We start from the raw sequence: 68,857 nt of genomic DNA, 5'->3' as shown, positions 1-68,857 counted from the left end.
TTCACAGCGGAGCTGGGCTGGGCATGTAAAAGGAAAACAGCCCACAAATGGAACCTGCAAAATTTTCCACAGGGTCACATTGTCCTGTTTAATGCTACTGATCTCCTGCTGAAGGCAAAGGGATTCATTCCAGGCTTCCAAAGATTCAAATCCACCACAGATCAGAATGAATCAAAGCACCACCAATCAATCACCCTTCCCATTTATTTCTTCTTGTAGTTTTCTATCGTTTGACAGAGCAGAAGGAGCGGATGCAGCTCTGAGGGTGACTTGGATGGGTGTCTCTCTCTGACTCTGCCCCACATGAACGGTGTTCCCCATCTTTTCATCCTTTGACAGACCACCACTGTGACTGGATCTGGCAGTGATGTTTGCAAGGATGTCACTAACCCAAAGCTGTGTCACAGAGCCAAGAGAAGTCAGCAAGTGGCTCCAGGTGACTTCAGTCTGCGGCAATGATGCTGGCCAAACCTCCCCCACCAGCAAGAGGCAGAAACGGAGAGAAGTCTCCATATTAAGATTTAATAATAATAACAACAACATCTCAAAAACAATGAGTGCATCGTACACAGGATCTGGTACTCAGTGCTTTTTCTTGACCATCTGCTCTGTGACAGTGTACTGAAGACTTGGGCTGTGTGGTTAAGTGGATAGAAAACCCAGCTGGGACATTTCTCCAAGGAGGGCAGCAGGAGGAGGTTTAGAATCGAACAAAGGTGGCGTCAATCTGCCGGACAGCGGGGAGGGCCAGCATGATTTTGCGCCGGTACTGGGGGTCCTTCTGCAAGGGATTTCGCTCCAGGTAGACGGTTTCCAAGTTTTTGGCTCCTTTCAGTTCATCCAGGTCACTCCAGCTCTCCACCAGGTTGTCATTCATCTGCACGGCACATACAGGGGAGGCTCACACCAACAGATACTTGCAAGCTAAGCCTGGTTAGCAGCAGCCTCGCCACAGAGCCACCGCACAGGAGGATTTCTACAAGCCCAAGGCAGTGGCACTGTACAGTCTTCATGCACATGTGAGATGGCCCTGGCTATGTGACCCTTTTCCCCCTGGAGCCTCCCAGCTGTGCTTTCCTGTCAGACATTCCAGGCAGGCCCTGGCTAACCATCCCTACACTGTCCTGGGGTAGTGATCAAAGGCTCCACCCCTCTGAGAGCATATCCAGGCCTCGAGTAACTTGGTCTAGTGGGAGGTGTCCCTGCCCAAGGCAGAGGCCTGGAACTGGATGATCTTTAAGGTCCCTTCCAACCCAACCATTCTGTGATCTATGAATTAGGATAAAACACCCTGCAAGACATTGAGACAGTCTCTTTACAACAGTGTCCCAGTTGATCCACTGCACATTTAAGGGCTAGAAATGTTTACTGCCAAGATCTTCTTACACTGAAATCTTTACTTTCATGATTTCCCAGGAAACATTAAAATTGGTCCCAAACTGATGTGAAAAGTGGCATTTTCCTCCCCCCTCTACATCACTTTCCCACCAAAACTGTTCCTCCACTCCAGAAAGTGCCAAGCTCCCTGATCCAGGGATCAAGCCTAGGAGGTGCCTCATTGCTGGCACTGCAGAGGAATTACAAGGGGATGATGCTCCAACTGCCGGCAACCTGGAGACTTCAGCCATCCTTTGCTTTTGGATGCAGAAGCAGTGACTAAAGCAGTATCACCTTTAAACACTAACAGCAATAACAAAAAATAATCATTAAAAAACCCCAGCAATGGATCAGCTGTGCCCCCATCCAAGAACAACTTCCTCACCTCGGCCATCCACAGTGAAGTGGAAACTTTGTGCACTGTTTGCTGCCTGGCAGATAATCATAGAGTGGGTTGGTAGGGACCTTAACGACCATCCAGCTCCAAACCCTGCCTTGGGCAGGGACACCTCCCACCAGCCCAGGCTGCTCAAGGCCTCATCCAGCCTGGCCTTGAACACCTCCATCGAGGGGGCATCCCCAGAGACATTCAAGATCAAATTCCTTTTGGGCCTGGGCAGCCTGATCTAGTTGAAGGTGTCCCTGCTGAGTGCAAGGGGGTTGAACAAGATGACCTTTGAGGGTCCCTCCCAACCCAGTGCAATCTGTGAATCTGAGCTTACTCAGAGATATAGATGTACACCACCCTCCCATTGCTCCTCACCAGAAGGTTTTTGTTCACTTGCTGTAGGGACATTCCAGGGACAGTTCCATCCTATGCTTACCCAGAACTCCTGCAGCTCTGTTAAGTGACTGATGTTCTCAATCCTCTTGATTCTGTTGGATGCTATGTCCAGCATTGTGAGTTTGTTCTAGACAAGCAAACACAAAAACATTAGACCAAAATTTCTTCCCATCTTCTCTCTCCCACTTTTTCAAGCCCAGAGCTGGAAACTGTGGGAAGCAAAGAAAAACTATTGCCAGCTGTTTACATGCAGCACAAGAACTCTCCCTGCTTATGTATGTAGCAAGGACAATTACTTTTAATGAAGCTGGGTTACTGACAGCCCAGAAGCCTTATGACAAAAATTAAAGCAATCACTAGTCTGACAGCAATTCACAGCCAAGGGCTCCTAAAGAGTGAGCCTTTCCTCAGAACACATGAAGCAGAGTGCTCCATTAAAAATCAGATCACAAATGCCCTCTTCAGCAGCAGACCTGAACAAACTTGTTGCAGCAGGGAATTCAAGAGCTCCAGAAAAAGGATTTTTTCTGCCTTACAGAGTCAGCTAAGTTCCAGATTGTCTCTGCTCTCTGACAATATCATCTACTGTTGGGTGAGAATGAAAATGCTACAGGCTTCTTCAAATGGATACTAACACAAAGGAAAGCCACATGCCACAGTTCGTTCCCTCCTACTTCCAGCTCCAGTTGATGTCCTATCAAAAGGAACCGAGAGTTACCTACAAACTGCTGTGTAAAAGGCTGCAGCAGCATTTCCATGGCTGAAGATCACAGAATCATGGAATGGTTTGGGATGGAAGGGACCTTAAATATCATCCAGTTCCAACCCCCGTCAACACCTTCCACCAGCCCAGGTTGCTCAAGGTCTCATCCAACCTGACTATGAACACCGCCAGGGAAGGGGCATCCACAGCCTCCCTGGGCAGCTTGTACCAGTGCCTCCCCACCCACACTGGAAAGAATTTCTTCCTAATCTCCAATCTAAGTCTCCCTTCCTCCAGCTCACAGCCATTCCACTTCCTTTTGTCCCTACGAGCCCTTGCCAAAAGTCCCTCACCCCAGAAACCCCCAGGGGAGCAGGAAACCAGGCAGGGGGGCACAGAGGGACTGAGCTGGGGGGGTCTCAGGTGGGCAACCCACATCCTGCTACTTGTTCTTCCCCCATACCAGCCACGGGCTAGGGGTTTCCTATGGCCGGTGCCAAGATCCTTTGTTCAAGCAAACCCCTGAGGTGTTTATTAGCCTTCGTTACAGGGTGCTAGAAGGATTATTAGGGTTACGCTGTTCCTGGAGGAGGGGGCAAGATCAGCAGCAGCTGAATATCCAGGGCAGGCATCACTTAGCCTGCTTTCCTTCTTTCTTTTTCCCCCCCTCTATCTCTTCTCTAGGCAAATTGGGAATGTCATTATCTCCTCTGCAAACTGCTCAGTGCAAGACCTTGTGCGTGGGGGAAAGCAGGCTTGGGGTGCTCGGCTCCTCTGCAGGCAGTGGTTAGGGCATAGGGACACAGAGAATCCTGGAGTGGCTCAGGTTGGAAGGGACCTCAGACATGATCTACTCCAACCTCCCTGCCATGCCCAGGGACACTTCTCAATTAGACTTGGCTGCTCAAGGCCTCATCCAATTTGGCCTTGAACTCCCCCAGGCAGGAGGCATCCACAGTCTCCTGGGCAGCCTGTGCCAGAGTCTCACCACCCTCATACCGAAGAACTTCTTCCTCAGCTCCACTGTAACCCTGCTCTGCCTCAGCTTCAAACCATTCCCCCATAGCCTGTCTCAGACACCCTCAGCAAAAGTCTCTCTGCAGCCTTCCTGCAGGATCCCTTCAGGTCCTGGCAGGCAGCTCTTTATTAGAATAAACTTTTATTAGAATAAACCAAACCAGCTTGGAAGAGACCTTCAAGATCCTCGTGTCCAACCCATCAACCAATCCAACCCACCCAAACAGCTAACCCATGGCACCAAGTACCCCATCAAGTCTCCTTCTGAACACCTTCAATGACGGCGACTCCACCACCTCCCCGGGCAGCCCATTCCAATGGGCAATCACTCTTTCATAGTTTCATAGTTTCATAGTTTCATTCAGGGTTGGAAGGGACCACAAGGATCATCTAGTTCCAACCCCCCTGCCATGGGCAGGGACACCCCACACTAAATCAGGCTGGACAGAGCCTCATCCAGCCTGCTCTTAAACACCCCCAGGGACGGGGCCTCGACCACCTCCCTGGACAACCCATTCCAGGGCTTCACCACTCTCATGGTGAAGAACCTCCTCCTCACATCCAGCCTGAATCTCCCCACCTCCAGCTTCATTCCATTCCCCCTAGTCCTATCACTACCTGAGATCCTGAGCAGTCCCTCCCCAGCCTTCCTGTAGGCCCCCTTCAGATACTGGAAGGCCACAATGAGGTCACCTGGGAGCCTTCTCTTCTGCAGGCTGAACAGCCCCAACTCCTTCAGTCTGTCCTCACAGGAGAGGTGCTCCAGCCCTCTGCTCATCCTTGTGGCCCTTCTCTGGACACGTTCCAGCACCTCCACATCCCTCTTGTAATAGGGGCTCCAGAACTGGACACAGTACTCCAGGTGGGGTCTCACCAGGGCTGAGTAGAGGGGGAGGATCACCTCCCTCGACCTGCTAGCCACACTTCTCCTGATGCATCCCAGGATCTGTATAGAACTTCTTCCTAACATCCAACCTGAACCTCCCCTGAGGCTCTAAGGCCCCCCTGGAGCCTTCTCCAGGCTGCTCAGCCCCAGCTCCCTCAGCCTGTGCTCACAGCAGACCTGCTCCAGCCCTTGGATCACCCTTGTAGCCCTCCTCCGGACTTGCCCAAACACCTCTGTGTCCTGGCATGAGCCAGGCTCCTGCATTAATTGCATCTTGTGCTTCACCTCGCCACAAAACCCATTTACAACACAAGGAGGAGCTCCACTTACACAAGGTACTGTAACACAACAAATACTTGGATCTTTGAGGTCTTTCCAAGGGACTCAGAACCCTACATGTAAGTGGAGAAAGCTGAGGAACAAAACCTTCCTGAAAAGCACAGCTACTGATAAGAGCAGCTCAGGGCAAGAGGTCAGGCACAGCTAGCAAGAGCCTGCTCACATTGTTCTCCAGCCCCTCGATGACTTCGATGCCGTTGTGGCTGAGGTACAGCTCGCGCAGGTTCACCAGGCTCTGCAGCCCCTCGATCTTGGTCAGGCGGTTATTCTGAAAGGGAAGCAGTGCTGTAAGGGCATCCAAACAAACCAAACCCCAAGAGACTCCCTGAAGAAAAGGCTTTTCTCTGAAGTATGGCTGGGAAGGGGAAAGGGTCTGCTCGGGTGCACACTGATCTCATGAGCTCAGTTCCTTTGAGCTTTGTACCACCGATGCGCAACGGAAGGTCCAGGGGTCTAGGGGCTCTAAGTGTGCAAGAATCAGATTCTGACCCTCCCATCGAAAGCTGTAGCCTGAAAGTTGTCTTCTTGGGGTCCTTACAAACAACAGGCTTACATGTTACTATAACTCATTTCATAGATTGATAGAGTGGTTTGGGTTGGAAGGGACCTTGAAGATCATCCAGGTCCAGCCCCAACTTTCCACCGGAGCAGGTTGCTGAAGGCCTGGAACACCTCCAGGGAGGGGGTGAGGAAGGCTGCTGCAAACAGGACAAAGCAGAGCCCTACCTGCACGCTGAGCACAGTCAGGTTTGTCAGTGCATCCAGGTTCTGCAGTTTGGTGATTTTGTTCTTCCCAAGGAACAGGCTGTCAAGAGTGGCCAAGGTGTCGCTGTTCTCAATTGCCTGCAACGTGACAACAGGAGACATTCACTGCTGTGGTATACAACTCCAGCTTCTCCCTCTGCCTGGCATTTTGTAGCCTTGGCCCCTGGAGCTGCACTCCTGAGAAACAAGCCTGGGCATCCAACACAAGGTGTGCACGAGGCAGGGCCCCCACCATGACCCAAGAGCGGAGTTAAGTGCAGTGACAGCAAACCTCACCCGTGTGACAGGTGGCTGGTGGCACTTTTTACTGGTGGGTTTAGTGAGGGCGGTATTGCTTTGTCCCAGCTGCTGCCTTCACTGGCCAGGTAGCAAGAGCTGAGAATGAGTAGGCTCAGAGAACAGTGACAGTGACATTCCCTGAGCCATGAGGTGTATCCAGAGCAGCAATTACCAACTTGGCAAGCATGAATCTGTCACTGCTCAGCAGTGATGGCATAGCACAGGCAGAGACAAACTGTTCAGCTTCTCTGCACAACGCTTCTGCATATCCAGTTCTGGTGCCCCCGGCAAAAGAAGGGCACGAGGCTGCAAAGGAGGGTCCAGGAGGGCACCAAGATAATCACAGAGGGCAGGAGAACCTCCCCTGTGGGACCAGGCTGGGAGAGTTGAGGCTGTTCAGCCTGCAGAAGAGAAGGCTCCAGGGAGACTTCAAAGCAGCTTTCCTAGCACATGAGAACAGCCTATCCCACAGAGGGAAAAGGGTTCTAAGAAGGGAGTTGGCAGGTCTCATTGGCAGGGCTCTAAACTAGATTTGAAGGGGGAAGGGGCTGAAATCAGTGCATGTACACTAATGCACACAGCACGGGTAACAAGAGGAGCTGGAAGCCTTTTTCCAGCAGGAAAGTTATGATGTAGCTGCCATCACAGAAATGTGGTGGGATGGCTCACATGACTGGAGTACTGTAATTGATGGCCACAGGCTCTTCAGGAGAGACAGGCCAGGGAGAAAAGGTAGAGGGGTGGCCCTGTACATCAGGAGGGCTCTAGATGCCATGGATGATCAGGTTGAGTGCCTGTGGGTGAGAATTAGAGGGAAGGCCAACAAGGCTGACATCCTGGTTGAAGTCTGTTACAGACCACCCAACCAGGATGGAGAGGTTGATGAGTGACTCTATGGGCAGCTAGAGGGAGACAGTCTAAGAGGTTCTTAGAGTGCATGGAGGACAGCTTCTTATCCCAGGTGCTGTGAGAGCCTACCAGGGGTAAGGCCTTGCTTGACCTTCCTTTGACAAGCAGAGAAGGGCTGGTGGGAGATGTGGTTGGAGGCTGTCTGGGGTGCAGTGACCAAGAGATAATTGAGTGTTCAATATCCAGTCAAGCTAAGAGGGGCAGCAACAAAACCTCCACTCTGGACTGCTGGAGGGCAGACTTCAGATTACTTAAGGAACTAACTCAGAAGGTTCCTTGAGAAACAGCCCTTAAAAATAAAGGGGTCCAGGAGAGCAGGACCTGCTTCAAGACAGAACCCTTGAAGGCTCAGACCAGGCTGCGCCAATGTGCTGGAGATGAGCCCCAGAAGAGAGAGCCTGGATGGGCAACGAGCTTCTGAGTGAATTATGGGAAAAACATCAGGGAAGGAAGGAGAGTTGACCCATGGAATGTTTAAGGATGTTGCTAGGTCAAGTAGGAAAAAAATTAAGAGGCACAAAAGCCCATTTAGATCTTAGCCTCTGCTGTGAAGGACAACAAAAAAGGGCCGGCCCTCCTGGCAGCAGCGCAACACCACCTCTTCAGGAGCCCAGGGACTGACCTCAGCCCCCTAAGGGCCAGGCAAGGTTGGTTCCTGTTAGCTGCCTAAAGCAGCCTCCCCAGCCCTGCTTCCAGGGACCTTGGGCTGCTGCTGGGGACAGAAGGGGGATGGAGGGCTCCACAACTCGTCACACAGGCCCCGAGCACAGGGCTGTTAAGCTGACAGGGTGCCAAGGGAACAGGCTGCCATGAAGGCACAGACCCAGGCCCTGAACTACAGGGTGGGTCACCTTGCCGCAGCAACACGACCCAGCGGCTTCGCTGCGTCCGACGAATAAAAGGAGGAAGTTCCACAGGAACAGAAGGGAAAACCTTTTCACTGTGTGTGCCAGAGCCCTGGAGCAGGCTGCCCAGAGAGTTAGTGGAGTCTCTGGAGACATTCAAAACCTGCCCCAGGTGATCCTGCACTGGCACAGGGGTTGGACCGGATGCTATTTTGGGGTCCCTTCCAACCCCTAACACTCAGTGATTCTGTGATTAGCTATGCTGGTGACAGAGTCTCACTGAGTGCTCTTTAAAATGTTTTTCTTTTCTTTCAGCCTAGGAGTTTCATATTTAAATAGACCTTCTGCTCTGTCTTCCCCCTTCCTTCTTCCATCTTGCGTCTAAACACTAGGAGAGCTTGATGAGCTCTATCCTGGACGTCCCAACGTAACACATCTCAACTGCATACATGGATTTTGTAATCTTTTGCCCCATTGCTTGCACAGGGTGGATTAAGTTCATTACTTAGAGCTTGTCAGGACAGCTGTTGAAGTGTCCTGTGCAATGCAGGAGGAGTTGAATCCCATAGGAAACCACATTACTGTGCTTTGTCAGCCTGGTTATGGTCAGAAACCTCCTTCATTTTTTTTTCTCTTAAACAGATATATCACATGAGTCCCCAGAATTAATTTGCCTCTTCTCATAATTATTTCTTTAAAACTGTCTTAGAAGTGTCTCTGTCCTTCCCTCTCCCTCTCTCTAGATACTGGCCTCCTGAGCCCATGGCAGACTTGCACAGAGCTACTGCGAGCACCACTCTGCACGGCCTCTGGGGGGCTTTCAAGCACAGGCACCCCAGGAGAATCCAAACCTAACCTTGCAGCTGGCCTTAGAGCTCCTCTTTGGAAAACTGTCGCTGCCAGGGCCCACAAACCCAACATCCTCTGTCAGCAACCTGGATGTAAGAGCTGAAAAGTGTCAACAGAAATTGTACTTGGACACCTCAGGAAGATCCTTCAATGAAAGAGCTGGCTCCTCCTGAAGGGCAAGTATGAATGGAGCTCTCAAAGTACCACACTTCAGAGCCTCCTGCTTGCTAGCACTAAGACAATTGTTCATGTAGAACGACTGGCCACTCCCTTCAACAAACCCCACAGAACTGGCTCCTATCAACTCTCCAGAAGACACTGCTGCACTAGCTTGGCTGCCTGACCGGCTCAGTTCAGGTGGCTTAGGATCTCACAGAGGGTACCACCAGAACTGAGGGGACTGCAGTCTTTGCAGCTTCAGCTTTCCTTCTCTGCTACTTCTTTTTTCAGATGGATTTTTTTTCAAAGGGACTGCTGGACAGCAGAACAGGATGGATGGCTGGGCCCCAAGAGCGGTGGGGAACAGAGTTAAACCCAGCCGGTGGCCGGCCGGGCACAAGTGGTGTTCCCCAGGACACCCCTTGTGAGAGAGTGAGTCCAGAGAAGGGCCACAAAGCTGGTGAGGGGTCTGGATAACAAGCCTTATGAGGAGTGGCTGAAGGAACTGGGACTGTTTAATCTGCAGAAGAGGAAGCTGAGGGAATTAGGGTGTGGTCTGGCTTCAGCTCTCAACTACCTCCATGTTGAACAAGGACAGCTAGTACTCACAGAAGGGTCTTGGGGGTTTGTGTGTGAGGTTCCTGTAGAGCTCAGGTCTCTGAGACTTCTGAAGAGCTGTGCTTAGCCCAAAATCAGACAGTTTCACATCACCCTGGGAAAAAAAAAAATCCAAGAAAAGAATTCAGAAAGATTGTGCTTGAGCAAAAGAAAAGGTTTAACCGCTGCACAGCCTCCTGAGCCCATGGCAGACTTGCAGAGCTACTGTGAGCACCACTCTGCCCGGCCTCTGGGGGGGTTTCAAGCACAGGCACTCCAGGAGACTCCAGGCACTCCATAGAGACTCCAAAACCTCACTGAGAACCCCCCAACTCCTTCAGGACCCCCCCAGACTCCCCAACTTAGATGCCCACAAAACCCCTTTGGATGCACCCAAACCCCCCATCTGATACGCCCAGCTCCGTTTTAGGTACCCCCAGATGCTTCTAATGTCCCCAGACCCGCTGGTGAACCAGCCCAGAACCCCCTGACACTATCCCAGACCCTTTCAGGGGGCTCCACACCCCTTCTAGATGCCCACAAAACCCCTTCACATGCCAAAAGAAACCTTTACCTGCCTCCAAACCCCATTTGGGGGCCACTCAGACCCCTTAGCAGCGGGTGGCAGCAACCAAGTCTGTTGCTCTCACCAATTAAACCTGGATGTTAGGAAGAAGGTCTTCACAGAATAGAATAGAGCAGGATGAAAGAGAGATTGGCCTTTGGAATGTGCTGCCCAGGGAGGTAGTGGAGTCACCATCACTGGAAGTGTTTAGAAAGAGACTGGATGAGGCACTCAATGCCATGGTTTAGTTGATTAGATGGTGATGGAATGGAATGGAATGGACCAGGTTGGAAGAGACCTTCAAGATCATCGTGTCCAACCTATCATCCAACACCACCTAATCAACTAAACCATGCAACCAAGCACCCTATCCAGTCTCCTCCTGAACACCTCCAAAGATGGTGACTCCACCACCTCCCTGGGCAGCCCATTCCAATGGGCAATCACTCTCTCTGTGCAGAACCTCTTCCTAACCTCTAGCCTAAACCTCCCCTGGCACAGCTTGAGACTGTGTCCTCTTGTTCTGGTGCTGCTTGCCTGGAAGAAGAGACCAACCCCCACCTGGCTACAACCTCCCTTCAGGGAGTTGCAGAGAGCAAGAAGGTCTCCCCTGAGCCTCCTCTTCTCCAGGCTAAGCAACCCCAGCTCCCTCAGCCTCTCCTCACAGGCCTGTGCTCCAAACCCCTCCCCAGCTTTGTTGCCCTTCTCCGGACTCCTTCCAGCAACTCAACGTCTTGCTTAAACGGAGGGGCCCAGAACTGGACACGGGACTCAAGGTGTGCCCTAACCAGTGCCAAGTGCAGGGGCAGAATGACCTCCCTGCTCCTGCTGGCCACACTGTTCCTGATATTGGCCAGGTTGCCAGTGGCCTTCTTGGCCACCCGTGCACGCTGCTGGTCACGACCAGAAGACAGGGATCAGAAGAGTCTTTGGCCAAGCTGTAAACCACTTCCTAACATTCAGCCTAAACCTCCCCTGGCACAGCTTGAGACTGTGTCCTCTTGTTCTGGTGCTGCTTGCCTGGGAGAAGAGACCAACCCCCACCTGGCTACAAGCAGTTGAATTTAACATCCTCAGGGCAGTCAGGAGGAAGTATTCCAAGCTCACGACCCTAGACTTTAGGCGTGCAGATTTTGATGGCTTCAGGGATCTGCTAGCCAAAGTGTCGTGGGACAAAGCCCTGGAGGGAAGAGGGACCCAGGACAGCTGGGCAGTATTCAAGGACCACCTCCTCTGTGTCCAGGAGCTCTGTGTACCAACAAAGAGAAAAGCAGGTAAGAACGCTAGGAGGCCTGCCTGGATGGGCAGGGAGCTACTGGACACACTATGACTTAAAAGGAAACTCTACAGGAAGTGGAGGGAAGGACAGGTAGAACAGGGGGAATATAAGGAAGCTGCCCGAGCAGCAAGAGTCCTGGTTAGGAAAGCCAAAGCAGAGTTTGAGTTGAATCTAGCCAGGGAGATTAAAGGGAATACTAAGAACTTTTACAGGTATATGAATGGGAAGAAGAAGCCTAGGGAAGGTGTGGGCCCCCTCAGAAAGGAAACTGGTGACATGGTCACATGTGATGAGGAAAAGGCTGAGGTGCTTAATAACTTCTTTACCTCAGTCTTCACTGCAAGGGCCTCTAGCCACACTCCTGATGTTATGGAAGTCAAAGCCAGGGACAGGGAGGAAGAACTGCCCATTGTAAGTGCAGATCAGGTTCGTGATCACCTGAAGAACCTGAAAGTGTTCAAGTCCATGGGACCCGACGGGTTACACCCACGGGTGCTGAGAGAACTGGCAGAGGAGGTTGCTAAACCCCTCTCTATTATATTTCAAAAGTCATGGCAGTCTGGGGCAGTCCCCACAGACTGGAAAAGGGGAAACATTGCCCCCATCTTCAAAAAGGGCAAGAAGGAGGAACCAGGGAACTCCAGGCCACTCAGTCTCACCTCTGTGCCTGGAAAGATCATGGAGCAGATCCTCCTGGAGTCACTACTCGCTCAAAAGAATAGTGAAGAGGTGATTGGGAACAGTCAGCATGGCTTTGCCAAGGGCAAATCCTGCCTGACCAACCTGGTGGCCTTCTATGAGCAGGTGACAAAATTAATAGATGAGGGGCGAGCAACTGATGTCATTTACCTGGAGCTGAGCAAAGCCTTCGACACTGTCCCGCACCACATCCTGGTCTGCAAACTGGTGACACATGGGTGTGATGGGTGACCACTAGATGGATAAGGAACTGGCTTGATGGCCGCAGCCAAAGAGTGGCTGTCAATGGCTCCATGTCCCAGTGGAGGCCAGTGACAAGTGGAGTCCCTCAGGGATCAGTCCTGGGACCTGTCTTGTTCAACATCTTTGTGGGTGCCATGGACAGTGGCATTGAGTGCACCCTCAGCAAGTTTGCTGATGACACCAAGCTGTGTGGTGCAGCAGACACGCTGGAGGGAAGGGAGGCCATCCAGAGGGACCTTGACAGGCTGGAGAGGTGGGCACAAGCCAACCTCATGAAGTTCAATAAGAGCAAGTGCAGGGTCCTGCATCTGGGTCGAGGCAATCCCAGGCACAAATACAGGCTGGGCAGTGACTGGCTGGAAAGCAGCCCTGAAGAGAGAGACTTGGGGGTGCTGGTGGACAAAAAGCTCAACAGGAGCTCTCAGTGTGCACTTGCAGCCCGCAAGGCCAATCAGATCCTGGGCTGCATCAAGAGAAGTGTGGCTAGCAGGTCGAGGGAGGTGATCCTCCCCCTCTACTCAGCCCTGGTGAGACCCCACCTGGAGTACTGTGTCCAGTTCTGGAGCCCCTATGACAAGAGGGATGTGGAGGTGCTGGAACGTGTCCAGAGAAGGGCCAGAAAGCTGGTGAGGGGTCTGGATAACAAGCCTTATGAGGAGTGGCTGAAGGAACTGGGACTGTTTAATCTGCAGAAGAGGAAGCTGAGGGAATTATGGCGTGGTCTGGCTTCAGCTCTCAACTAGTTCCACGTTGAGCAAGGACAGCTTGTACTCACAGAAGGCACTGGCTGCTTGGGTTCAAGGTTCCTGCAGAGCTCAGGCTATCTCTCTTCATTAGTGAGGTCGTCCTGTCACCTAGGCAGAGAGAAGAAAATGCAGCTATGAAATTAGACCACTGGAATCGTGAGACTCGTTCTGTGTGAGACTCCAGGAGAATCCAAACCTAACCTTGGAGCTGCCCTGAAGAGCTCCTCATAGCTTGAGGAGTACCAGAGCAGGAACAATTCCCAAAAGGTTTTCACTGCATTCCTAGGGCACTTGAAGGATTGCCCTGGCTGTAGTTAATACCTAGAAATTCCTCTCAAAATCTTGCAGCACAGCAAGGAAATTGAAGGATGGGAAGGCAATATGTACTTACACGTTAGGCAAGAATTGGCTTTGCAAACTAATCTCTCTAACTGTTGGATATGCACTGAACTTCCTCGAGGCCAAATGAGGACCCCTTTATTTGGGGAAGCCTCAATGAATTGGACTTGGGGGGCATCAGACTGGGTGACTACATCTGAGAGTACCTTCCACAAGTGTCAGCATGGGAAAGATAGCTCAGAAAGCCTGGGTCCAAAGTTTGCCTTAAGAAAATATAGTATAGGAATATACTGTTGGCTGTGAGAAAGGGGGGAACTGATGAACAGAAAAGTCTCATTAACAGAACCACAGAGTTGATAAGAATTTTCCGCTTGTTAGCTGAAATGCTGGGACGCAGGGAGGGGGAGAGGGGCTGGCAGACAGCCTTTGGATAGAGAAGGAATAACAGGATTTGTCAGTGATTCACTTCTGTTAGTCTTGGACAAGATGCTCTTTTGGATAAGACAAAGGACACCTGCATGATATGTGTACTTCTGCTCTTTTAGAGAGATAAGCTTTGTATAGATAGGCAGCATCTGGACCTCTGTCATTATAGACAGATAACTTTTTGTATAAAAGTTTGCCCAAACCTCTCTGAAGACACACAGCTCTTTTGAAATGATCCTACCTGTGTCAGGCGCCAGAATAGAAGCACGATACAAGAGACTTACTGAGTCTCTTGTGTGTCTTTCTCTAAGTCATTATCAACGCTGTTTGCAGCACAAACCCAAACCAAACCCACCCCGAGACACCCCCAGCTCCCACGGGAGCCTGCAGAGACCTCCCAAAGGGTCCGTCGGAGGTGCCCAGCTGCCTCTCCACGACCCTTGACCCTTTCAGATGGCCCCACCAGAACTTTACATATCCCCAGACCCTCTTAGGTGTCCCCAGACCTCCTCCGTCACCCCCAAAAGCCCTGCCGATGGCCCCAGACCACCTTCAGACGCCGGAAGGAACACACCTGGGAGTCCCGGGCCGGCAGCGACACCGGAAACCGCACTGCGAGCTCCCCGAATGCGCCAGCACCCCTTGCCCCGCCAAAGGACGGCGGTTCGCAGGCACCCTGGGGCACAGAACGGCGTCAGGCGCCGAATCAGGGCTCTCCGCCACCGCTCCGGCTCCAAAGCTGCTCACCGCGGCGCCCGCCCCCCCGGCCAGAAAAGCGGGGCGCAGCCCGCGAGGAGGGCGCGTGCGCGGGACCGGACCCGCTGCGGCGCAGGCGCCGTATCCATAGCGACCACCGGGACGCTGCCCCCCTGGCGCGAGCAGAGCCGGGCTAGGGCGCAGGCGCCGTATCCATAGCGACCACCGGGACGCTGCCCCCCTGGCGCGACCAGAGCCGGGCTAGGGCGCAGGCGCCGTATCCATAGCGACCACCGGGACGCTGCCCCGGTGGCGCCAGCAGAGCCGGGCTAGGGCGCAGGCGCCGTATCCATAGCGACCACCGGGACGCTGCCCCCCTGGCGCGAGCAGAGCCGGGCTAGGGCGCAGGCGCCGGATCCATAGCGACGCTCGAGTCAAGCTCTCCGCTCTTCCCCTAAGAATTTTCGAGCATTCAGCGCAGTTAGGCTGCAGAAATTAGCTCCCCCGGGGCGGCACACGCCGCGGCACGGCTGCACTGCCGGCCGTTACACACAGGGTGGCAGCATTGAGCTCCCCCGGGGCGGCACACGCCGCGGCACGGCTGCACTGCCGGCCGTTACACACCGGGTGGCAGCACTGAGCACCTCCCTGGGCGTGGGCAGCAGCCGGGCCCCCACGTGGGTTTTATTTTCCAATGCTAAAAGCCTTTTAGAAGCAGAGAGGGCAGACAGGGGTCGTTTCCAAAGCTTTCTTACGCACCATCACTCCAACCCCTGCCTCTCCAGCTGCAAACCAGAGGTTTGCCTCCGCCTCGCCTCACCCCAGTACTTACACTTTTAAAGATAGTGTGGTCCCCTCGGAGAATTTTCAGCACTTTAGGGGGGGACCCCAGCCCTCGCTCACCTGCTCCTCTGCTGCAGCAGCCCCCTGCCCCACGTGGCAGAACCAGCGCACCCACAATCCCCCCACTCCCTTTGATTCACCCCCAAAAATGTCACAAAATAAAGCAAACTGCCCAGCCAGCACCTTGGTGAGGTCAGAACCGCCTTGGTACCCCCAGTCCCGTTCACATGTCCCCAGACCCCTTTTGTCACAATCTGAAGCCCTGGAGGTGCACCGAGCTTACCTTTAGATGCAGGGGGAGCCGAAGCTGGGGCCTCCCAGGGCTGCAGGTACACTAAAACCCAGAGTGAGACCTCCCCAGCTCCTGCAAGACCCCAAAACGTGGAACCCCACAGAGATGCCTGACCCTAAACCCCACCACCTCCCCCCAGTCTCCATCAGGACCCTGCAGAGGCCCTCAGAACCATTCAGATACCCCCAAATTCCCTTTTCATACCCCCCAGGCCCACTTTAGATAACAGCAGACCCCTGTAACAGACTCCCAACACAGCAGGTCTGGGGCAGGTCCTCCACCTCTGCCTGGGGAGCAGCTTTGCTGAGCTCCCTTCCAGGCTTTTTCCATTCCAAGAAAAAACAACACACCACAAGCACACACAAAGTTTTAATTGAGAGAGACACAGTTGATATTTCTATTTCCAGTTCAAACCCTCTGTGGCCTGCTCAGGCTGTGCTTTTCTATTCTGGAAGCATTTCAAGATAACAGAGATCCAGGGGGAGTCAGGTCAAAGCCTTGCTGCATACAAATCACTGTCCTGCAAACAGCACCGCTTTTCCTCTGCTGGAACACCTCACACTCACACTTTCCCAGGGCTTTCCCTCCCCTCCAAGAACGTTCTGGCATTTCAAACATTCAGGTCTGCAAGCAGCCTTTGTGGGAGACTGCCCCCACCCCTCCCTCACTGCTCCTCTGCTGCACCCTTACCACCCCCACGTGGCATCACAGAAGGAAAGACAGCTGAGCGGCTACGCTCCTGTTCTTTTTATCACCCCGAGCTGGGGACAGCCTTCTGGGTAAGGTTTCCACCTTCAGCAACTGGCTGAGCTTTGCTCTCATCCACTAAACCCTTCGGTGGTTTCAGCTTTCTGAGCCTGTGTTGGCACAAGTCCTCATCAGGGCACTGCAAACAGAGAGAGACAAACCTTTCTTCTGTCCAAGAGATCCAGGAAGAGGATGGCTGAGCAGACACTTCTAAAGAAAGTAACTCACCTAAATCTCACATTTGTCCCAAGTTTGCAACAAAAAAACACTCTGTGAACAACAGAGCGGTGCTCCCACGGTGGTCACCAGCTTGCAAGCTACAGCAGAAATAAAAACCTTTTTATTACAGAAGCACTGGCAAAATTTTACAGACAAATAAGTGCTGTGATTGAGCTAAACTGTTCCCTGAAGAATCCCCCCGGTGTTTAGGAGGGTTAAAAAGTGCAAAGAACGTCCACAACAGATGCTTAAGCCTAGAAACAAGCCAGGATGCCTGCAAGGGAAGGAGCAGTTGCTCCATGTGAAGACATGATGAGAAGCTTTGGAGAGTTTGATTTGAGTCTGCCCTCTCACCTGATTGCCTGGCACGTGGACTAACTGAAAACTGGTCCTTAGTGTCCCTGCTGAATACTGCTTCCATACCACTTAAAATTTCCTTCCAACTCATTAAAAGCACGGAGGCATCACATAAGAGCAAAAGAACAAAAATTATTCTCTCCCAAAGAAGAGGATCACTGGGAACACAAATTCACCCTTACACCTGTGACATGTTCACCCTGAGCACAGAAAAGCTGTCCAGAATCGAAGCAAAATGGACTTCAAACGGACACAGTAAGAGCTGCGTGGTACCTCAACCATTTTGCACTAGTGCAAGTGACAATCCACATGGAAGAAGGATGGGATTCTTGCACAACAGGACTGCAGCTCATTATGCCAGGAGACATAAACAGGCAAAAAATCACCTGAGGCAGGCCTTTGATACAGCTTGTGGCAGCTGAAGGCTAGTCTGAGTGTGCTTTCCACATGAAGAATATCTGAAGGAGCAGGACAAGAAGTGATGATACACAGCAGTGCTACGTTCTGTCTGCCTTGACAAAGATTGCCAAAAGGACAAAAGAAGGCCTCGGTAGTGCCAATTCCTCCCTGCCCGAGGGAAAGAGGGATGCCCCCAGCCGGCCCTCCTGGCTGCAGCACAACACCACCTCTTCAGGAGCCCAGGGACTGACCTCAACCCTCTAAAGGTTTGTTCCTGTTAGCTGCCAAAAGCAGCCTCCCCAGCCCTGCTTACAGGGACCTGGGGCTGCTGCTGGGGACAGAAGGGGACAGAACGGCACAGAAGGCTCCATAACTCGTCACACAGGCCCCGAGTGCGGGGCTGTTAAGCTGACAGGGTGCCAAGGGAACAGGCTGCCATGAAGGCAGAGACCCAGGCCCTGAACTACAGGGGGGTCACCTTGCTGCAAGACGACTTAAGCGGCTTCGCTGTGTCCATCCAATCAAAGGAGGGGCAAGCCGAGCTCCCACCCCACTCGAGGCCTCCAAGGAGACTGCCGTGGAACCGCCCAGAGCCCCTCTTTCCCTCCTGGGAAGCCTAAGCTAAGCTACAGCCTTTTCTAAGGGACCTAAAGGACAAGCAGACTCAGGCACACAGAGGCAAGAGGGGCCACACACACAGCCCTTCCCAAGAGAGGGAGCAAGCTCTGGGCAGCCACTGGTGGGGCAGGCATCCTTAACCCTGAGCAGGAGAGCAGAGGGTCAGACCTGGCCCCCCCGGGGATGCATGCAGGTAGAGGGGCCTCAGGATGCCAATCGTTGTGACATGCCCCAAGTACAGGGCGTCACGCTGGCCAGGCCGCCAGCAGCCGAGAAACTGTTTAAAGGGCCCTCCCCTGCTTACAGGGGGGGCTGGGGTCCAGGCAGCTACACTTCCCCCCATACGGGCCGAGACGCCGGCTCGGACCCTCCTTACAGGGTTGCCAGTCTCCGTGCAGCCAAGGAGCTAGGTGGCAAAACGCCTACAACAGCAAAAGCAAAGACCGAGCCCTGCTTACAGGGAGGTCGCCCAGCACAAAGCCAACCAGGGCACCCTAACGGTGCTGGCAAAGATCTTGTGTTACCACAGCCAAATTGAGAGGGAGGTCTCATTGCCCAGGGCGCCTTTCTCCTGTCCTGCTCTTCAGCCGGACGCCGCTCCTCTTGCCTCGCGCCTCTTGCCTCCGCCGTATGTTGCCTCGCCGCTCCGCAGCGGGCCTCTTCTTCCTTCTGTGCCAGCCACTGCCAAGGAAGGAGGACAGAGTTAGGCCTCAGTAGTGCCAGCTGCTCCCCGCCCGAGGGAAAGAGGGAAGCCTCCAGCCCCGCAGGCAGCTCCCCATGGGCACCCCCCGGCCAGCTACCCGCCCGCAGACACCCCCAGCTCTGCAAAGTCTTCCCGCTTTCGCTCGACTCACCCAAGCGGCGCACGGCACACTTCCGGTCGGGACCGCAGACGGGCGCCGCAGCAGACGCCCTGGGCAATGGAGCTGGGCATGCAACGCAGCGGCCAGAGCGGCTGCACGACCCTGCTTACAGGGGGCTGGAGCCGCCGCTGGCATTTCAAAGCGCCCGGGATGCCAGGGCACTGACCGGGCCCTGACTTACAGGGCGGCCCTGGTCCCAAAAGGCCCACGGAGGCTCCTTCTCTCCGCTTCAGGGGCATCTTGACCCACACCCCGCTAGCCGGGGGGGGTGCCCCACACAGGCTGCCAGCTGAGCGCAAAGGCACTCGGACCCCGACCCCTCTTACGGGCGGGTCGAAACCCAGGGAGCTGAGAGCTTGGCCTGGCCCCGCAGCTACAGGAAGACAGCAGCCAGGCAGTGGGGCATCACGGCCAAAGGCCGGGGGGCTGTGGCCCCAGCCCCGAAGACGGGGTGGGGCGGGGGGGAACAACACGCTAAGATAAGCCCCACACACTCCCTGGCCCCATGCCTCTGAAAGGCCGGGACCAGATCTACCCGCCCTGATTACAGGGGGGGTCCCTCCTTGAACCTCCCGCCGGACACCGGCAACACACTTCCCTGCCTACAGGGCGGTCGCTCTCGGCCCGGCACTCCCAAAAAGCCCCACGGAGAGCCACGGGCTCTGGCCTGCGCCCACTTACGGGCCGGCCCTCCTGGCTGCAGCACAACACCACCTCTTCAGGAGCCCAGGGACTGACCTCAACCCTCTAAGGGTTTGTTCCTGTTAGCTGCCAAAAGCAGCCTCCCCAGCCCTGCTTACAGGGACCTTGGGCTGCTGCTGGGGACAGAAGGGGACAGAACGGCACAGAAGGCTCCATAACTCGTCACACAGGCCCCGAGTGCGGGGCTGTTAAGCTGACAGGGTGCCAAGGGAACAGGCTGCCATGAAGGCAGAGACCCAGGCCCTGAACTACAGGGGGGTCACCTTGCCGCAAGACGACTTAAGCGGCTTCGCTGTGTCCATCCAATCAAAGGAGGGGCAAGCCGAGCTCCCACCCCACTCGAGGCCTCCAAGGAGACTGCCGTGGAACCGCCCAGAGCCCCTCTTTCCCTCCTGGGAAGCCTAAGCTAAGCTACAGCCTTTTCTAAGGGACCTAAAGGACAAGCAGACTCAGGCACACAGAGGCAAGAGGGGCCACACACACAGCCCTTCCCAAGAGAGGGAGCAAGCTCTGGGCAGCCACTGGTGGGGCAGGCATCCTTAACCCCGAGCAGGAGAGCAGAGGGTCAGACCTGGCCCCCCCGGGGATGCATGCAGGTAGAGGGGCCTCAGGATGCCAATCGTTGTGACATGCCCCAAGTACAGGGCGTCACGCTGGCCAGGCCGCCAGCAGCCGAGAAACTGTTTAAAGGGCCCTCCCCTGCTTACAGGGGGGGCTGGGGTCCAGGCAGCTACACTTCCCCCCATACGGGCCGAGACGCCGGCTCGGACCCTCCTTACAGGGTTGCCAGTCTCCGTGCAGCCAAGGAGCTAGGTGGCAAAACGCCTACAACAGCAAAAGCAAAGACCGAGCCCTGCTTACAGGGAGGTCGCCCAGCACAAAGCCAACCAGGGCACCCTAACGGTGCTGGCAAAGATCTTGTGTTACCACAGCCAAATTGAGAGGGAGGTCTCATTGCCCAGGGCGCCTTTCTCCTGTCCTGCTCTTCAGCCGGACGCCGCTCCTCTTGCCTCGCGCCTCTTGCCTCCGCCGTATGTTGCCTCGCCGCCTCTTGCCTCCGCCGTATGCTGCCTCGCCGCTCCGCAGCGGGCCTCTTCTTCCTTCTGTGCCAGCCACTGCCAAGGAAGGAGGACAGATTTAGGCCTCAGTAGTGCCAGTTGCTCCCCGCCCGAGGGAAAGAGGGAAGCCTCCAGCCCCGCAGGCAGCTCCCCATGGGCACCCCCCGGCCAGCTACCCGCCCGCAGACACCCCCAGCTCTGCAAAGTCTTCCCGCTTTCGCTCGACTCACCCAAGCGGCGCACGGCACACTTCCGGTCGGGACCGCAGACGGGCGCCGCAGCAGACGCCCTGGGCAATGGAGCTGGGCATGCAACGCAGCGGCCAGAGCGGCTGCACGACCCTGCTTACAGGGGGCTGGAGCCGCCGCTGGCATTTCAAAGCGCCCGGGATGCCAGGGCACTGACCGGGCCCTGACTTACAGGGCGGCCCTGGTCCCAAAAGGCCCACGGAGGCTCCTTCTCTCCGCTTCAGGGGCATCTTGACCCACACCCCGCTAGCCGGGGGGGGTGCCCCACACAGGCTGCCAGCTGAGCGCAAAGGCACTCGGACCCCGACCCCTCTTACAGGCGGGTCGAAACCCAGGGAGCTGAGAGCTTGGCCTGGCCCCGCAGCTACAGGAAGACAGCAGCCAGGCAGTGGGGCATCACGGCCAAAGGCCGGGGGGCTGTGGCCCCAGCCCCGAAGACGGGGTGGGGCGGGGGGGAACAACACGCTAAGATAAGCCCCACACACTCCCTGGCCCCATGCCTCTGAAAGGCCGGGACCAGATCTACCCGCCCTGATTACAGGGGGGGTCCCTCCTTGAACCTCCCGCCGGACACCGGCAACACACTTCCCTGCCTACAGGGCGGTCGCTCTCGGCCCGGCACTCCCAAAAAGCCCCACGGAGAGCCACGGGCTCTGGCCTGCGCCCACTTACGGGCCGGCCCTCCTGGCTGCAGCACAACACCACCTCTTCAGGAGCCCAGGGACTGACCTCAACCCTCTAAGGGTTTGTTCCTGTTAGCTGCCAAAAGCAGCCTCCCCAGCCCTGCTTACAGGGACCTTGGGCTGCTGCTGGGGACAGAAGGGGACAGAACGGCACAGAAGGCTCCATAACTCGTCACACAGGCCCCGAGTGCGGGGCTGTTAAGCTGACAGGGTGCCAAGGGAACAGGCTGCCATGAAGGCAGAGACCCAGGCCCTGAACTACAGGGGGGTCACCTTGCCGCAAGACGACTTAAGCGGCTTCGCTGTGTCCATCCAATCAAAGGAGGGGCAAGCCGAGCTCCCACCCCACTCGAGGCCTCCAAGGAGACTGCCGTGGAACCGCCCAGAGCCCCTCTTTCCCTCCTGGGAAGCCTAAGCTAAGCTACAGCCTTTTCTAAGGGACCTAAAGGACAAGCAGACTCAGGCACACAGAGGCAAGAGGGGCCACACACACAGCCCTTCCCAAGAGAGGGAGCAAGCTCTGGGCAGCCACTGGTGGGGCAGGCATCCTTAACCCCGAGCAGGAGAGCAGAGGGTCAGACCTGGCCCCCCCGGGGATGCATGCAGGTAGAGGGGCCTCAGGATGCCAATCGTTGTGACATGCCCCAAGTACAGGGCGTCACGCTGGCCAGGCCGCCAGCAGCCGAGAAACTGTTTAAAGGGCCCTCCCCTGCTTACAGGGGGGGCTGGGGTCCAGGCAGCTACACTTCCCCCCATACGGGCCGAGACGCCGGCTCGGACCCTCCTTACAGGGTTGCCAGTCTCCGTGCAGCCAAGGAGCTAGGTGGCAAAACGCCTACAACAGCAAAAGCAAAGACCGAGCCCTGCTTACAGGGAGGTCGCCCAGCACAAAGCCAACCAGGGCACCCTAACGGTGCTGGCAAAGATCTTGTGTTACCACAGCCAAATTGAGAGGGAGGTCTCATTGCCCAGGGCGCCTTTCTCCTGTCCTGCTCTTCAGCCGGACGCCGCTCCTCTTGCCTCGCCGCCTCTTGCCTCCGCCGTATGTTGCCTCGCCGCCTCTTGCCTCCGCCGTATGTTGCCTCGCCGCTCCGCAGCGGGCCTCTTCTTCCTTCTGTGCCAGCCACTGCCAAGGAAGGAGGACAGAGTTAGGCCTCAGTAGTGCCAGTTGCTCCCCGCCCGAGGGAAAGAGGGAAGCCTCCAGCCCCGCAGGCAGCTCCCCATGGGCACCCCCCGGCCAGCTACCCGCCCGCAGACACCCCCAGCTCTGCAAAGTCTTCCCGCTTTCGCTCGACTCACCCAAGCGGCGCACGGCACACTTCCGGTCGGGACCGCAGACGGGCGCCGCAGCAGACGCCCTGGGCAATGGAGCTGGGCATGCAACGCAGCGGCCAGAGCGGCTGCACGACCCTGCTTACAGGGGGCTGGAGCCGCCGCTGGCATTTCAAAGCGCCCGGGATGCCAGGGCACTGACCGGGCCCTGACTTACAGGGCGGCCCTGGTCCCAAAAGGCCCACGGAGGCTCCTTCTCTCCGCTTCAGGGGCATCTTGACCCACACCCCGCTAGCCGGGGGGGGTGCCCCACACAGGCTGCCAGCTGAGCGCAAAGGCACTCGGACCCCGACCCCTCTTACGGGCGGGTCGAAACCCAGGGAGCTGAGAGCTTGGCCTGGCCCCGCAGCTACAGGAAGACAGCAGCCAGGCAGTGGGGCATCACGGCCAAAGGCCGGGGGGCTGTGGCCCCAGCCCCGAAGACGGGGTGGGGCGGGGGGGAACAACACGCTAAGATAAGCCCCACACACTCCCTGGCCCCATGCCTCTGAAAGGCCGGGACCAGATCTACCCACCCTGATTACAGGGGGGGTCCCTCCTTGAACCTCCCGCCGGACACCGGCAACACACTTCCCTGCCTACAGGGCGGTCGCTCTCGGCCCGGCACTCCCAAAAAGCCCCACGGAGAGCCACGGGCTCTGGCCTGCGCCCACTTACGGGCCGGCCCTCCTGGCTGCAGCACAACACCACCTCTTCAGGAGCCCAGGGACTGACCTCAACCCTCTAAGGGTTTGTTCCTGTTAGCTGCCAAAAGCAGCCTCCCCAGCCCTGCTTACAGGGACCTTGGGCTGCTGCTGGGGACAGAAGGGGACAGAACGGCACAGAAGGCTCCATAACTCGTCACACAGGCCCCGAGTGCGGGGCTGTTAAGCTGACAGGGTGCCAAGGGAACAGGCTGCCATGAAGGCAGAGACCCAGGCCCTGAACTACAGGGGGGTCACCTTGCCGCAAGACGACTTAAGCGGCTTCGCTGCGTCCATCCAATCAAAGGAGGGGCAAGCCGAGCTCCCACCCCACTCGAGGCCTCCAAGGAGACTGCCGTGGAACCGCCCAGAGCCCCTCTTTCCCTCCTGGGAAGCCTAAGCTAAGCTACAGCCTTTTCTAAGGGACCTAAAGGACAAGCAGACTCAGGCACACAGAGGCAAGAGGGGCCACACACACAGCCCTTCCCAAGAGAGGGAGCAAGCTCTGGGCAGCCACTGGTGGGGCAGGCATCCTTAACCCCGAGCAGGAGAGCAGAGGGTCAGACCTGGCCCCCCCGGGGATGCATGCAGGTAGAGGGGCCTCAGGATGCCAATCGTTGTGACATGCCCCAAGTACAGGGCGTCACGCTGGCCAGGCCGCCAGCAGCCGAGAAACTGTTTAAAGGGCCCTCCCCTGCTTACAGGGGGGGCTGGGGTCCAGGCAGCTACACTTCCCCCCATACGGGCCGAGACGCCGGCTCGGACCCTCCTTACAGGGTTGCCAGTCTCCGTGCAGCCAAGGAGCTAGGTGGCAAAACGCCTACAACAGCAAAAGCAAAGACCGAGCCCTGCTTACAGGGAGGTCGCCCAGCACAAAGCCAACCAGGGCACCCTAACGGTGCTGGCAAAGATCTTGTGTTACCACAGCCAAATTGAGAGGGAGGTCTCATTGCCCAGGGCGCCTTTCTCCTGTCCTGCTCTTCAGCCGGACGCCGCTCCTCTTGCCTCGCCGCCTCTTGCCTCCGCCGTATGTTGCCTCGCCGCCTCTTGCCTCCGCCGTATGTTGCCTCGCCGCTCCGCAGCGGGCCTCTTCTTCCTTCTGTGCCAGCCACTGCCAAGGAAGGAGGACAGAGTTAGGCCTCAGTAGTGCCAGTTGCTCCCCGCCCGAGGGAAAGAGGGAAGCCTCCAGCCCCGCAGGCAGCTCCCCATGGGCACCCCCCGGCCAGCTACCCGCCCGCAGACACCCCCAGCTCTGCAAAGTCTTCCCGCTTTCGCTCGACTCACCCAAGCGGCGCACGGCACACTTCCGGTCGGGACCGCAGACGGGCGCCGCAGCAGACGCCCTGGGCAATGGAGCTGGGCATGCAACGCAGCGGCCAGAGCGGCTGCACGACCCTGCTTACAGGGGGCTGGAGCCGCCGCTGGCATTTCAAAGCGCCCGGGATGCCAGGGCACTGACCGGGCCCTGACTTACAGGGCGGCCCTGGTCCCAAAAGGCCCACGGAGGCTCCTTCTCTCCGCTTCAGGGGCATCTTGACCCACACCCCGCTAGCCGGGGGAGGTGCCCCACACAGGCTGCCAGCTGAGCGCAAAGGCACTCGGACCCCGACCCCTCTTACGGGCGGGTCGAAACCCAGGGAGCTGAGAGCTTGGCCTGGCCCCGCAGCTACAGGAAGACAGCAGCCAGGCAGTGGGGCATCACGGCCAAAGGCCGGGGGGCTGTGGCCCCAGCCCCGAAGACGGGGTGGGGCGGGGGGGAACAACACGCTAAGATAAGCCCCACACACTCCCTGGCCCCATGCCTCTGAAAGGCCGGGACCAGATCTACCCGCCCTGATTACAGGGGGGGTCCCTCCTTGAACCTCCCGCCGGACACCGGCAACACACTTCCCTGCCTACAGGGCGGTCGCTCTCGGCCTGGCACTCCCAAAAAGCCCCACGGAGAGCCACGGGCTCTGGCCTGCGCCCACTTACGGGCCGGCCCTCCTGGCTGCAGCACAACACCACCTCTTCAGGAGCCCAGGGACTGACCTCAACCCTCTAAGGGTTTGTTCCTGTTAGCTGCCAAAAGCAGCCTCCCCAGCCCTGCTTACAGGGACCTTGGGTGGCTGCTGCTGGGGACAGAAGGGGACAGAACGGCACAGAAGGCTCCATAACTCGTCACACAGGCCCCGAGTGCGGGGCTGTTAAGCTGACAGGGTGCCAAGGGAACAGGCTGCCATGAAGGCAGAGACCCAGGCCCTGAACTACAGGGGGGTCACCTTGCCGCAAGACGACTTAAGCGGCTTCGCTGTGTCCATCCAATCAAAGGAGGGGCAAGCCGAGCTCCCACCCCACTCGAGGCCTCCAAGGAGACTGCCGTGGAACCGCCCAGAGCCCCTCTTTCCCTCCTGGGAAGCCTAAGCTAAGCTACAGCCTTTTCTAAGGGACCTAAAGGACAAGCAGACTCAGGCACACAGAGGCAAGAGGGGCCACACACACAGCCCTTCCCAAGAGAGGGAGCAAGCTCTGGGCAGCCACTGGTGGGGCAGGCATCCTTAACCCTGAGCAGGAGAGCAGAGGGTCAGACCTGGCCCCCCCGGGGATGCATGCAGGTAGAGGGGCCTCAGGATGCCAATCGTTGTGACATGCCCCAAGTACAGGGCGTCACGCTGGCCAGGCCGCCAGCAGCCGAGAAACTGTTTAAAGGGCCCTCCCCTGCTTACAGGGGGGGCTGGGGTCCAGGCAGCTACACTTCCTCCCATACGGGCCGAGACGCCGGCTCAGACCCTCCTTACAGGGTTGCCAGTCTCCGTGCAGCCAAGGAGCTAGGTGGCAAAAGGCCTACAACAGCAAAAGCAAAGACCGAGCCCTGCTTACAGGGAGGTCGCCCAGCACAAAGCCAACCAGGGCACCCTAACGGTGCTGGCAAAGATCTTGTGTTACCACAGCCAAATTGAGAGGGAGGTCTCATTGCCCAGGGCGCCTTGCTCATGTCCAGCTGTTCAGCCCGGTGCTCCTCCTCTTCTCAGCTCCTTTCGCCCCCCCACACCTTGCCTCGCCGCTCCATAGTGGGGCTCTGTGCCAGCTGCCTCTGAGGAAGGAGGACAGAGTTAGGCCTCAGCAGTGCCAATTCCTCCCCGCCCAAGGGGAAAAGGTATCACTGCTCCTCCATCACTACAGGGTTTTTCTGTTCAAAATGTCCTTTCTCTCCTTGCATTATCATAGCTTCTATTTTCAACATTTTCATTCTCTGCCCTACAGATTTCCTTCTCAATTCCAGGCATAATTTCCCTTCCTCCCGTCCAAAATGGCCTCTGTTTCCCTCCCAAACATCCCCTTTCCTCCTTCCACCTTTCCTCAGCTCTTCCCTCCCATGCCTTTCCTCCCCCTCACTCTCCCTCCTAAATAAGCTGTGATTTTCCCTCTCAAATCCTCGTTTTTGTCTCCCATAGGTTAACTTTCCTGTTCATTTCTGTATCTTGTCTCACAGATATTTGCCTTAAGTCTTCCCTCCAAGCTGCTTCCTGTGTCCCCTCTTCTTTGCTCAGGTTTTCTCAGGACAATTTTCACCTTCTCCCTGTGGGTTGCCTCAGGTTCCCTCCATGCCCGCTCTGCCCCCAGCACATTGCCTCAGCTTTTCCCTCCGAAAGCTTTGGCTTTTATCCTGTATAAACTGCCTCCATGTTTTCCCTCCAGGATGTCACCTCTGCTCTTGCTTACCTCAGGGCTTTCTCTGTTTGCATTTTCTGCCCCACAGATCCTCTCAGTCTCTGTGCCCAAATGTCACTGCTCTGTCCCCGAGTCTGCTCCCTGCAGAGCCTCGTTCTGCCTGAAGGAGCAAACAGCAGAGGCACACTCAGGAGGTGCTGAGCTACAGAGGGAAGTGCCTCAGGTTTTAACGAAACAGAAATTGTCCCCGAGCTGATTCCCCTGCCCCCGGCCGGTCTCACCCTGCGCCCTCACGAACCTGCCCAAGCCCCTGCGCTGCCTGCCCTGCCCTCCGGCATCCGCAGCTCTGCCCCAGGAGCGGATCCTCCCAGACCCCAAACACAGCGCAGCTGCGGGCTGCGGCCCGGCCCGGCCCTGCCCCGGGCCGCTTCCCGTTCCCGCCCCGGCAGCTCCTGAGGCGCGCGGCGCGCGCCGGCCCCTCTGGCGGGAAGGGCGCACAGGTGAGGCCGGGACCCTCCGGGCGCTCACAGTCCCCACAGCCAGGCGCCTCCCCTTGCCTCAGGCGGCGGCCGCGCGGGAACAGCGCGCGCTGGTGCCTGTGGCGCGGGCAGGGCGGGAAAGCCGCCGCGCGGGAACCCTCAGGGCGCTCACAGCCCCCAACACCCCACAGCCCCCCCCCCGCCGCGGCGCCTTCTGTGGCGCTCACAGACACAGCCCCCCCCAGCCCGGCCACCCTTAATGTCCTTTTATTAAAACCAATACAAACACGTGTATGTTCCGGGCTGGAGATGACAGCACCTCAGACACTGCCTACACAAACTCCTCCCTTCAGCTGCTGCAGCTCTGCCCCAGCCCAGCCCCGTTCCCTCTCACGCACCTCAGCGCTGCCTTCAGCGCTCCGCCACCCCCCGCGCTGCCCCAGCGCTGCCCCTGCGCTTCGGGAGCCGTCCTCGCACCCAGCCCGTCTACCGGCGCCTCGGCTCAGCCTTCCCCGCAGAGCCGGAACTCCCCCAGCCGCTGGAATGCCCTCCGGGCCGCCCTGGCAGCCGCCCCTCGTGTTCATTGCACTGAGGACATCTGCACCGACGGGCGGTTGAAGCTGCACGGCGAGCGCCTCAGGCTCTAAGCTCCCGCAGGTCTCCCCGGGCCAGCCCTCCCTGTCCCCGCTCGCACCTGGGCTCCTGTCCCTCGCGGATCCGCCAGAGCCCCCCTGAGGCGCCTGCCAGGTCTCCATCCGCCGGAGCGCTGCCACAGCTGCCCTCTGAGCGCAACTCCCAAGTCCAGCGGCGCCTCTGGCCGGGGCCGGTCCCGCCCGGGCCGGGCGCCTCTGGCCGCTCGAATTCTCGCGCTGAAGCCCTGGGAGGAGCCCAGGCCCCGCCCCCGGCCCCGCCCCGCGCCCCAGGGCGCTCAGTCTCCTCCGCCGGCGCTGGCGCGCACCCCAGAGAGCCTTCGGGCACCCCTGCTGCTCCCTCTATGAACTGTATCTCCATCTGTAGTGTTCTGAGCGGCCCAGGAGAGACCTCACAGTTACAGAAGGGAATTTAAAACGTCCCTCTCGGCCGCCCCAGGCCCCCCCTGCTCGAGCCCCCCCCCGCTCCCTCTCCCGCACCTGCCCGGGCCCTGCCTCAGGGCGCTCCGCGGTGCTTGCCAGAGCTCAGCGCTGGCGGCAGAGCCGAGCGCCTCTGCCCCTTGCAGGTCTCGCACCGAGCCCGGGCCGGAGGGGCAGCGGCCGGCGCCGAGCGCTGCGGTGCGGCAGAGCGCTGGGGCGGGGAGCCCCGGGGCGCACAGACCCCGGCCCCGGCCCCGCCGCGGTGCTCACAGCGGCCCCGGCTCCGAGCCGCCCCCCCAGCGCTCTTCCCCGTCCCTCAGAGCTCTCGCAGCCGCTCGGCACACCGCAGGGCCGCCCCTGCCTCCCCCGCCCGGCTGTGCCCCCGGCCCCCTGCCGCGCCTGGGGCTGTCCTGCCTTGGAGCTGTCCTGTCCCAGCAGCACCCTGGCCCCCTGCGGCCAAAGGAGGAGGCGGGGAGGCAATAACAATATTAATGATGTATTGATCCAAACGCCGCCGCGCAGGAGACACAGAGCTCCGCATCTCCGAGCAGGGCTCCCAGGGCTGACAGCCCCGACATCACTTTGCAGTCAGCGCATTTAGCACTGGCACTCACCCATCTCTTCTGTCTGTTGCTCTCCTCACTTAAACCCTTTGATGGTCCCCCCTTCATCTGGTGTCTTCAGTGGAATTGCAGGATCTTAGATTTTGGGGTCTCCCAGCATCGGGGGGGCTCACTCTGGTGTTCATTGTCCCCACCCCCCCATGTGAGGAAATGGCCTCAAGTTGTATCAGAGGATGTTTAGGTTGCCTGTTAAAGAAGCTTCTTCACTGAAAGCTTCTCAAAAGACTGGAATAGTTTCCCCAGGGAAGTGGTTGAATCCCCATCCCTGCAGATGCTTAAGAGACAAAGAGATTGGGATGAGACTTGGCAGTTTGTGAGCTGTTGGGACTGCGGAATCTGAAAGGCCTTTTCCAACCCAAACGATTCTATTATTCTATAAAACACTCACCTGCAGACAAGCTGATGAGCAACTTCCCTCTGATGGAAAGCTTCTGGAGACCGTGAGAAACGAACTCGCTGCTGAAAACTTATAACCAGTTTATTATAAAATAAAGGCAACACAGCACTGGGCGCAGAGCGAGCTTGCTAGAGCCGCACCCCCACAACACGAGGTGAGCTGATAGAGACGGCAAACAGACATATTCATATATTAAAGCGTACATATTCATATATTCCCCAGCACGCTCCCACCCCTCTCCATCAGGACAGACCAAACCTGCACTTTTGACCTGGCCAGTCTTTAGACCTGTTGGCACCTCCCCTTTCCCTCCCAATACCCCACACAATACAGACCATCAGCCCAACGATCCAGCCCCACGCTCCCCAGTAATCCCCCTTGCGAAAGCCAAATATTATAACCAGTTTCTCACAATCCCTCCCCTTCTTTCTACTACATTTGGCTTGAGCCATAATAACCTAACTTGGCAACAATTCTACAACAAGCAAAAGGATTCCCAATTTCAACTTCCTGGTAAAGGGAATGGGATAACAACTGATGTTCCTTGCCTGAAAGTATTTCCTCTTTTACTTTAATAGGTGCCATACACAGCGAGTGGCTATGCTATATATACCAATACCTGGGTGACACCTTTCTCCCTCTGAGTGGTTAATCCTGGGAATTAGGAGTCCAGTTTGACTTGCAACTCCACTCACATGGCCTATGGGGTTGCTGCCCACAGCCATGGTTCTAGATCTTCTTTGTGGCAATTACAGAGGTCTACCCGGCCTTGCCTCCTTCAATCCCACCAATGCTCTGCTCGGACCGTGTCTCCTTCCCTTGTCCAGGGAGGTTGTACCAATTTCGAACCCCGACCTGTTTCTAGTTTGTGATATTTTCAGGCAAGGACCATTACCGCTCCTATTCTGATACTGGAACTCATCTTTATGTCCTCCATTTGGGGTACCTCAGTCCATTCAGTGGATGGATCCAGCAGTCCTTTCTGTATTGCAGTCCCTGTGGTCCCACTAGCCGAACAGAGTTTTTGGTACTTTAACACAAAGAACACAGATGAATCCTCTGTCTAATCACTTCAAATTAGAACTACAACAGCATACATTTATAACCACACACACTCTCAGCACATCGTTGTAGTGCAGCAGAAAAATTTACCATCACTTTTCTAAATAGCCAGTTTACCATTACACTTTACCCATCCCCAATGACATCAAGTCCCAGGATCTTTTATACACCGAATGAAATCCTTGGTATTTTCTTGCAATGCAGATTCGATGTCACACAATGTCAGATGTTTCAAAAGGTGGGTTTGTCTCGCTAGTTCCAGAGCCTTCAGACCAGAGGTGTTACAGGTGCAAGTCAGCCAGGTTCAGAGGCACATTCCTGAAGTGCTCCTTTTACTCAGGAAGCACGTGTCCACCCTTGCTCTGCAGTACGGACAGCTGGATCTGTTGTTAACAAAACCAAGAAAAGATCCTTCCCAGGGGGAAATTAGTGACTCTCCTTTCCAAGTTGTTATTAACACTTTACCCCCAGCTTCAGTCCCATATACATCAGGAATCCCAAAGGTGGGATCTGAGACCAGAACAAAACAAAAAGCCGCTTTCTGGGCCTCCTCTACTAGTAAAGGTCACTGATAAGCAAATTGGCCCTCACCTACTTACAGAATCTAATAACTTGGAACAATGCCCTACAGGATTTTTAATTCCAGTCCAGTCCTGGGTCAACACCCCATATAGATGTACAAAAAGATCAAATTATTTGTCCATGTCAGGCAAATTTAAAACAGAGCATCAATCAACATTCTTTTATTTATCCAATCACTCATCGTCTTCTGGACTCCATTAATATTACTATTGAGGGCTAATTTATCATATAAGACTTCTACCTTTTTTTCCCTCTCTATCCATAATCACCAGTACCCTTACAGCAGTTACCAACATTCTAGCTTTTGCCTTCTGTTTCTCTACATCCCTCCTTACAAACACCTTCCGAGCTTCACGTAGTAATTCCTCTAAACCTCTGTCGTGCCAATCCTCAATCTTTTCCAATTTCTAATATCTGCCCATGGTTTTGCCACAAACTGCATCCTGAGAAGTATCACCCCAGCTGCAGAACTGGGATCTATTCCAGAATAGAGCTGCAAACTTCTCTTTAATCCTAGCATCCACCCCATAGGAGGCTTCCTCTGATGCTCACTATAGGCTTTATCAAAATTTCTGGGCACAGCTTCAATTCCTTGTCCCATGTTCTGTCTCCCCTGAAGCTGTTGATGGTCCCACTGAGGATCTTGATTAGGCCACTTCTGATTTCTTGGTGGCCCCCCCGCTCTGATTTTACCTCTCCCATATTCTCACACCAGCCTGTCTGCCTTTTCCTTGTCTTTGTCCTTAAATATGGGAACAGGAGTAGGGCGTGAAGCCCTGATCCAAACAGCAGCATATGCAGCTTAAACCATTTTTTTCTTTGATTTTCCTTCTCTCAACTCATCATCCCAATACTATAATACGATCCCCAAGGCGCTCTCTGAGATGGGGATGGGAGGCAGTTCTGATGACTTGCTTTTGTCCCGTTCTCCCGATCACTAATCACTGCCCGGGGGTCAAAACCGAGCGGCGGCAGTTGAAGCGCCGGCTCCGAGCCGCTAGCCGGCTCCCTGCGAACGACCGACCCCCCTCGCTGTGCCGACCCCCTGCAAAGTCCAACCGCAAAGAAACCTCACCCGCCGCAGCCCAGGTCCCTGCCCTCCCTCCTGCGGAGGCCTGAAACCACGGGAAAAAACCTTCCCGAAGCAGGGCCCTCAAACCGAGGTCCCCCCCTAGAAACCGGGACGTCAGACCCGCGAGCGTGACCGCGCCACGGGCCCCCACGGCCCCGGCCCCTCCAGAAACCGGACCGCAGGATACCAAACCCCCGAGACCGGGCTCCTCACCGCCGGGACACCGGGACGCAGCGCCGGTCGCCCAATCCCTGCCCCACGTGGCAGAACCAGCCCACCCACAATCCCCCCACTCCCTTTGAGTCACCCCCAAAAAGGCACAAAATAAAGCAAACTGCCCAGCCAGCACCTCCTGCCTTTCACAGCAAGGACTGAACATTGCAGCTTTGGCCAAGACTATCAGCCCAAAGGAAGGCCTGGGCCCTGAGGAGCTAAATGCAAGTGAACCGTCTGACACCACCACAGTCCTGTGAGTGTTGCAAAGCAGTAGTGCATGCAGTATAATAATTCGAAAGTTAAGGGCTGCTCAAGCTTTACACAAAAGTATAAAAGTTCAGAGGGAAAGCCAACTCTTGCATGAGAATAAAAGTAAAAAAAAGAATAGGTTGGAAAAGACCTTTGAGATCAGCAAGTCCAATCTATCACCCAACACCATCTAATCAACTAAACCTGCTGCTGCATATTTTAACAGCAATGAAATTCAGTTACTTGTCATTTAAGAGCCTTTACCTTTTTTGCTACCCACTTAATGACAACTGCTACCCACAATATTTTCCCTGCAGTAAAAAATTCCACCATGGAGATCTTAGCTGAAGCAACACTGCTGATTAGTCTCACTAGGCCAGAGGCTACTCCCCATCTCTGCAAACTTCGTGTAAGAGACTGGTTGCTTGTTTTGGTTCAGTGTTGCTAGAACACAAAGCCAACAACTGACATCACTGCCACAGCCATGCAGCATCAATTGGACCGCAAGACTAGACAGAGGTTTCCTGCTTTCTTCCACACCTGAGTGTGGAGCTGATTCCAATAAATTTGGCCTAACCTCTGCACGTGTGCTCAAACCCATGGCCTGGGAGACAGAACAGTTCAGACAGCCCGAAGACCACCAGAACCCTTCCAGTGACAGTACTGGGCATGCACACCACTGCTGGGTGGAAGCTGTGGGTAAGCAAAACTAATCACAGAACATGCTAAGTGATTCTCAGAAGAGAAATGAATATATAATGTGACCAAATGCAAGAGGAAAGACTGCCAACGTTGGACCCACTGAGGTGGAAGATGAGTTGGCCTTCAGGACGCTGCAGGTCTGTGGTGGTGGCAGCTATCTCAACTGACCCTTTCTTCTTTCTTTCCTTTCTTTTTCTCTCTCCCCCCTTTGCATTTGCAAATTTGCTGTCAGGCAAATAAAAGTTACTTGGTGCTTGACTCCATCTTGAGTCTTAATTCTGTTCTCTGGTCTCTGACTGTGCAGAGAGAGACAGTGTGACATGAAAAGCAGGGGGAGAGGGACTGGAAAAGGAGGGATGCAGGGTGGTGAGAAAGACTCAGCACAGGGGGATGGGGAAAGGAGGAACAGAAGGGGACCTAAAAAGGAGGGGGGAAAAGGGGGCTACAAAAGGTGTGACACAAGGGGAGAGTGGGACAGGAAAAGGTAGGACACAGGAGCAAACCATGCAGTTTTGAAACAGAGCACTTACTCATCTGAATAGCACACAAAGCAAAACACTCCAGGTTATAAGATGAAGAGCCTAGCCCAAATTTCCTTTGTTTTGTGAGGGACTTGCAGAGAGTCGTTGAGGGGGCAGTAGGTATCCCCCTACACCCTGGAGGGTGCCTGCTACAAGAATTTTGGGGTGCCATGTAAGTGTAAAGCACCATGCTTACCTCATACCTGCAGAAGCTTCTGCTGTTTTTTGCAGCCTTGTTTGAAGTCCAGCTCCACCTCCAAGGTGCTGCCCACCAATGGGCAGGCCACCAGGCAGCAGGCCAGAGGACAACATGGGGGTGTGCAGCAGGGATGGCCACTGGAGCAGCCAAGAAGCTGCTACTCTTATAGACCCCAAGGAGTGATCTTGACGCTATGAGGGGGCTCCAAGACCTCCAAAAACACGTACCTGCAGCAGGCTGAGGTGAATCAATCACCCCAGTTCAGGAGCACGGTGGGGTGCAGCTCCCACCATGAAGCCCAGTGTCACCTGACCACCTCCAGCAACCTCTGTGGTATCTTAATTCACAGCGGAGCTGGGCTGGGCATGTAAAAGGAAAACAGCCCACAAATGGAACCTGCAAAATTTTCCACAGGGTCACATTGTCCTGTTTAATGCTACTGATCTCCTGCTGAAGGCAAAGGGATTCATTCCAGGCTTCCAAAGATTCAAATCCACCACAGATCAGAATGAATCAAAGCACCACCAATCAATCACCCTTCCCATTTATTTCTTCTTGTAGTTTTCTATCGTTTGACAGAGCAGAAGGAGCGGATGCAGCTCTGAGGGTGACTTGGATGGGTGTCTCTCTCTGACTCTGCCCCACATGAACGGTGTTCCCCATCTTTTCATCCTTTGACAGACCACCACTGTGACTGGATCTGGCAGTGATGTTTGCAAGGATGTCACTAACCCAAAGCTGTGTCACAGAGCCAAGAGAAGTCAGCAAGTGGCTCCAGGTGACTTCAGTCTGCGGCAATGATGCTGGCCAAACCTCCCCCACCAGCAAGAGGCAGAAACGGAGAGAAGTCTCCATATTAAGATTTAATAATAATAACAACAACATCTCAAAAACAATGAGTGCATCGTACACAGGATCTGGTACTCAGTGCTTTTTCTTGACCATCTGCTCTGTGACAGTGTACTGAATACTTGGGCTGTGTGGTTAAGTGGATAGAAAACCCAGCTGGGACATTTCTCCAAGGAGGGCAGCAGGAGGAGGTTTAGAATCGAACAAAGGTGGCGTCAATCTGCCGGACAGTGGGGAGGGCCAGCATGATTTTGCGCCGGTGCTGGGGGTCCTTCTGCAAGGGATTTCGCTCCAGGTAGACGGTTTCCAAGTTTTTGGCTCCTTTCAGTTCATCCAGGTCACTCCAGCTCTCCACCAGGTTGTCATTCATCTGCACGGCACATACAGGGGAGGCTCACACCAACAGATACTTGCAAGCTAAGCCTGGTTAGCAGCAGCCTCGCCACAGAGCCACCGCACAGGAGGATTTCTACAAGCCCAAGGCAGTGGCACTGTACAGTCTTCATGCACATGTGAGATGGCCCTGGCTATGTGACCCTTTTCCCCCTGGAGCCTCCCAGCTGTGCTTTCCTGTCAGACATTCCAGGCAGGCCCTCGCTAACCATCCCTACACTGTCCTGGGGTAGTGATCAAAGGCTCCACCCCTCTGAGAGCATATCCAGGCCTCGAGTAACTTGGTCTAGTGGGAGGTGTCCCTGCCCAAGGCAGAGGCCTGGAACTGGATGATCTTTAAGGTCCCTTCCAACCCAACCATTCTGTGATCTATGAATTAGGATAAAACACCCTGCAAGACATTGAGACAGTCTCTTTACAACAGTGTCCCAGTTGATCCACTGCACATTTAAGGGCTAGAAATGTTTACTGCCAAGATCTTCTTACACTGAAATCTTTACTTTCATGATTTCCCAGGAAACATTAAAATTGGTCCCAAACTGATGTGAAAAGTGGCATTTTCCTCCCCCCTCTACATCACTTTCCCACCAAAACTGTTCCTCCACTCCAGAAAGTGCCAAGCTCCCTGATCCAGGGACCAAGCCTAGGAGGTGCCTCATTGCTGGCACTGCAGAGGAATTACAAGGGGATGATGCTCCAACTGCCGGCAACCTGGAGACTTCAGCCATCCTTTGCTTTTGGATGCAGAAGCAGTGACTAAAGCAGTATCACCTTTAAACACTAACAGCAATAACAAAAAATAATCATTAAAAAACCCCAGCAATGGATCAGCTGTGCCCCCATTCAAGAACAACTTCCTCACCTCGGCCAGCCACAGTGAAGTGGAAACTTTGTGCACTGTTTGCTGCCTGGCAGATAATCATAGAGTGGGTTGGTAGGGACCTTAAAGACCATCCAGCTCCAAACCCTGCCTTGGGCAGGGACACCTCCCACCAGCCCAGGCTGCTCAAGGCCTCATCCAGCCTGGCCTTGAACACCTCCATCGAGGGGGCATCCCCAGAGACATTCAAGATCAAATTCCTTTTGGGCCTGGGCAGCCTGATCTAGTTGAAGGTGTCCCTGCTGAGTGCAAGGGGGTTGAACAAGATGACCTTTGAGGGTCCCTCCCAACCCAGTGCAATCTGTGAATCTGAGCTTACTCAGAGATATAGATGTACACCACCCTCCCATTGCTCCTCACCAGAAGGTTTTTGTTCACTTGCTGTAGGGACATTCCAGGGACAGTTCCATCCTATGCTTACCCAGAACTCCTGCAGCTCTGTTAAGTGACTGATGTTCTCAATCCTCTTGATTCTGTTGGATGCTATGTCCAGCATTGTGAGTTTGTTCTAGACAAGCAAACACAAAAACATTAGACCAAAATTTCTTCCCATCTTCTCTCTCCCACTTTTTCAAGCCCAGAGCTGGAAACTGTGGGAAGCAAAGAAAAACTATTGCCAGCTGTTTACATGCAGCACAAGAACTCTCCCTGCTTATGTATGTAGCAAGGACAATTACTTTTAATGAAGCTGGGTTACTGACAGCCCAGAAGCCTTATGACAAAAATTAAAGCAATCACTAGTCTGACAGCAATTCACAGCCAAGGGCTCCTAAAGAGTGAGCCTTTCCTCAGAACACATGAAGCAGAGTGCTCCATTAAAAATCAGATCACAAATGCCCTCTTCAGCAGCAGACCTGAACAAACTTGTTGCAGCAGGGAATTCAAGAGTTCCAGAAAAAGGATTTTTTCTGCCTTACAGAGTCAGCTAAGTTCCAGATTGTCTCTGCTCTCTGACAATATCATCTACTGTTGGGTGAGAATGAAAATGCTACAGGCTTCTTCAAATGGATACTAACACAAAGGAAAGCCACATGCCACAGTTCGTTCCCTCCTACTTCCAGCTCCAGTTGATGTCCTATCAAAAGGAACCGAGAGTTACCTACAAACTGCTGTGTAAAAGGCTGCAGCAGCATTTCCATGGCTGAAGATCACAGAATCATGGAATGGTTTGGGATGGAAGGGACCTTAAATATCATCCAGTTCCAACCCCCGTCAACACCTTCCACCAGCCCAGGTTGCTCAAGGTCTCATCCAACCTGACTATGAACACCGCCAGGGAAGGGGCATCCACAGCCTCCCTGGGCAGCTTGTACCAGTGCCTCCCCACCCACACTGGAAAGAATTTCTTCCTAATCTCCAATCTAAATCTCCCTTCCTCCAGCTCACAGCCATTCCACTTCCTTTTGTCCCTACGAGCCCTTGCCAAAAGTCCCTCACCCCAGAAACCCCCAGGGGAGCAGGAAACCAGGCAGGGGGGCACAGAGGGACTGAGCTGGGGGGGTCTCAGGTGGGCAACCCACATCCTGCTACTTGTTCTTCCCCCATACCAGCCACGGGCTAGGGGTTTCCTATGGCCGGTGCCAAGATCCTTTGTTCAAGCAAACCCCTTAGGTGTTTATTAGCCTTCGTTACAGGGTGCTAGAAGGATTATTAGGGTTACGCTGTTCCTGGAGGAGGGGGCAAGATCAGCAGCAGCTGAATATCCAGGGCAGGCAGCACTTAGCCTGCTTTCCTTCTTTCTTTTTCCCCCCCTCTATCTCTTCTCTAAGCAAATTGGGAATGTCATTATCTCCTCTGCAAACTGCTCAGTGCAAGACCTTGTGCGTGGGGGAAAGCAGGCTTGGGGTGCTCGGCTCCTCTGCAGGCAGTGGTTAGGGCATAGGGACACAGAGAATCCTGGAGTGGCTCAGGTTGGAAGGGACCTCAGACATGATCTACTCCAACCTCCCTGCCATGCCCAGGGACACCTCTCAATTAGACTTGGCTGCTCAAGGCCTCATCCAATTTGGCCTTGAACTCCCCCAGGCAGGAGGCATCCACAGTCTCCTGGGCAGCCTGTGCCAGAGTCTCACCACCCTCATACCGAAGAACTTCTTCCTCAGCTCCACTGTAACCCTGCTCTGCCTCAGCTTCAAACCATTCCCCCATAGCCTGTCTCAGACACCCTCAGCAAAAGTCTCTCTGCAGCCTTCCTGCAGGATCCCTTCAGGTCCTGGCAGGCAGCTCTTTATTAGAATAAACTTTTATTAGAATAAACCAAACCAGGTTGGAAGAGACCTTCAAGATCATCGTGTCCAACCCATCAACCAATCCAACCCACCCAAACAGCTAACCCATGGCACCAAGCACCCCATCAAGTCTCCTTCTGAACACCTCCAATGACGGCGACTCCACCACCTCCCCGGGCAGCCCATTCCATAGCGCAATCACTCTTTCTGTATAGAACTTCTTCCTAACATCCAACCTGAACCTCCCCTGAGGCTCTAAGGCCCCCCTGGAGCCTTCTCCAGGCTGCTCAGCCCCAGCTCCCTCAGCCTGTGCTCACAGCAGACCTGCTCCAGCCCTTGGATCACCCTTGTAGCCCTCCTCCGGACTTGCCCAAACACCTCTGTGTCCTGGCATGAGCCAGGCTCCTGCATTAATTGCATCTTGTGCTTCACCTCGCCACAAAACCCATTTACAACACAAGGAGGAGCTCCACTTACACAAGGTACTTTAACACAACAAATACTTGGATCTTTGAGGTCTTTCCAAGGGACTCAGAACCCTACATGTAAGTGGAGAAAGCTGAGGAACAAAACCTTCCTGAAAAGCACAGCTACTGATAAGAGCAGCTCAGGGCAAGAGGTCAGGCACAGCTAGCAAGAGCCTGCTCACATTGTTCTCCAGCCCCTCGATGACTTCGATGCCGTTGTGGCTGAGGTACAGCTCGCGCAGGTTCACCAGGCTCTGCAGCCCCTCGATCTTGGTCAGGCGGTTATTCTGAAAGGGAAGCAGTGCTGTAAGGGCATCCAAACAAACCAAACCCCAAGAGACTCCCTGAAGAAAAGGCTTTTCTCTGAAGTATGGCTGGGAAGGGGAAAGGGTCTGCTCGGGTGCACACTGATCTCATGAGCTCAGTTCCTTTGAGCTTTGTACCACCGATGCGCACAAAACATGCCAAAAGAAACCTTTACCTGCCTCCAAACCCCATTTGGGGGCCACTCAGACCCCGTAGCAGCGGGTGGCAGCAACCAAGTCTGTTGCTCTCACCAATTAAACCCTTTGGTGCTCTCAGCTCTTTGACCCTGTGTCAGTGCAAGTCCTTGTCGGCCGGCACCTTTGTCCTGATCCAGGCGGAGAGAGAACTGCCAGGAACACAGCTTCGCCGCTCCGCTTGCGGCACGCCTGCTGCCGAGGGCAGCCTCGTCCGCAGCCTGCCCGAGAGGAACACGGCCCCCGGGGCCGGGGGACAAACAAAAGCCTTCCACAAAGGAAACAAGGGAAGTCTCTTGGCCACTCTTCACGTGCCGAGTGCGATTGTCATGCGGAACACACCGCGGCATCTGGAACGAGTTTAAGTCCAGGTCTGTGGCAGCACAGAGGTTCCTGGAATATCCCGGTACATCGATCCACAGGAGGTTGTCTTTCGGTCCCCAGTCTGATGCTTTGCAGCACAGCCATCACACCATTTCTCTCGAGTGCTTTGAACTGACAATTCATGCAGGAGAATAAAACCAAACAGGAGTAAGCAGCTTGGAAAAGAACTTTGATCATCACCGGGCCCAACAAGAGGACACAGTCTCAGGCTGCACCAGGGGAGGTTTAGGCTAGAGGTTAGGAAGAGGTTCTGCACAGAGAGAGTGATGGCCCATTGGAATGGGCTGCCCAGGGAGGTGGTGGAGTCACCATCTTTGGAGGTGTTCAGGAGGAGACTGGATAGGGTGCTTGGTTGCTTGGTTTAGTTGATTAGGTGGTGTTGGATGATAGGTTGGACACGATGATCTTGAAGGTCTCTTCCAACCCAGTCTGGTCTATTCTATTCTATTCCATTCCATTCCAACACCATCTAATCAACTAAACCATGGCACTGAGTGCCTCATCCAGTCTCTTTCTAAACACTTCCAGTGATGGTGACTCCCTGGGCACCACCTCCCTGGGCAGCACATTCCAAAGGCCAATCTCTCTTTCAACCTGCTCTATTCTATTCTATGAAGACCTTCTTCCTAACATCCAGCCTAAACCTCCCCTGGCACAGCTTGAGACTGTGTCCTCTTGTTCTGGTGCTGCTTGCCTGGAAGAAGAGACCAACCCCCACCTGGCTACAACCTCCCTTCAGGGAGTTGCAGAGAGCAAGAAGGTCTCCCCTAAGCCTCCTCTTCTGCAGGCTAAGCAACCCCAGCTCCCTCAGCCTCTCCTCACAGGCCTGTGCTCCAAACCCCTCCCCAGCTTTGTTGCCCTTCTCCGGACTCCTTCCAGCAACTCAACGTCTTGCTTAAATGGAGGGGCCCAGAACTGGACACGGGACTCAAGGTGTGCCCTAACCAGTGCCAAGTGCAGGGGCAGAATGACCTCCCTGCTCCTGCTGGCCACTCTGATCCTGATATTGGCCAGGTTGCCAGTGGCCTTCTTGGCCACCCGTGCACGCTGCTGGTCACAACCAGAAGACAGGGATCAGAAGAGTCTTTGGCCAAGCTGTAAACCTCTTCCTAACATTCAGCCTAAACCTCCCCTGGCACAGCTTGAGACTGTGTCCTCTTGTTCTGGTGCTGCTTGCCTGGGAGAAGAGACCAACCCCCACCTGGCTACAACCAGAAGTGAGGGGACTGCAGTCTTTGCAGCTTCAGCTTTCCTTCTCTGCTACTTCTTTTTTCAGATGGATTTTTTTTCAAAGGGACTGCTGGACAGCAGAACAGGATGGATGGCTGGGCCCCAAGAGCGGTGGGGAACAGAGTTAAACCCAGCCGGTGGCCGGCCGGGCACAAGTGGTGTTCCCCAGGACACCCCTTGTGAGAGAGTGAGTCCAGAGAAGGGCCACAAAGCTGGTGAGGGGTCTGGATAACAAGCCTTAGGAGGAGTGGCTGAAGGAACTGGGACTGTTTAATCTGCAGAAGAGGAAGCTGAGGGAATTAAGGTATGGTCTGGCTTCAGCTCTCAACTAGTTCCACGTTGAACAAGGACAGCTTGTACTCACAGAAGGCACTGGCTGCTTGGGTTCAAGGTTCCTGCAGAGCTCAGGCTCTCTCTCTTGATTAGTGAGGTCGTCCTGTCACCTAGGCAGAGAGAAGAAAATGCAGCTATGAAATTAGACCACTGGAATCGTGAGACTCGTTCTGTGTGAGACTCCAGGAGAATCCAAACCTAACCTTGGAGCTGCCCTGAAGAGCTCCTCATAGCTTGAGGAGTACCAGAGCAGGAACAATTCCCAAAAGGTTTTCACTGCATTCCTAGGGCACTTGAAGGATTGCCCTGGCTGTAGTTAATACCTAGAAATTCCTCTCAAAATCTTTGCAGCACAGCAAGGAAATTGAGGGATGGGAAGGCAATATGTACTTACACGTTAGGCAAGAATTGGCTTTGCAAACTAATCTCTCTAACTGTTGGATATGCACTGAACTTCCTCGAGGCCAAATGAGGACCCCTTTATTTGGGGAAGCCTCAATGAATTGGACTTGGGGGGCATCAGACTGGGTGACTACATCTGAGAGTAACTTCCCCAACTGTCAGCATGGGAAAGATAGCTCAGAAAGCCTGGGTCCAAAGTTTGCCTTAAGAAAATATAGTATAGGAATATACTGTTGGCTGTGAGAAAGGGGGGAACTGATGAACAGAAAAGTCTCATTAACAGAACCACAGAGTTGATAAGAATTTTCCGCTTGTTAGCTGAAATGCTGGGACGCAGGGAGGGGGAGAGGGGTTGGCAGACAGCCTTTGGATAGAGAAGGAATAACAGGATTTGTCAGTGATTCACTTCTGTTAGTCTTGGACAAGATGCTCTTTTGGATAAGACAAAGGACACCTGCATGATATGTGTACTTCTGCTCTTTTAGAGAGATAAGCTTTGTATAGATAGGCAGCATCTGGACCTCTGTCATTATAGACAGATAACTTTTTGTATAAAAGTTTGCCCAAACCTCTCTGAAGACACACAGCTCTTTTGAAATGATCCTACCTGTGTCAGGCGCCAGAATAGAAGCACGATACAAGAGACTTACTGAGTCTCTTGTGTGTCTTTCTCTAAGTCATTATCAACGCTGTTTGCAGCACAAACCCAAACCCAAACCCACCCCGAGACACCCCCAGCTCCCACGGGAGCCTGCAGAGACCTCCCAAAGGGTCCGTCGGAGGTGCCCAGCTGCCTCTCCACGACCCTTGACCCTTTCAGATGGCCCCACCAGAACTTTACATATCCCCAGACCCTTTTAGGTGTCCCCAAGACCTCCTCCGTCACCCCCAAAAGCCCTGCCGATGGCCCCAGACCACCTTCAGACGCCGGAAGGAACACACCTGGGAGTCCCGGGCCGGCAGCGACAGCGGGACCGGACCCGCTGCGGCGCAGGCGCCGTATCCATAGCGACCACCGGAACGCTGTCCCCCTGGCGCCAGCAGAGCCGGGCTAGGGCGCAGGCGCCGGATCCATAGCGACGCTCGAGTCAAGCTCTCCGCCCTCCGCTCTTCCCCTAAGAATTTTCGAGCATTCAGCGCAGTTAGGCTGCAGAAATTAGCTCCCCCGGGGCGGCACACGCCGCGGCACGGCTGCACTGCCGGCCATTACACACAGGGTGGCAGCATTGAGCTCCCCCGGGGCGGCACACGCCGCGGCACGGCTGCACTGCCGGCCATTACACACAGGGTGGCAGCATTGAGCTCCCCCGGGGCGGCACACGCCGCGGCACGGCTGCACTGCCGGCCATTACACACAGGGTGGCAGCATTGAGCTCCCCCGGGGCGGCACACGCCGCGGCACGGCTGCACTGCCGGCCATTACACACAGGGTGGCAGCATTGAGCTCCCACGGGGCGGCACACACGCGGCACGGCTGCACTGCCGGCCGTTACACACAGGGTGGCAGCATTGAGCTCCCACGGAGGCACACGCCGCGGCACGGCTGCACTGCCGGCCGTTACACACCGGGTGGCAGCACTGAGCACCTCCCTGGGCGTGGGCAGCAGCCGGGCCCCCACGTGGGTTTTATTTTCCAATGCTAAAAGCCTTTTAGAAGCAGAGAGGGCAGACAGGGGTCGTTTCCAAAGCTTTCTTACGCACCAGTCACTCCAAGCCCTCCCTCTCCAGCTGCAAACCAGAGGTTTGCCTCCGCCTCGCCTCACCCCAGTGCTTACACTTTTAAAGATAGTGTGGTGCCCTCGGAGAATTTTCAGCACTTTAGGGGGGGGGCCCCCAGCCCTCGCTCACTTGCTCCTCTACTGCAGCAGCCCCCTGCCCCACGTGGCAGAACCAGCCCACCCACAATCCCCCCACTCCCTTTGATTCACCCCCAAAAAGGCACAAAATAAAGCAAACTTCCCCAGCCTTCCTGTAGGCCCCCTTCAGATACTGGAAGGCCACAATGAGGTCACCTCGGAGCCTTCTCTTCTGCAGACTGAACAGCCCCAACTCCTTCAGTCTGCCCTCATAGGAGAGGTGCTCCAGCCCTCTGATCATCCTTGTGGCCCTTCTCTGGACACCTTCCAGCACCTCCACATCCCTCTTGTCATAGGGGCTCCAGAACTGGACACAGTACTCCAGGTGGGGTCTCACCAGGGCTGAGCAGAGGGGGAGGATCACCTCCCTCGACCTGCTAGCCACACTTCTCCTGATGCAGCCCAGGATCTGATTGGCCTTGCGGGCTGCAAGTGCACACTGAGAGCTCATGTTGAGCTTTTTGTCCACCAGCACCCCCAAGTCTCTCTCCTCAGGGCTGTTTTCCAGCCAGTCCCTGCCCAGCCTGGATTTGTGCCTGGGATTGCCTCCATCCAGCTGCAGGACCCTGCACTTGCCCTTACTGAACTTCATGAGGTTGGCTTGTGCCCACCTCTCCAGCCTGTCCAGGTCCCTCTGGATGGCCTCCCTCAGACTCAGAACTCACTGGAATTTTCCTGTTCACAATTAGTACCACAGAATGGCTTAGGTTGGAAGAGACCTTAGAGTTGTTTGCCTGGAGCTGAGCACAGCCTTCAACACTGTCCCGCACCACATCCTGGTCTCCAGGCTGGTGACACATGGCTGTGATGGGTGACCACTAGATGGATAAGGAACTGGCTTGATGGCTGCACCCAAAGGATGGCTGTCAATGGGTCCATGGCCCAAGGGGAGGCCAGGGACAGGCAGAGTCCCTCAGGGATCAGTCCTGGGACCAGGCTTGTTCAACATCTTTGTGGGTGCCATGGACAGTGGCATTGAGTGCACCCTCAGCAAGTTTGCTGATGACACCAAGCTGTGTGGTGCAGCAGACACGCTGGAGGGAAGGGATCCATCCAGAGGGACCTGGACAGGCTGCAGAGGTGGGCACAAGCCAACCTCAGGAGGTTCAATAAGACCAAGGGCAGGGTCCTGCATCTGGGTGCAGGCAATCCCAGGCACAAATCCAGGCTGGGCAGGGACTGGCTGGAAAGCAGCCCTGAGGAGAGAGACTTGGGGGTGCTGGTGGACAAGAAGCTCAACAGGAGCTCTCAGTGTGCACTTGCAGCCCACAAAGCCAATCAGATCCTGGGCTGCATCAGGAGAAGTGTGGCCAGCAGGGCAAGGGAGGTGATTCTCCCCCTCTGCTCAGCTCTGCTGAGACCCCACCTGGAGTCCTGCCTCCAGTTCTGGAGCCCCTATTCCAAGAGGGATGTGGAGGTGCTGGAAGGTGTCCAGAGAAGGGCCACGAGGATGATCAGAGGGCTGGAGCACCTCTCCTGTGAGGACAGACTGAAGCAGTTGGGGCTGTTCAGTCTGCAGAAGAGAAGGCTCCGAGGTGACCTCATTGTGGCCTTCCAGTATCTGAAGGGGGCTACAGGAAGGCTGGGGAGGGACTGCTCAGGATCTCAGGGAGTGATAGGACTAGGGGGAATGGAATGAAGCTGGAGGTGGGGAGATTCAGGCTGGAGGTGAGGAGGAAGTTCTTCCCCATGAGAGTGGTGAAGCCCTGGAATGAGTTGTCCAGGGAGGTGGTTGAGGCCCCATCCCTGGAGGTGTTTAAGCCCAGGCTGGCTGAGGCTGTGGCCAGGCTGATCTAGTGTGGGGTGTCCCTGCCCATGGCAGGGGGTTGGAACTAGATGATCCTTGTGATCCCTTCCAACCCTGACTGATACTATGATACTATGTTTCTGACAGTGCTGGGGACAGGGGAGGATCTCTCCACCCAACCTGTGCCCCCTTTGCCAGGACACTCAGGTATTGATGTGATGAAAACAAACAGCTTCATTAGTTTTCTGAGAATGGGCGTGGTTAATGCAAATTGTTTCCAGGGGCTCAGTAACATCGGTGTTCTCCCAGTCTCTGCCCTCCGGTGGTCGTTGGGGATGAAGGAAGAGTCTTCCTCACAGTGCATCTTTCACCTTTGGTCCAATTACTTGCTGTCGATGTGTTCCAGTTTCTCTTATCTCTTAGACTCTGGGTTTCTGGGTTTTTTGGAGTCAAAAGAAGGGATGCAAACCGTAACCCTTTACGGTTCAATGTTCAGCTAGTTGCTATAGGCGCCCCTCTGATGAGGAGCCTGTGTCTGGTCTTGTGCAGCCCAGTGTTTGTACACATGACCTCCTTTGATCAATCATGGGTCTCTGGTATAGGGTTAGAAAATTCAAGGTCCCTTCTCCAATACAGGATTAGAAAAGCCAAGGTCCCTCCACCAATATACTTTGGTTTTATATTTCTCCTTCATCAACAGCCACTTCCATGCACTTAAATTTGATCTCAAATTAAGGTCTCAGTACCAGGTACCTTGGTTAGGTTATCCTCCTCTTTTAAAGGGGAAAAATTAGGAAGCTGAAACATCTTTCTGCTGACAGTTCTCATGATAGTTAATTTTACAAGAAGGCTTTGCTGTACTTATGGCAAGTGTAACCACCTTGGATCCCAGCAGTAACTCCCAATCCAAACCAGCTAAGCGTCCTCCGAGGCCAGCTGCTAACCCCTGACCCTCGGGGGTTCACATGCGTTTTCCACCACCTGCCCCATCTTCTCTAGCTGGGTGTAGGGGGCCTGTGTCTGTAGATTTTAACAGCAGCTCCAGTGCCTTGTGGTTCTCCTGAGCCATTTTTGAAACAGCTTGCAACTGCTCAGTAAGTAACTCTATGCTAGACTGGGCCACGTCATTTAACGTCGTGATCCGAGAGGCTAGCTCGTCTACTTTAAGCAAGTGGGGTCCTAAGTATTCCCATAAAACAATCACACACACCACACCAAAAGCCATCTTCCCAATGGAGGTGAGGAATGCCATGTTGGTCTGCTCCAGCTGCAGCCTTTACCCAACTGTGTGGAGGTGGAACTCACAGCTAGCACCTGAGCTCACAGACAAAAGCTCTCTATCTCGTACAAAGATTATGACTCAAAAGCTACCAGCTCCTGTGGGCAGCTGAGGTTAGTATAGAGGAATCCTTGGCTCCAGGTGCAGGTTTCCAGGATCCGGGGTACAGACAACCTAGAGAAACATAAAAACAAAGGGAATCAATTGGCTTCTAGCTACTGCACCTTGGGTTAGAAAGAGGGAATTATCCACCCAGCATTCAAAGGATTTTCCCACATCTACCACTGGGCAGATCCCAGCACCTGCCAGCAAATCCCAGCAAATCAAAGGCTTATTCAGAATGCAAATCTGGACCTGTGTATCAATGAAGAGCCAAGACCTGTTTGCTTTGGACCCATGGATAGAAGGTTCCCCATTCGAGGACCATTATCTTTAAAGCACCATGCAGAGCGAGTGCAGCAAACTCCACAGTGCAACTCCCAGGCTGATTTTAGGTTTTCTTTTCTTCTGCACTGCTTTGGTTCCTCTCTCGGGGACACAAAAGGGTTAACTGTGCTGTCACGCCAGAGCGTTTAGTATTTCTAGTAGGTCTCTCCCAGGGCGCCTCGTTTCCCCCTCCAGCAATTTTGCATATGGTCAGCGGGGATTCTCTGCAGCATGCCCCCCAGCACTCCCGGCGCGATCCCTTTCTTCCCCATAGATTGCTTTCCTGTGGGATTGTAGGTTCCAACCACTTTGCCTCGGGAGGGTTCAGACTCGCGGTGTGGGGACCGGTTAGGGTGAGGTTTGGGACGGACTTGTCGAATCCTCCCATTCTCCCCCCACCATGCCGCTGCCCAGCCCAGCCCAGCCCGCACTCCTAAGCGAGCCTCTGGCTCGGTATTTCTACCCGGGGCATCCATGCCTGGCCACATGAGGAGGGTTTTGCCGGTCATGATCTATGGCCCTTCGAATTCTTCTCCTGGCAGCCTGAACATGTATGTTCAAGCTCCCGGCAGCCCTTGGAGGAGCAGTGTGAGGTGCCCGGGGTGCGGCCTGGTGCAGCAGTGGCTACGCTACGCAACCCTCTCACACATTGCTCCTACACAGCTGCCTGTGGCACTGAAACTGACAGACCCCAGATCCCTGAAGCCTTCATGGTAAAAGAACCTCCTTCTCTCCTGCGGGTCTATGCCCCCAGCTCAAAAGGCATCTCGGGTGATCAGATGATCACCTTGGGGTTACCTGGGGTAGTAGTCAGCGCCGTTTAGTCATGCGGGACACAGGCAGCTGCTTCAGGGCTGCCAGCCAGAAACGCACCCAGCTGCACAGCGGCTCTAGAGCTCTAAAAGACCATCGCGGCCACACGCAGCCGACGTCGCAAAACTTACCCGGAGGCGTCCTTTGGGGTGCGGGATGGCGGTGAGGACACAGCCGCTGCCCCGCCGTTTGGTTTCGGCTCCTCGTCCCTCTCCAAATGAGCTCCGAAAGGCAGGCAATGCTTCCACCCTCTTATCTCCCGTGGTGCGGGGCTGGGAGTGCGCTGAGGCTCTGCCCCTTCAGCAGCTGCACAAACGCCCCCGAGCCCTGCGCGGCCAGCCGCGATAAGCGGAAGAGCAGCAGCCGCGGGGTCCCGCCCCGATCGCAGCCCTCCCCGGTGCCAGGGCAACGCGGCCGCAGCGCTTCCACCTCTGCTCCGCAGCCTCCTTCCTTGCTTGGTGATGCACACATGACACCACCAGCCGAGACGAAGAGGAGAAGCTCGGCGGCAAAACAGCTGCTGCTCTGCCCGTGTTCCTTTTCGCAGCGCTGGGCAGTAAGGGCCTAGGGCGGATAGCTCGCCCTATCGTGTCCAGTTCCCTCATCACAAGCACTAATTATGTTAGCAAGGTACACACATATTCGTTAGATTTCCAAGAAAACATTACATATGCATAAGATGTCTGAGAACTCCTTTCACACTGGCTCCTGCCTATTACATTGCCTTTGCAGCGCTTTGGTGGTCTGCAGGGGTCTCTGGCAGCTGTTACTTCATCATCTTTGTCTTCCAGAGCCCCTATTACAAGAATGATCTGGAGGTACTGGAAGGTGTCCAGAGAAGGGCCATGAGGATGAGCAGAGGGCTGAAGCTGCTCTGCTATGAGGACAGACTGAGAGAGTTGGGGTTGTGCAGTCTGGAGAAGAGAAGGCTCCCGGGAGACCTTCTTGTGGCCTTCCAGTATCTGAAGGGGGCTACAAGAAAGCTGGGGAGGGACTTTTGAGGGTGTCAGGGAGTGATAGGACTCAGGGGGATGGAGCAAAACTAGAAATGGGTAGATTCAGATTGGATGTGAGGGAGAAGTTGTTCCCCATGAGGGTGGTGAGAGTCTGGCACAGGTTGCCCAGGGAGGTGGTGGAAGCCTCATCCCTGGAGGTGTTTGCAGCCAGGCTGGATGTGGCTGTGAGCAACCTGCTGTAGTGTGAGGTGTCCCTGCCTATGGCAGGGGGGTTGGAAGTGGCTGATCCTTGAGGTCCCTTCCAAGCCTGAGAATTCTGTGATTCATCACCATGTCCTTCCAAAGAACAGATGTTTCACCTTTTGTTGTGCCAGCAACCACAAGGCCACTTCCACCCATTCCATCCTACATGCTGTATCAGTTTATCTTCTAGATAAACTGTATCTTGCCCATCTCTTCCTGTGACCCAAAGTGTTATCGAACAAGGTTTAGTGTTGGCAAAAGACTCTTTTTCTCAAGGCTATAGGTAGATGCTGTTTTCTCCTCAAGGCTACACTGCTTATTACAAAGCTATTTATATTTCCCTTCACACTACCACAGAGCTCTGCTCAGGCAATCTGTTTTGCAAATCCCTCTGCAATTAGCAATTCCTTGGGTATGTCAGGACATCCCTTCTGCACCCCATCAAGGGCCTGCAAGTTGTACTGTGTCTGAACATTTAACAGAATGAGAATTAACCGGGTTGGAAAAGACCTCAGAGATCATCCAGTCCAACCTATCATCTGATCAACTAAACCATGGCACTGAGTGCTTCATTCAGTCTCTTCTTAAACACCTCCAGGGATGCTGACTCCACCACCTCCCTGGGCAGGGCATTCCAATGCCCAATTACTCTTTCTGGGAAGAACTTCTTCCTAACATCCAGCCTAAACCTCCCCTGGCACAGCTTGAGACTGTGTCCTCTTGTTCTGGTGCTGGGTGCCTGGGAGAAGAGGCCAACCCCCACCTGGCTACAACCTCCCTTCGGGGAGTTGTAGAGAGCAAGAAGGTCTCCCCTGAGCCTTCTCCTCTCCAGGCTAAGCAACCCCAGCTCCCTCAGCCTCTCCTCACAGGGCTTGTGAGGCTGCTGAGGTATTTTCGTGTCCCAACGAGTTGTAAATGAAACCCATCTGCATCTAATGGCAAACTCAAGACAAACAAAAGCTTCCTTTTGTAAGGAAGATTGGTCTGGTGCTAGAGGTTCGCGTTCACAATGCAGAGGAGCCCTGTGAAGCATTGTTGGAATAAAGGGAGTGTCCATGAGATAATAATCCCGATGGAGTGTCTGAAATTCCTGGAAGGTGCAGCTTCCCTTTTATCCTAAACTCCCGGAGGCACATTCCCCCTCTCCTTTCCCCCATTGGCGGAGGCACTGGGAATCTACATTCTTCCCGATCTGCCTGCTACGCGTCCCCCTTTTCCATGTGCCCCCCATCACACATCGTGTGTTCATTTAAACCAGATTGTTCACTTCTCTGGGCAGAGAAGTTGATATTCAGCCGCCTATGAAGCCTGCATAGCCTGTAACTGCCACACCTGCGCTCTGCCCTGAAGGTTCAGCAGTTCGGGCTGTCTTCGGTGCCTGCAGTCTTTGGGGCGCACCCTGCTGATTTACAGCAAGAGCCCAGGGCGAGGCACTTAGCAGAGGCTCTTTGTGATTTACACATAGCAGAGATAAAGGTGGACTGCCTGCCTATTTCTTGGTTATCTCAACTTCCTGTGGCCACCTTTTGACTTGTCAAGACACCACCCGCCTTAATCCTATTGCTTCGCTCGCAAGCTGCGCTTCCAGCCACAGCCACAGAGCTTGTGACAGCTCTGGTCCTTGTAAAACCAAACCATCATTCGCCCTTGGCTTTCATGCACAACCGAGGACAGGATGAGCTCTTTTGTGCTGAAGCAGCCTTGGCCGAGGAAGGGTTTCCTTCACCCGCTGTGCACCACTCGATACACAGAGGGAGCCGAGATCCTCGATTGCTAGCCCAGTTGCTGAAGCCTGCAAAGCTGGCAGCTCTCCCCCACGCTCCGCACTCACTGGATACAAATTCTTATCACCAAACTATCATAGTATCATAGTATCAGTCAGGGTTGGAAGGGACCACAAGGATCAGCTAGTTCCAACCCCCTGCCATGGGCAGGGACACCCCACACTAGATCAGCCTGGCCAGAGCCTCAGCCAGCCTGGGCTTAAACACCTCCAGGGACAGGGCCCCAACCACCTCCCTGGACAACCCATTCCAGGGCTTCACCACTCTCATGGGGAAGAACTTCCTCCTCACCTCCAGCCTGAATCTCCCCACCTCCAGCTTCATTCCATTCCCCCTAGTCCTATCACTACCTGAGATCCTGAGCAGTCCCTCCCCAGCCTTCCTGTAGCCCCCTTCAGATACTGGAAGGGCCACAATGAGGTCACCTGGGAGCCTTCTCTTCTCCAGACTGAACAGCCCCAACTGCTTCAGTCTGCCTTCATAGGAGAGGTGCTCCAGCCCTCTGATCATCCTCGTGGCCCTTCTCTGGACACCTTCCAGCACCTCCACATCCCTCTTGGAATAGGGGCTCCAGAACTGGAGGCAGTACTCCAGGTGGGGTCTCAGCAGAGCTGAGCAGAGGGGGAGAATCACCTCCCTTGCCCTGCTGGCCACACTTCTCCTGATGCAGCCCAGGATCTGGTTGGCTTTCTGGGCTGCAAGTGCACACTGAGAGCTCCTGGTGAGCTTCTCCTCCCCCAGCACCCCCAAGTCTCTCTCCTCAGGGCTGCTTTCCAGCCAGTCACTGCCCAGGCTGGATTTGTGCCTGGGATTGCCTCGACCCAGATGCAGGACCCTGCCCTTGGTCTTATTGAACCTCCTGGGGTTGGCTTGTGCCCACCTCTCCAGCCTGTCCAGGTCCCTCTGGATGGCCTTCCTTCCCTCCAGCGTGTCTGCTGCACCACACAGCTTGGTGTCATCAGCAAACTTGCTCAGGGTGCACTCAATGCCACTGTCCATGGCACCCTGGTTTGCAGCTTCTTGGCTTTCCATTGAAGCGACAGTGGCTGCGCGGTTAACAGAGGGAAGGCTCCGCTCGACTCAGGCAGCTGTGCGCGTTGTGTCAGTCTGTGCCAATGAATAAAGTTCCCTCCTCGGGACACGAGTTTTACATCTTCACGGTTCGCTGGCAAAAGTTTCTTCCGTTGAGCACAAGTTCCTCTTTCTTTGTGTCTCCATGTCTTTAGAGCTGTCTTCTGACAGCCTTTTGCTGTGCTTCAGTGGGGATTTCCAGCACATGCACCCTGCTGCTCTTCAACACCAGGCTTGCTGTGTTTATTCACAGTGGGGCAGCTTTACACCATCAACGTGCGATCAATGGTGCTCACCATCAGACCAATGCAGCACATTTAAGCCTACCTTAAACAGCAGCGCTAGCTAGCGAGGTGTGCATTGTTTATTCTGTAAAGAAAATTGGTCTGTCTCTAGGGGTTAGTGTTCACAGTGGGGGCAGAGGAGCCCTGTAAAACTTTACTCGAGCAAAGAGACTAGTCCAGGGGACAAAGATCCCTATGGGATCTCTCAAATTGCTGGAGGGCACAGCAGCTTCTCTTTTATCCTGACTTCGGGGAGGCACATTCCTCCCTTTCCCCACCGGATCTACAGTCTTGCCGACCCCCACCCCCCCATCACACACTGTATGTTCATTTAAATTAGATTCTTCACTTCTCTGGGCAGAGAATTTAATATTCAGCTGCCTATTAAGCCTGCACTCTGTCCTCGAAGTTCAGGCTGTGCTCAGCTTGTTATCTAGGGAGGACAGTCTCTTGCTGATCTACAGCACGGCTCCTGCTGAGACGCCAGCAGAGGCTCTTTGTGTTTTACACAGAGATAAGGCTGGAACGTTGAGATTCCCAGTCTGGTCCATTCTGTGCTATCTCAACTTGCTCTGGCTACCTTGGCACTTGCAAAGACACCTTCCACCTCCTTCCTGTCAATGCTAATTGTCTGCAGGGTGATCAGTGTGTGGTTAAGTGGCTGTGGCACATCAATAGCCACTACCTCTAAGGATGCTGATGTCATCACCCATTAGGAACACCGTTTTGAGAGCCACTGCTCCTTCGGGTACATTTCTAGGCTCGTGCAAGCAGGCAGTCCACAAAGGTCACAAACTGTGCTGTCCCAAGCCCAAGGTCTTTACCCTGTGTGCAGAACCTAACAGACATACAGAGTGGAGATACTTGTTTAATTCCCCTCAATATGTGAGGGCTGGGGGTCAAGTGGAGGGGGCGAAGCTCTTTTGGGTGGTGCACAGCAATAAGCCAAGGAGCAATGGAGACAAACTTGACCAGAGAAGGTTTCAGCTCAGCATGAGGAGGAACTTCAATACAGTGAGGGTGGCAGAGCCCTGGAGCAGGCTGCCCAGAGAGGTTGTGGAGTCTCCTTCTCTGGAGCCTTTCCAACCCCACGTGGATGCATTCCTGTGTGGCCTACCCTGGGTGCTGCTGCTCTGGCAGGGGGTTGGGCTGGATGATCTCTGGAGGTCCCTTTCAACCTGTAATGTTCTGTGGCACTGTGAACCAATGGAATAGTGAGGTATCAGGGTAATGAGTGGTGGCAACAGAGTATCAGGATGACAGCAGTTGTTGCTCTTCTAGTGCCAGGCTGAGCTCTGCAGAAATCACTTCAGCGAGAGCCCTTCAGCAAGAAAGAGCAGAGTGGTGTCACTACTGTTGCCCCCCAGTGTTCACAAGAAGTGGTGATCTGGGCTGTTTCATAGGGATGTCAATGCTTTTATAAACGCATTGCTGTGCTGGGTTGTAAGGGCAGAGCATGCCTGATGCATTTATCCCAACAAACATGTTGTGAGCCCAAGAGGTTGGATGAAGCCTGTGACTGGGTTCATTGAAAGAGAGAACCAAACCCAGTACCTTGTGGTCAGTGTGCAGAGAGCTTGGACTTTGCCACACGAGGTTTGTGCCCAGGTGTTTGCTTCTGCAGGATGTGCATGATGCCATGTCCCAGGCCTGACATGATTTTTTTCTGATCCCTTTTTGCCTTCTTGGCTTTGCCACTGCAGCCCTAGCTGAAAAGTCCTTACAAATCTGGCCCCTGAATTTAACAGGAGGCATTAACAAATGAGCAGCAGAAGACTTTTCTTACTGCTTTCTGCTGCTGCTTCCTCTAACTGCAGAGTGCATTTGTGTTTTGTTGGGTCTTTTTTTAAACCACTGTCATCCTTGCTAGTGGTGTGGGTTTGAAGCTCCAAGACCAGTTTGGATTGTGACCCCACTGCAGCATTTAACTCTGGTTTATGCTTGCTTGAAAACAAGCCACAGCTGAGCAGCCACCAGGCAAGACAGATGCAGACAGGTTACATGGAGTTCACAGGTGGCTTTGCAAACCCAAACCAGGCAGCTCTCCACAGACTTGCAGTTGTTTCCATAGTGGTGGTATTCTCCTTTCCAAGAAGCCTTTCCCCAGCACAGGTCAGGCTGGTTCTGCCACATTTCAGCTAGACCAAGTCTGTTCTTGTTCAGTCAGCTGCCCAGGTTAGCAACTAGAGCTTGTTCCTGCTCTAAGACAAGCACAGAGCAAACAACCCTGCTAGAAGGTCTGCTAAGGATGAAAACATTTCTCCTAAATACATTTTCAAAGGGATGATGTGTGTGACATCACTGCTTCATGTTATGAGGCAGTCATGAGGAAGGTTTCCTGCTCAGGACTCACATGAGCAGGGGGTCTTCTGTTGCCTTCTCATCTGCCTTACTGTGTTTCAAGGAAGACTGACATTTAGGGAGATGGTGGAGACCATACCACCAGAGGTTTTCAAGATGCAGTTGGACAGGCTCCCTTTCCTGCTAAAGCTTGGACTAGGTGATCTGTCAAGGTTGCTTCCACCCTGGGAAGGAAGCCAGGTTCTATGTTTTGAAATACAGATGTCCCAAAGGCACAGACAAAGGTATTATTATTCCTGCTGGAAAAAAAACACACAACTGAGGTTTTATTTCAGGTTTAGTCTTTTGCTTCCAGCATTCTGTGATGGGATCACCTTTCCCAGCTGTATTCTCAGGAAAGTGGAGACAGTGTCAGGATAACAGAACAGGCAACAAGGCTTACTTTTCCCTCCTCCCACCCCCCCCCCCCCAGAAAACACTGACATAACCCATTACATGCTAGAGATGATGGGAAGTACCAGAATTCACCCCTTTCACCCATGGCCCCACTGCCAATAGAAAGTTATAGCACGCTTTGTGTCTGGCTTGGAGAAGAGCCACAATGCTCCACCACGCTGACAGATGCAGATCAGGCTGCTGCTTGCCTGATTTTTGCCCTTCCAGATGCTGGGGACTGGAGAGAACACAGATGCCAACCAACCTTTCAGCTCCAGAAGGATAAAGGCAATGCTTCACCTCACTTAGCAACGATCTGCATCCATCTGAAGAGCAGCAAGAGAATGGTGACAAAATCCCTTCCTTGCTCTGAGAGATGCCAGTTGCCACATGAAGCTTCCAGCCTTAAGTTGACAGAAAGTCCTTTGGCTCTCTGCAAGTTTCAGATCCCTCCCTTCAAGAGAGTTCAAAGAGAACTCCTCAGAGTCTTTGAGTAAGACTGAACATAAATGAATTACATGCAGAAAACCTTACATCATTTCAACCCCTAGGCCAGAAACACCATGCCAAGCAGGGAAGCATCAAAGCAATGATTATAGAAGAAAAAAGATTTACTGCATTGTTGTCCAGAATAGGTTTTCCAGATATGTGCTTGGAGTCTTTTGTTTGGTGGTTGACAACCATGCCAATGTTCTGGTCAAAACCTGGGGAAGAAAGAAACATTTCATTTTGAACAGCCAACCAAGCTGAAAAGCAGCTCAGTGACCAGGGGTATGCAACAGGTACACAACAGTTTCATAGCACAGCAGCTGGATTTGTTAGAATCACAGAATTGTCAGGGCTGGAAGGGACCTCAAGGCTCAGCCAGTCCCAACCCCCCTGCCATGGGCAGGGACACCTCACACTACAGCAGGTTGCTCACAGCCACATCCAGCCTGGCTGCAAACACCTCCAGGGATGAGGCTTCCACCACCTCCCTGGGCAACCTGTGCCAGGCTCTCACCACCTTCCTGGGGAACAACTTCTTCCTCACATCCAATCTCAATCTCCCCACTTCTAGTTTTGCTCCATCCCCCTGAGTCCTATCACTCCCTGACACCCTCAAAAGTCCCTCCCCTGATTTCCTGCAGGCCCTTTTCTGATACTAGAAGGCCACAATAAGGTCTCTTAACCGAATCTCCCCTCCCCCTTTTCCTTGTACTTAAGCTGTTGATTGCTCTGCCTCCGTACTATCAGCCCTTTAGCATTGTGTTTCATTTGGCTGCTACTGTACAGGGGGAAAGGGGGGAAAGGGGGGAAAGGGGGGAAAGGGGGGGAAAGGGGGGGAAAGGGGGGAAAGGGGGGAAAGGGGGGAAAGGGGGGAAAGGGGGGAAAGGGGGGAAAGGGTCTTACCACTGTATTGCATTGTAGCTCCCAGATAGGAGTCAACAATTGATCCCAGCAAGCCAGCAGCTGCACCAAACACCACAACAGGCCATTGAGGAGCAGAGCTCTCCAGATCGGTCACAAAGATGTGCTGTGTTATGAAGTAGGTTACACCAACTGCCAAGCCCCCAAGCAAACTGGAGAGCAGGCCCACCAAAGTAATTGCTCCATTTGTACCTAAAGTGAACAAAATTAAGCTGGTTTACACCTTTGCTTTTTTTTTTTCTCTCAAGAGACTTCTATTTTTCAACTGTTTTCTATGAAGCCAAAGCCTCCTTCCTAGGAACCTTCCCCCCTTACAGCCAGCAGACTCTGCTACCACAGCTTTTGTTTACAATTCCCACCGGGCTGCTGAGAAGCTTAACCTGGACCATTACAGCCATTCCCACAGCCATTTCCCTGTCTCTAAAGCTAGACATTCACTATCACTGAATTAGATGGAAGCAGGGAGCACACCTCTCAGTGCCACTCGGTATTTGCCTGCTGCAAGGTGTGAGTGAGGGGCAGGGGAAGGAGAAGAAATTTGCCCCCCCAACCACAGACCTTGAGATGTGCATGGCACTGAAGCAATGCATCTTGCAGAGGTACACCAAGGCAGATTTCACCAACACAGCTAAAAAGGACAAAAGCTCTAGGAGTGAGGGTTGGACTTGAACATCTCCTGAGGTCCCTTTCAACCCCTGCCATCCTGTGATCCTGTGAAGATGTTTGACAGCCCATTGAATAAACAAATCTGAAGAATGCTTATAAAGAGAAAACCAAAACTCCAACAGCCATGAGTTTAAACCCATTCTGCACTACACAGAACTCAGATGACAATGCTAGCAAGACTCCCAAACCCCACACTGCTCTAAGGTCACAGTGTCATTCACTGCCTAGGCAAGATCTGACAGACAGAAGGCTCACTTTACTCACCCTTTCACAGGAACACAGGATGCCAGGGGATGGAAGGGACCCAAAGTGATCATCAAGTCCAACCCCCCTGCCAGAGCAGGACCATAGAATCCAGCACAGATTACACAGGAACACATCCAGACAGGGCTGGAAAGTCCCCAGAGAAGGAGACTCCACAACCTCCCTGGGCAGCCTGTTGCAGTGCTTTGGGACTCTTACAGTAAAGAAGTTCCCCCTTGTGCTGAGGTGGAACCTTCTGTGCTGCAGCTTACATCCATTGCTCCTTGTTCTATCCCAGGGAGCAAGTGAGCAGAGCCTGTCCCCTCCCTCCTGACCCCCAGCCCTCAGATATTTATATACATTTATTAAATCCCCTCTCAGTCTTCTCTTTTCCAGACTAAACAGCCCCAGGTCCCTCAGCCTCTCCTCACCAGGCAGTGCTCCAGCCCCCTAATCATCCTCCTTCATCCTTTGAAAGCCAGTAAAGGAAATGAGCAATTTAGTGAGCTAAGAATGGAGTTTTTTGCAGTGCTGGTATTGAATCCACATAGTATTCTACTGACTAAAATGCTAATGCCTGGAACATTCAGCTTATAACTTGTATTCTTTGTATGACTGTGTTACAGTTTGAAGAGGGAACTTCAGCCTTAGATACTGACTGCAAAGACTGACAGTAAAAGAAATGACCATTGGATGCAGAAGGAAAATAATGCTAAGGTCTACAGAATTCACTGGATTGCTGCTGGGGGATTAGAGTAGAGGCATGAACAGTTTTTTCTCTCTTTTCTTCTCCTGTCACTTCAGCTTGCAACTTCTCCCTCCCGTGGCCTTGCCAGGGGTATCTCTGTTTTGACTACTGTGTGAGGTTAACAGGAAGGAGGGAGGGAGTGGGGGAGGAGGTGAATGGTCCCCTGGATCCCTCCAGGGTGGGGGTCTGAGGAGTTTCTGAGCTGACTATAAATTGTAGATACCTCTGTATTGTATCTCTCTGGTACATTTTGTTCACATTCATTGCATTTCATACTGCTAGATTGTGGTTTGCTTCAGGTGCTTCCATCCCAAACTCAGCTGGGCTGGCAATTTTGTTTTGGGGGTAGTTTCTCCAAATGAGTTGGGGGCTAATTTCAGCCCACCACATACTGGCAACACAAACACTGTGAACATTGCCAGAGATGAGAAGTGTGTCAGCACTTGTTAAGAATGGTTTTGGCTCCCTGGATGCTGTGTTGGTGCCTCCCACCAGTGAGCCACAGCAGAAACCCAGCTACATAGATCCCATTTCTTGCTAACATTTGCTAATCCCACATTTCTGTGGGGCTTTTTGTTTGTTTGCCTGGAACTAATTTATTCTTTTTTAACTTTCCAAGCTGGATGCAAAACTGAAATCAGATTAGCAAAGCACTCAGAAGATGTAAGCCAGATAACACCTTACCTACTGGCACCTTCTCCCAGGTGGTTATCAACCTCGGCTTGCTTTTGCTCATAACACTCCCAATCTCTGAAGCCCATGTGTCACCAGCAGAGCATGCCAAAGCTCCCAAAAGGGCCAAGCACATCCAGGAGGCTGTGTAGTGCTTTGAGAAGTCTATTGGGATTTCACCTGGCCCATTTTCTATCATGTACAAGAGAGCCAGCTCGGTGGGAACACCGCCATTGCAGAACACTTGCACCCAATTCCTCTGGCCACCTAAAGAGACAAAACCCCCGAGTGTTAGCATTTCCAGGCAACAAAAGTGAAACATGCACAAGATAAAGTTCATTTTTAAAAGATACACTTTCAAAACAGAAACTGCATAGCCATTTATTTAATAGAACAGAGGCAAAAGCAAATTTGTGTCCAACAGATCCAGGGAGGTTCTCCTCCCCCTCTACTCTGCCCTAGTCAGGCCCCACCTGGAATGTTGAATCCAGTTCTGGGCTCCCCAGTTCAGGAGGGACAGGGATCTGCTGGAGAGAGTCCAAGGGAGGGCTGCAAGGATGCTGAAGGGACTGAAGCACTGCCTGGGGAGGAGAGGCTGAGATCCCTGGGGCTGTTGAGTCTGGAGAGGAGAAGACTGAGAGGGGATCTGATCAATGTCTATCAATAGCTGAGGGCTGGGGGTCAGGAAGGAAGGGACAGGGACAGCCTCTGCTCACTTGTGCCTTGTCACAGGACAAGGGGTAATGGATGACAACTACAGCAGAGCAAGTTCCAACCTCAACATGAGGAAGAACTTCTTTACTGTGAGGGTCCCAGAGACCTGAAACAAGCTGCCCAGAGAGGTTGTGGAGTCTCCTTCTGTGGAGCCTTTCCAGCCCTGTCTGGATGTGTTCCTGTGTGACCTGTGCTGGGTTCCATGGTCCTGCTCTGGCAGGGGGTTGGACTTGATGATCTCCAAAGGTCCCTTCCAACCTCTAACATCCTGTGATCACCCTATGATTTGCTTGCTAATGTTCATAGGGGTGAGGGTGGAAAGGAGGCAAAACAAGAGTGTTCCCAGCTCTGGGTATTATACCTCATCAGACCCTGCAGTATGCAGGGTTTGTATTCCACAAGGGATTTGGAAGCACTGAAACGTTGTGGCTTACCTTCCTTGTATTCTGAATCTATTTTCTTCTTCATATCTTTTTTCCATTTAGTAAGTTTGGAAGAAGTAACAAAAAATACAAGCAGAGAAGTGAAGAAACTGTAATTTGCAACTGTAAGGATAAATCCAACCACCAGTCCTACAGAGGGAAAAAGAAAAGAAGTCTATGAAGTTCCTCATGTAACAATGCCTGGCTTGCAAAACCATTCTCTACTTTGAATCTCCTGAAAGTGAAGAACATCCTCATGGTAAACTGAAGACAATCATCAGCAGTGTGCCCAGGTGGGGAGGCAAAAAATGCCTCCAACAGCACTTCCTACAGAAAAGGGAACTCTGTTATCTTTACTAGTTTCCTACCAGGCAGTTAGGCTGCTGCCATGGCTCTGTTCAATGGCATCCCTTGACCACTGTCTCTGCCATTTTCCTTATCTCTGTGTGAGTCCACCTGTGATTTAAATGCATGCTGGACTGAATTCCAAAGCCATCTGAAAAGGTTTATATGAATCTTAACAACAATATGAATCAAATCAGTAACAAGGAACAGCAAAACCTAACACTAGAAGGGGCTGCCCAGGACTGAATGTTCCACCACAGAGAAGGACCAGAGACTACAAGGAGGTGGACACAGGGAAGTACAATCTTTGTTATTTCATTCCCATCATGAAGCTTTGCTGTTTCATTCCCACATGCTGCATCTCCCTGTATAAAGGAGGTTCACAGTCTGCTCTCTTTTCCTCCCTTCTCTGCTCCTGACGTGGTGACTCCTCTTATCTCTGTGGTAGCGTGGGGGAGGTTTCAGCCTTCTGCTGCAAGCTAAGTTCCAGCTGCACAATTTTAGCCTAGTGGGAGTGGGACAGAGAGGTCTGCAAGAGGGCATTTCGACCTGATCAAGGCCTGGTTCTTCCAGCCTGGGGGACAATTGAGGCCTGTCCTGGGCGGGGGGGGCAGTTTGACCTGCTGAGGTTGAGTGGAGGGAAGGTTTTGGAAGGTTCTGGCCCAGGTGGAGAACTGGGCTTAATTTGTGTATATATTCCTTTTCCCTGAATACCTGTTGTAGCTCTGTATAGATTTGTAAACAGCATTCACTTACCCTCCAATTCTATGCAAATGTCTTCATTTTACTCCCTTGGGGGTAAAATACCTTTCTGCCTTGAGCAGCTTGTGGCTCAAACCTGGCACATCACGGGGTTTGTGGAGCCTCCCTCCCTGGAGACATTCAAGCCCTGCCTGGATGTGTTGCTGTGTGATCTGCTCGAGGTGCTCCTGCTCTGGCAGGGGGTTGGGCTGGATGAGCTTTGGAGGTCCCTTCCAGCCCCTAACATCCTGTGAGTCTGTGAAAAATTACCTTGACTATTTAAACAGGAATCAGGCCAAAAAAAGAGAGAAATCAGTATGACTTCAAGGCATGTATGCCTGTATTTTCACTTCTGACTTTTAGTTTGCTTTTCATGTACCAGAACCAGGTAGGAAAGGCTTAGGAGAATATTATGTAGAATAAAAGGGATCTTCATTTAGTTCATTAAGTGTTTAACTGAATAGCCTCTGGGGGAAAAAAAGAAAGAAGCCAACATACCTCCTAGTGCTCCACTGTGATCAAGACTCTTCTTCTTAAACCCCTGTGTGGCAATTATTAGTGGAACCAAGATGGAGAAGAGCCAGCGCCATGGGGAAATCGGCTGCAATGTGCCTGAGGAAGCAAAAGAGATGGATACAGATGACCCCTGCAAGCCTGTGTCAGTGCCTCCACATCTTCAAAGGAACTACCTTCCAGGATACATTTCAAATTGGCTCTTAATGGAGATGAAACTTTTGTTACCCTTTATGTATCACAGTCAGGGTTGGAAGGGACCACAAGGATCAGCTAGTTCCAACCCCCCTGCCATGGGCAGGGACACCCCACACTACATCAGCCTGGCCAGAGCCTCAGCCAGCCTGGGCTTAAACACCTCCAGGGACAGGGCCTCAACCACCTCCCTGGACAACCCATTCCAGGGCTTCACCACTCTCATGGGGAAGAACTTCCTCCTCCCCTCCAGCCTGAATCTCCCCACCTCCAGCTTCATTCCATTCCCCCTAGTCCTAGCACTACCTGAGATCCTGAGCAGTCCCTCCCCAGCCTTCCTGTAGCCCCCTTCAGATACTGGAAGGCCACAATGAGGTCACCTGGGAGCCTTCTCTTCTCCAGACTGAACAGCCCCAACTCCTTCAGTCCATCCTCACAGGAGAGGTGCTCCAGCCCTCTGCTCATCCTCCTGGCCCTTCTCTGGACACCTTCCAGCACCTCCACATCCCTCTTGGAATAGGGGTTCCAGAACTGGAGGCAGTACTCCAGGTGGGGCCTCAGCAGAGCTGAGCAGAGGGGGAGGATCACCTCCCTTGCCCTGCTGGCCACACTTCTCCTGATGCAGCCCAGGATCTGATTGGCTTTGCGGGCTGCAAGTGCACACTGAGAGCTCCTGTTGAGCTTCTCCTCCCCCAGCACCCCCAAGTCTCTCTCCTCAGGGCTGCTTTCCAGCCAGTCACTGCCCAGCCTGGATTTGTGCCTGGGATTGCCTCGAGCCAGATGCAGGACCCTGCACTTGCTCTTGTTGAACCTCCTGAGGTTGGCTTGTGCCCACCTCTGCAGCCTGTCCAGGTCCCTCTGGATGGATCCCTTCCCTCCAGCTGTCTGCTGCACCACACTGATTGGTGTCATCAGCAAACTTGCTGAGGGTGCACTCAATGCCACTGTCCATGGCACCCACAAGGACAGTATGTATGTATTTTTATGAACAGAAGACCAAAATGTTTGCAGTTTATCTACTCAGCCACTTTTTTTCTTGTCAGCTTTCTCAGGAAAGAGAAAATACATTAAATTAACTAAAATGAAATACAAACACCAGATGTGTCAAGAAATAAATATGGTGATGTTTTCCATTCCAAAATTCATTTATAAACTCCAGAAATGACCATTCAAAATGTTAAGATGAGCTGAAACCTGATTTGCGTAGAACATCAGATTTCACAGTATCACAGTATCACTAAGGTTGGAAGAGACCTCAAGGATCATCGAGTCCAACCTATCAACACAGACCTCATGACTAGACCATGGCAACAAGTGCCACATCCAATCCCCTCTTGAACACCTCCAGGGATGGGGACTTTACCACCTCCCTGGGCAGCACATCCCAATGGCCAATGACTCTCTCGGTGAAGAACTTTCTCCTCACCTCCAGCTTAAACCTCCCCTGGTGCAGCTTGAGACTGTGTCCTCTTGTTCTGGTGCTGCTTGCTTGAGAGAAGAGGCCAACCCCTTCCTGGCTACAACCACCTTTCAGGTAGATGTAGAGGGCAATGAGGTCACCCCTGAGCCTCCTCTTCTCCAGGCTAAACAATCCCAGCTCCCTCAGCCTCTCCTCACAGGGCTGTGCTCAAGGCCTCTCCCCATCCTTGTTGCCCTTCTCTGGACACCTTCAAGTCTCTCAATGTCCTTCTTAAACTGAGGGGCCCAGAACTGGACACAGGACTCAAGGTGTGGCCTAACCAAAGCAGAGTACAGGGGCACAATGACCTCCCTGCTCCTGCTGGCCACACTCTTCCTAATGCAGGCCAGGATGCCATTGGCCCTCCTGGCCACCTGGGCACACTGCTGGCTCATATTCAGGCGGCTGTCAATCAGCACCCCCAGGTCCCTCTCTGTTTGGCAGCTCTCAGCCACTCTGACCCCAGCCTGTAGCTCTGCATGGGATTGCCGTAGCCAAAGTGCAGCCCCTGGCACTTGGACTTGTTGAATGCCATCCCATTGGACTCTGCCCATCTGTCCAGTCGGTCGAGGTCCCTCTGCAGAGCCTTTCTACCCTCTAACTGACTAACATCTGCCCCTAACTTGGTGTCATCTGCAAACTTGCTGATGACTGACTCGACCCCTTCATCCAGATCATCAATGAAGGTATTAAAGAGGATGGGGCCCAGCACTGATCCCTGGGGGATGTCACTGGTGCCTGGCTGCCAGCTGGATGTGGCACCATTCACCACCACTCTCTGGGCTCGGCCCTCCAGCCAGTTCCTAACCCAGCACAGAGTGTAGTGGTCCAAGCCACGAGCTGACAGCTTAGCCAGCAGTTTGCTGTGCAGAAACCCCCCAGCCCAACTCACAATCCACCTAAGTTATCTAAAATTCAGTTTCAATGACTTTGTTTTGCCTCAGTCTTCAGTGGCAAGGGCTCCAGCCACACTGCCCAAGCTGCAGAAGGCAAAACCAAGGGACAGGGAGAATGAAGAACCACCCACTGTAAGAGATCGAGTTTGAGACCATCCAAGGAACCTGAAGGGGCACAAGTCCATGGGACCTGATGAGCTGCATCTGTGGCTCCTGAGGGAGCTAGCAGATGAAGTGGCCAAGCCACTGTCCATCATATGTGAGAAGTTGTGGCAGTCTGGGTTTGGAGTCGTTTAGCCTGGAGAAGAAGTTCTAGGGAGACCTTATAGAGGCCTTCCAGTACTTAGAGAGTCTTGCAGCCAAGGCTTGACTTAAAATCTCAAAAGAAAAGCACCACCAACTGTGTATGAAGAGATCTCCAGTGCTGTAGTCTGCTACTGCTAAGCACAAGTCAAGAAGGTTCTTGAGTGCAAGCAGTACCAAAACACAAAGGGCTTCTTTTTGGGTGGTCAACAAACAGAATTTTCCTCTCTTCAAGGTAATTTTCAAACTGACCTTTTTTGTGTTTCCCTGGGGGAAAACCCCAGAGTATTAGTACTTTGGTCTGTACTAGTACTTGTGGCCTGTATCAGGAACAGTGTGGCCAGCAGGAGCAGGGAGGACATTCTCCCCCTGTACACAGAACTGGTTAGACCACACCTTGAGTCCTGTGTCCAGTTCTGGGCCCCTCAGTTTAGGAAAGATGTTGAGATGCTGGAAGGTGTCCAGAGAAGGGCAACAAAGCTGGGGAGGGGTTTGGAGCACAGCCCTGTGAGGAGAGGCTGAGTGAGCTGGGGTTGCTTAGCCTGGAGAAGAGGAGGCTCAGGGGAGACCTTATTGTCCTCTACAACTCCCTGAAGGGAGGTTGTAGCCAGGTGGGGGTTGGTCTCTTCTCCCAGGCAACCAGCACCAGAACAAGAGGACACAGTCTCAAGCTGTGCCAGGAGAGGTTTAGGCTGGATGTTAGGAAGAAATTCTTCATAAAGAGAGTGATTGCCCATTGGAATGGGCTGCCTGGGGAGGTGGTGGAGTCACCATCACTGGAGGTGTTCAGGAGGAGACTTGATGGGGTGCTTGGTGCCATGGTTTAGTTGATGAGATGGTGTTGAATGATAGGTTGGACTGGATGATCTTGAAGGTCTCTTCCAACCTGGTTAGTTCTATTCTATTCTATTCTATTCTATTCTATTCTATTCTATTCTATTCTATTCTAAATTGCTACTAAAAGTAAACAGTTAAGACTAATACAGAAAACATTTCTTGGTTTCTTATGGATTCTTTAACACTTCCATTTTATCCACAGCTTGGTCACCATTTGGTGCCTAAGCATTACTATGAACTACTACACTGTAAATTAATAAATGCATGGGTTTAGTATTTTTATATTTATGGTTATGGGCTGGGACTTCATTGCTTTTAAAGGCTGAGCTCAAGCTCCTCAAGCTGAGGCCTTTCCATAGTCTCAGGTAAACAGACAACACAAGTGATATGTTTCTGGTTCCATAATCATTCTCAATGGAAAGGGAAGATAAGTCTGTAGTCTCCTCCTTTGTATCAGTCCCTATTCACCTGATACTCTCCATTCTATGCTGCCAATTCTCAAACACATCAGACAGCAAGGACTCAGAGAGCTATACCTATAGAGACTGGGCACACACAAATTAATTTATGTGTTTAAATCCAAATTGGCTGCAACAAAACGTGCTTGGAAAGTCTGCTTCTGAATACCTTCTACGTGGCTGGCACCTCTCTGCAAGCCAAAGTAGAAGTGTCCATACAACACAGATTTAATGCTGTACTAGGACTAATAGAATGCACAGAATAAACCAGGTTGGAAGAGATCTTCAAGATAATCGCATCCAACCTATCAACCAATCCAACCCACCTAAACAACTAACCCATGGCACCAAGCACCCCAGCAAGTCTCCTCCTGAACACCTCCAGAGATGGTGACTCCACCACCTCCCCAGGCAGCCCATTCCAATGGGCAATCACTCTCTCTCTGTGTAGAACTTCTTCCTAACCTCCAGCCTAAACCTCCCCTGGTGCAGCCTGAGACTGTGTCCTCTTGTTCTGGTGCTGGCTGCCTGGGAGAAGAGACCAACCTCTGCCTGTCTACAACCTCCCTTCAGGTACCCAATCCTAAGTCCCAAAGCACTGAAAAATGCTGTGCTCAGGCATCCAAGTGCCACTGCAAAAGTCATCTTAGTTATCTCTAACTTCTTCTGGATGTAAGGTGACACTGGGCAGTTGAAGGTGTTCATGTTGCATCTCTAGGCATTCAGTAACACTGTTCTTCCTGCATGAGGCTGCAGATGTCTCTACCTGTCCCGGGAACACTGGAGCAGGCTGCCTAGGGGGGTTGTGGAGTCTCCCTCTCTGGAGATATTCAAGACCTGCCTGGATCTGTTCCTGTGTGATCTGCTCTAGGTGCTCCTGCTCTGGCAGGGAGGTTGGACTGGATGAGCTTTGGAGGTCCCTTCCAGCCCCTGACACTCTGTGATTCTGTGAAAGCAGTTAAGTCTTCTAGGCTGAAGGTATTGCTGCCAAAATGGTCCTTAAAGCGAAATGACGAACCACAGGCATCACTAGTGTCCTTGCAACCACACACAACTAAGCCAGCGAGCCCTCTCCGGACCATGCCAGCCTCCCCCCAGCTCCTGGCCTTTGGACTCACCGTAGTACGTGCTTGCAGTTATGGACACGATCCAGAAGGCTAGAGAAATACAAATGAGCAAGTTCAGGACGACGATATTAGCCATCATCTTGAGGTACTCTTTGAAGAAATCCTCCTGGTAACAGGACATAGGAAGCAAGAAGGAGAACACCTGTCGGGGAAGCACACGGCGCAGCCTGTCAGCACCACCACCACTCTCTCCTCCTCCCACCCGGCCCGCACCACCCCGCGGCCGCCCCTCGCCCCCGGCACCACGGAGCGCCACCACAGCGCCCGCGGCCCACACCCGCCCGCTCGGGGCCGGGCTGCGCATCGCTTGGCCGCAGAAGATTCCCCCCCGAGCCGCGGCTGCCCACCTCACCGCCCGGCTCCGTACTGACCTGCTCCCGCGGCCCGTGGGCGCCGCCACCGTCCCGCCCCGCCGCCGCTCTGCGCATGCTTCCGCGGCCGCCGTGCCAGCCCCCGTCCCCGCCTGCTGCTCTGCCGGGGGAGAAGAGAGGAGGCGCCGTGCGCCCTGGCGAGGCTCAGCCTCACTGGGGCTGCGGCGGCTCCGGGGCTGGCCCGAGTTCTGCCCGCCCGCCCTCCTCTCCCAGGCGCTGCGGCTGTCCCGCAGCCCGTCCAGCCCGGTGTCCTCAGCGGTGCCTTTTCCTCTGCCTGGGGCTGGGCTGGGGCTGCGTTCCTCCGGCGAGCGCTGCGCTCTCCCGGCAGCGGCTCGGCCTGGCAGACTGCGCTCCCCGGTCGTCTGCCCTTGCCGGGGAGAGGCGGCTGCTGGGGTGCCGCTGACGGCTCCTGCAGCTGAAGGGAGCCAGCCGGCCGCCCAGCAGACAGGATCAGGCTCCGCAGCCCTTGCCGCGGCGCTCCCGGGGGGCACTCCGCCCCTCTGACCCGGCCTCTTCCCGCAGCCTCCCACGGGACGGCCGGGCTGACGCGAGGCCCTTGGAGCTCATCGCCACCCCTCCCCTCAGGCCTCGGTACGCAGCCAGGGCTGCGCTCCTCACCCCGGAACCCTCCCCAGCCCCGGGCGGGCTCCTGGGGAGTTGCGAGCCCAGCATCAGCGCTTCGCAACGCCCCACGCCGCCTCTTCTGCCACAGGCGGCCACCCCTGCGCCGGGCTCACGGCCTGGCTCACCGCACCGCTCAGCGCTTGCCGTGGTGGGCTCAGCTAGCAAGAGTTACTGCACACGCCACAGGAAGAAACACCGTTTAAATATAAACCCAGATTGCGAAATAATGCTACCAAAAGAAAACCAGGAAAGGCATCACGGTGAGCCTTCCGGAATCGGTTGATAAGTAGTGATACCAAAGATCACAGGATGTCAGGGGTTGGAAGGGACACGAAGAGATCATCGAGTCCAGCCCCCCCTGCCAGAGCAAGACCATAGAATCCAGCACAGGTCACACAGGAACACATCCAGACAGAGATGGAAAGGCTCCAGAGAAGGAGACTCCACAACCTCTCTGGGCAGCCTGCTCCAGGGCTCTGGGACCCTTACAGTCAAGAAGTTCCTCCTCGTGTTGAGGTGGAACCTCCTGTGCTGCAGCTTACATCCATTGCTCCTTGTCCTATATTGGAAGCAGAGTTTCTTCTTACCTTTTATGTAGATCTATAGGATGCAAAGCACAACCAGTGCAGAGTCTGAAAGTAAAAATAAATATGATATAATAGGGGGCAGGAATGTGAGATGATTAAAGGCAACATGACAAACTGAAGATAATAGCATGCTGCTGTCCACAGCATGCTAGTCACTCTTCTACAGCACTAATTTTGTTTGGGAGTAGGTTAGAATGTATTTGCCATAATATAGAATACATTTTCCAAATTTTCATGAAGATTTTAGAAGCAAACTTTCTGTTCTGCTCTGCTGTTCTGCCTCTATTTTTGGATCT

At 53.9% G+C, this 68,857-nt stretch overlaps 3 protein-coding genes and 2 long non-coding RNA genes across 5 annotated transcripts; all 5 read right to left on the bottom strand.

Annotated features, from left to right (window-relative positions):
• Nucleotides 1-502: 502 nt before the first annotated feature.
• LOC137456152 (protein phosphatase 1 regulatory subunit 7-like) lies at nt 503-8,278 on the bottom strand. The gene is made up of 6 exons (XM_068167449.1): nt 8,246-8,278; nt 6,984-7,052; nt 5,833-5,949; nt 5,270-5,374; nt 2,202-2,288; nt 503-877 (listed from the first exon to the last, which is right to left on the bottom strand). The coding sequence occupies exons 1-6, from the start codon at nt 8,276-8,278 to the stop codon at nt 701-703; spliced, it is 588 nt and encodes a 195-aa protein (XP_068023550.1). The 3' UTR covers nt 503-700.
• A 7,713-nt stretch (nt 8,279-15,991) lies between these two features.
• On the bottom strand, nt 15,992-18,043 carry LOC137456148 (uncharacterized). Its single transcript, XR_010990972.1, has 2 exons — nt 17,347-18,043; nt 15,992-16,701 (listed from the first exon to the last, which is right to left on the bottom strand). It is a non-coding gene; the product is annotated as an uncharacterized lncRNA (long non-coding RNA).
• Nucleotides 18,044-26,499: 8,456 nt separating this feature from the next.
• LOC137456137 (uncharacterized) lies at nt 26,500-28,760 on the bottom strand. The gene is made up of 3 exons (XR_010990959.1): nt 28,371-28,760; nt 27,249-27,357; nt 26,500-26,619 (listed from the first exon to the last, which is right to left on the bottom strand). It is a non-coding gene; the product is annotated as an uncharacterized lncRNA (long non-coding RNA).
• Nucleotides 28,761-35,217: 6,457 nt separating this feature from the next.
• On the bottom strand, nt 35,218-43,042 carry LOC137456151 (protein phosphatase 1 regulatory subunit 7-like). Its single transcript, XM_068167448.1, has 4 exons — nt 43,016-43,042; nt 39,369-39,473; nt 36,913-36,999; nt 35,218-35,588 (listed from the first exon to the last, which is right to left on the bottom strand). The coding sequence occupies exons 1-4, from the start codon at nt 43,040-43,042 to the stop codon at nt 35,412-35,414; spliced, it is 396 nt and encodes a 131-aa protein (XP_068023549.1). The 3' UTR covers nt 35,218-35,411.
• A 12,050-nt stretch (nt 43,043-55,092) lies between these two features.
• TMEM19 (transmembrane protein 19) lies at nt 55,093-68,587 on the bottom strand. The gene is made up of 8 exons (XM_068167436.1): nt 68,562-68,587; nt 67,351-67,450; nt 66,971-67,121; nt 61,690-61,803; nt 60,118-60,255; nt 58,982-59,236; nt 56,623-56,832; nt 55,093-55,934 (listed from the first exon to the last, which is right to left on the bottom strand). The coding sequence occupies exons 2-8, from the start codon at nt 67,405-67,407 to the stop codon at nt 55,771-55,773; spliced, it is 1,089 nt and encodes a 362-aa protein (XP_068023537.1). The 5' UTR covers nt 67,408-67,450; nt 68,562-68,587; the 3' UTR covers nt 55,093-55,770.
• Between the last annotated feature and the right edge of the window lie 270 nt (nt 68,588-68,857).

The sequence above is a fragment of the Melanerpes formicivorus genome, unplaced genomic scaffold (genome assembly GCF_026170545.1).
Source record: "Melanerpes formicivorus ecotype bairdi unplaced genomic scaffold, bMelFor1.0.p_v2 SCAF_117, whole genome shotgun sequence".
NCBI classification, from domain to species: domain Eukaryota; kingdom Metazoa; phylum Chordata; class Aves; order Piciformes; family Picidae; genus Melanerpes; species Melanerpes formicivorus.
Note: the sequence above shows the minus strand (reverse complement) of the source record. Positions and strands in the feature narration are given on the sequence as shown.

What these genes read in the sequence shown, in the direction of transcription:
- LOC137456152 (XM_068167449.1), bottom strand. Translation starts at nt 8,278, where the DNA reads ATGGAAGAAGGAAGGGGGAAGACAGAGCAGAAG. An exon ending in GGGGGAAGACAGAGCAGAAG is followed by an intron (nt 7,053 to 8,245) that starts GTCTATTTAAAT and finishes GTCTCCCTCTAG; the next exon opens with CTGCCCATAGAGTCACTCAT. An exon ending in TAACAGACTTCAACCAGGAT is followed by an intron (nt 5,950 to 6,983) that starts GTCAGCCTTGTT and finishes GTCACGTTGCAG; the next exon opens with GCAATTGAGAACAGCGACAC.
- LOC137456151 (XM_068167448.1), bottom strand. Translation starts at nt 43,042, where the DNA reads ATGGATACGGCGCCTGCGCCGCAGCGG. An exon ending in TCGAGGGGCTGGAGAACAAT is followed by an intron (nt 37,000 to 39,368) that starts GTGAGCAGGCTC and finishes TTGCTTGTCTAG; the next exon opens with AACAAACTCACAATGCTGGA. An exon ending in CAGAGCTGCAGGAGTTCTGG is followed by an intron (nt 35,589 to 36,912) that starts GTAAGCATAGGA and finishes TGTGCCGTGCAG; the next exon opens with ATGAATGACAACCTGGTGGA.
- TMEM19 (XM_068167436.1), bottom strand. Translation starts at nt 67,407, where the DNA reads ATGCGCAGAGCGGCGGCGGGGCGGGACGGTGGCGGCGCCCACGGGCCG. An exon ending in CCCACGGGCCGCGGGAGCAG is followed by an intron (nt 67,122 to 67,350) that starts GTCAGTACGGAG and finishes CTTCCCCGACAG; the next exon opens with GTGTTCTCCTTCTTGCTTCC. An exon ending in AGATTCAGAATACAAGGAAG is followed by an intron (nt 59,237 to 60,117) that starts GTAAGCCACAAC and finishes TTGTCTCTTTAG; the next exon opens with GTGGCCAGAGGAATTGGGTG.